The sequence below is a fragment of the Medicago sativa genome, chromosome 4 (genome assembly GCF_051527215.1).
Source record: "Medicago sativa cultivar Bolivia chromosome 4, Bolivia_mono, whole genome shotgun sequence".
In the NCBI taxonomy this organism is placed as follows: Eukaryota; Viridiplantae; Streptophyta; class Magnoliopsida; order Fabales; family Fabaceae; genus Medicago; species Medicago sativa.
In genome coordinates, this window is record NC_140752.1 from 67,437,303 (window position 1) to 67,496,718 (window position 59,416).

At 32.5% G+C, this 59,416-nt stretch overlaps 4 protein-coding genes across 30 annotated transcripts; 1 reads left to right on the top strand and 3 right to left on the bottom strand.

Moving 5' to 3' along the window:
• Positions 1-1,953: 1,953 nt before the first annotated feature.
• On the bottom strand, positions 1,954-5,318 carry LOC146931008 (uncharacterized). The gene is made up of 2 exons (XM_085702494.1): positions 5,246-5,318; positions 1,954-4,052 (listed from the first exon to the last, which is right to left on the bottom strand). The coding sequence occupies exons 1-2, from the start codon at positions 5,297-5,299 to the stop codon at positions 2,232-2,234; spliced, it is 1,875 nt and encodes a 624-aa protein (XP_085558620.1). The 5' UTR covers positions 5,300-5,318; the 3' UTR covers positions 1,954-2,231.
• Positions 5,319-25,452: 20,134 nt separating this feature from the next.
• On the top strand, positions 25,453-33,509 carry LOC146931009 (uncharacterized). 27 transcript variants are annotated; one of them, XR_015006570.1, is made up of 14 exons: positions 26,232-26,257; positions 27,168-27,316; positions 27,777-27,913; positions 28,045-28,279; positions 28,424-28,514; positions 29,588-29,883; positions 30,381-30,540; positions 30,721-30,806; positions 31,229-31,377; positions 31,505-31,557; positions 32,132-32,295; positions 32,395-32,697; positions 32,804-32,941; positions 33,133-33,509. XR_015006570.1 is itself a non-coding variant. In XM_085702500.1 (9 exons), exons 5-8 carry the CDS (start codon positions 28,468-28,470, stop codon positions 30,776-30,778), a joined length of 561 nt encoding a protein of 186 aa, XP_085558626.1. In that variant the 5' UTR covers positions 26,232-26,377; positions 27,168-27,316; positions 27,777-27,913; positions 28,045-28,279; positions 28,424-28,467; the 3' UTR covers positions 30,779-30,806; positions 31,563-31,755. The 27 variants fall into 27 exon arrangements, 5 of the variants coding, with proteins under 5 accessions (XP_085558626.1, XP_085558624.1, XP_085558625.1 ...); XR_015006575.1 differs by lacking the exons at positions 26,232-26,257; positions 27,777-27,913 and adding exons at positions 25,905-25,995; positions 29,358-29,513 and having other exon boundaries at positions 30,721-31,377; XR_015006574.1 differs by lacking the exon at positions 27,777-27,913 and adding an exon at positions 29,358-29,513 and having other exon boundaries at positions 26,232-26,377; positions 30,721-31,377.
• A 6,592-nt stretch (positions 33,510-40,101) lies between these two features.
• Positions 40,102-44,313, bottom strand: LOC146931010 (uncharacterized). Its single transcript, XM_085702502.1, has 2 exons — positions 44,228-44,313; positions 40,102-42,389 (listed from the first exon to the last, which is right to left on the bottom strand). The coding sequence occupies exons 1-2, from the start codon at positions 44,279-44,281 to the stop codon at positions 40,284-40,286; spliced, it is 2,160 nt and encodes a 719-aa protein (XP_085558628.1). The 5' UTR covers positions 44,282-44,313; the 3' UTR covers positions 40,102-40,283.
• A 9,377-nt stretch (positions 44,314-53,690) lies between these two features.
• Positions 53,691-56,004, bottom strand: LOC146931011 (BURP domain-containing protein BNM2A-like). Its single transcript, XM_085702503.1, has 2 exons — positions 55,914-56,004; positions 53,691-55,231 (listed from the first exon to the last, which is right to left on the bottom strand). The coding sequence occupies exons 1-2, from the start codon at positions 55,965-55,967 to the stop codon at positions 53,942-53,944; spliced, it is 1,344 nt and encodes a 447-aa protein (XP_085558629.1). The 5' UTR covers positions 55,968-56,004; the 3' UTR covers positions 53,691-53,941.
• Positions 56,005-59,416: the final 3,412 nt, after the last annotated feature.

The window sequence follows — 59,416 nt, forward strand, 5'->3', positions numbered from 1 at the left end:
TGAGAAAGACAAGGATTTAAAAAGGCTGGGTTTGAAGACGCTATTTGAGGAAAAGATCCTCTCTTCATATTTGCTTGAAAAAAATGGATGATGTTTACATCATCTTTTTGAGATATATTTAAGCGCTCACTTTGTTATACCCGAAGTCTTCACATTTGATGCAAAGAAATTTAGGATATTTGATATCTTAGTGTATGTCTTGAAGGTTGAGGCAAGGATGTCCTTAGGGTTAAGGCAAACAGGTCTTTGAGATTGGCAAGGAAATCTAGGATATAAAGATATTTTAGTTAAATTCCTTAAGGTTAAAACAAGGAAGTCCTTAACCTTATGAATTTTCGTTTTCCATAATTAAAAAAAAAATCATAAATAATACGTCCTTCTCTTTAAAACTCTAAAATTTTGTGGTGATGGTTCTCATGATGTCCTAAACATGCCTACAAAATTAGTGAACAAAATATGATCCATGAGTGTATGCTTACTCGGAATAAAATTACGATTTTGCACAATTTTGTTGAAAAATCAAAATAAATCGACTCGTCATTAATGAAAATTTGCAGATCTTTCTATGTAATTTGTTAAAGGTTTTTGCAAAAAAAAAAAATTCAAAATTCGATCTCTAGATCGAGATTTCTGTTCTTTGGTTTTTGGTGCTTTAAAAATTCATAATTATTTTATTTCTTGTCGGAAAATTCTAATTTTGCGTGGAGGCCTTATTTCAATATCTTAAACATGCTTGAAAAAATCATGAAAAAACTTGATCTCTGTCACTTTTCTGGATTTTATTTCTACAGTTAAATAATTGTCCATTTTTTCTTTATTTCAGCCCCTCAATTAAGATTTGAAAAAAAAATATTTAAGGCAATTTTTTTAATAATTTTTTTAGGCAAAAAAAATATGTACTTATGCAAAAAAATTGTCACGCCACTAAAAAATCCACGAGGTAACAGTCACGTGGCAAGACAACCTACCAGGTCAGCATCTCACATGTGGCTGGGATGCTAGAGGATAAAAATAAGAAGAATCTCAAATCACAAGAGTATAATCTATTTTTTTTAAGCACTAACCTGTGTTTTTTGTAGAAGCATTTTTCAGACTTCACATATATTACAGAGGCAATTGAACTAAATCTAACTTAAATACATGTATATTTATTATTGATACATGTTTCTAACACATTTAAAAAAAAATCGAATTATCATCGTTATGAAAAATACCTACTTGGACACAATCTCAAATAAAAAACATTTGAAAGCACATAAAGAAAAAAATTTGAGAAAAAGATTAAATAATATTAATTAAATGATGTGATCAAAATATTTTTCTGTTAACCAAGTGATTGAGCTCACATGGTTAATGAGCTTCAACAATGGACGAATCGTTTGAAAGAACTTGAGTTCAATTGTTTGGCTGGAACAATTATTGGTTAAGTTATAATTAACTCACGATTAAACTCTAGATTATCAGGACCACTTCCCTTAATACCTAGATGGTTAACACCCAAAAAAAATTATTACTCCTTTCATTTTTTTTATTTGTGTGTCCTCATACCCAAATAATTTCTCTTTATGACATGTCAGTGTATGTCATATTTTATATTAATTTATTTGAAATAAATTTAAATGTTAAACAAATGTTGCTTATGGGGTACTTCCGATACTCAATTAAATTTTAAATATCTAAAAATTTATCATAATTCCTCTTTAAAAAAATAAAATAAATCATAATCCAATTTGATGTTGTGCTCATGTAAGAAGGGCTTAGTAACCTCATCGAAGTTTTAAGAAGCTCTCAATTATCACTTGGATGTAATATTTATTTTGGTTGTTTTTGTTTTGGAATCATATCTCCTCATATTGTGAGTGGTGTTTCTTTGTGGTGTTTCTTGCTGATTTAGTTCAACTTCTGAAAATAGTTTATGACATTACAGCCAGTCAGCCATATGCATGCTATGAGTAATAACACAATAAGTTGAAACACTTAACATTTGAAATTATGGTTGAACAAGTTCATGTTTACCATAGTGTTGGGCAACATAAACACTTATGCAAACAGTACTACTCTTTCTACTACAAACCGCTAAAATTTATTTAATTTATAATAAAACAAAAGGAACAAAACACACAAACAGAAACATGGTACTCAATCACTCCTCAATATGCAGCATGACATAGCGCCTGCTGTTGCTGATTTGTGAGATTGACCTTTATTTATACATAGAATCATAGTACTCTTCACATGGCGATAGCATCAGAAGCCTGAGGAACCCACAAAAGATTTCTTACAGGGAAGAAGTGGCAAACTGGAGAATTCTTTCCAGCCTTAATTCCAAGCTGCTTGAATAGAATTAGATCTGGGCTCCAATCAGATGTGTCCAAATGGCAAATGCCAAGAGCTTCCATTTTATCTCCATTCTCATCACCAACAAGTGAAACCTTGAACACTTTAGTCCCTGTAGCTATGTAGTGGCAATAGTAAATCGCATATGGATATGGAAGGGGATGGCAAGATACCCATTTGGGAGCATTAATGTCATGTGATACTTCCAAAATGGTGTAATTTTGGAGAGGGATAGCTGAGGGTGATGGGTTGTTGGTAGTGAGAATATTATGTTTGGCGTCTGAACCAATTACTTTGTCAACGAATTCAAGCATGGACTCTAAGGAGTTAGCACATATTTTGGTCTCCCCTGTGATGGGTTTATCATCACATAGTTCAAGTGTGTGTCTCATGGATTTGGCTCGAGGAGAATCTTCAGGGATTGAGAAAAGTTGAAGAACACTTTGGAGTTGTGACATTGAGAAAGGAATGGAGTCAGCCTCTTTTTTTGAAAGGTAACGTGAAACCTCTTGAATGCGAAATTGGAGTGTCATCACATTTCCAACATTAAGATCATCTAAAGTGAAAAATCCATTCTTGTGAGCCTCTGTATGATTCAAGTTGGAAGATCGGGGGACTTTTGAATCTTTTGCATTGGTAGATGAGACTCCATTTGAATCGTGAGTATGAGTGGTATACCCATTGTAAGCAACATTGTATGGTCCATTGGATTCATGGGTATGGGTGATATATCCATTGTAGGCAACATTGTAAGGTCCGTCTAAATCACGAGTTTGAGTCTCATCTCCATTGTAGCCACCTGTGTGAGGTTTTTTGGATTCATGGGTATGTGTGGTATATCCATTGTATGCAGCATTGTAAGGCCCATCCACGTCATAAGTATGAGCCTTATCTCCATTGTAGGTAGTTGTGTAAGGTCCTTCAGAATCATGGGTACGGGTGGTATATCCATTGTAGGCAGCATTGTAAGGGTCGTCCAAGTTATGAGTGCGAGCCTTATTTTTATTGTAGGAAGTCGTGTAAGATCCTTTGGAATCATGGCTATGAGTGGTATACCCATTGTAGGCAGCATTGTAAGGCCCATTCAAATCATGAGTACGGGCCTTATCTGTATTGTAGGAAGTTGTGTAAGATCCTTTGGAATCATGATTATGAGTGATATACCCATTGTAGGCAGCATTGTAAGACCCGTCCAAATCATGAGTACGGGTCATATCTTTAGTGTCGGAAGCCATGTTTGATCCTTTGGAATCATGGCTATGAGTGGTATACCCGTTGTATGCAGCATTGTATGGCCCGTCCAAATCATGAGTACGAGCCTTATCTTTGGTGTTGGAAGTTGTGTAAGATCCTTTTGAATCATGGCTATGAGTGGTATAACCATTGTAGGCAGCATTGTAAGGCCCATCCAAATCATGAGGAGGCACCTTATCATTACTGTAGGAAGTTGTGTAAGATCTTTTGGAATCATGGTTATGAGCAGTATACCCATTGTAGGCAGCATTGTAAGACCCGTCCAAATCATGAGCATGAGTTTTGTCTGTGTTGTAGATAACATTGTATGGTCCTTCGGAATCATGGGTACGAGTGGTATACCCATTGTAAGCAGCATTGTATGGTCCGTCTAAATCATGGGTACGAGTCTTATACTCATTGTAGCCAGTTGTGTGTGGGCCTTGTACTTTCAAGTCTCTAGCACCAATTCCTTGGCCATTCTACAATAATGCCATAACAATAATTAGTGGCCAACTAACGAAATCAATATGTATAAACAATGATAAATCAAATTGCATCATCAATGTAACAATTGGGTTATGTTACATTGCTTAATAACATTTTATATATTGCATACAAACATACATATTGACCGTTGAATTGAAAGTTTATATTATACAATCCATTTCTGTAAAATTTTACAAAAATCTAAAATTATTTTATTGTGTCAAGGTTAATGTCTTATACTTAAGATGTAAATTGTTTCACCTCAATAACATATCTTATAATTTTAGATTTTTTTAAAGAAAACATATAAATGATCTATATATGATATAAATTTTATATTCAATCGTCAGTTTGTTCAAATTTGGTATACAATTACAAAGATACACAAAATCTACTACACAACAAAAGATACCTTTAAAACGTCGTTAAGTGTTCTTTCGATATAACTTAACTCTTATATCTCTCTCTGTGTGTATACACAGACATAAAAGAGAGAAGGAGGATCAGTTACATCAATGTTTTTGAGGACTGTAAGTAAATATTTTACAAAACAGACGGTCGGTTGTGTATTAAAAGTTTATATGATATAATTTATCTCTATAATTAAAGATACAAAGTGTCCCTGTGAGCATAGCTCGGTTGACAGGGACATGCATTGTTATATGCAGGGGTCGGGAATTCGAACCCCGGACGCCCCACTTATTCACTTTAAAAAAGGTGAATTCTAACCACTAGACTACTTGACCAAAAAAAAAAGATACAAAGTGAATGACGCTTAATAACATATTATAGGTACGAAGTTTCCATACATAAGGTGATCAGTTCTCCCTTTCAAACTGAATTTTCTTCATACCTGAATTCGAGAGTCCAAATTCTTTGCCACTTGTACCAACTCATTGTTGGTACAAAACATCATTTCTAAACATAAAATTAATATATTTGTTTGCCTAAAAAAACTAATATATTTAAGCCATCAAATAGACTTCTTAATAGCCTGATTAAATTTTTCAGAAAAATAAAAATAGTCACGGTAAAAGTCCAGAAAAAGAAAAACTAGTCAGGCTAAAAGTGGAAACATGACTATAGGAAATTTTGATTCCAGATGCATAAATGCAGAAGACATATGAAGATTGCCCTAAATGTTGCATGATATACCAGATAATACGAGCGTGTATAATTAAATTACCGTAATGCAGAAAATAACTAAAGCAAGAAGCTGAAATGCTAGTGTAGGAGCCATCTCTCTTCACTACTAAGGACGAGTTCCACGTGAAAAGAACTGGCCTTTTTATAGGCACTCAATGAGGCTTCATTTTTTGTTTGAATAAACCCAATGTTTAGGTGAGATTTGTCTCATAGTTTATTAGACCACCCACGATGCAATTGCCTCAATTTGAGTGTCTAAATGAGTTATATAGATATGCATAACTCTGTTTATAGTTTTTTAATGTTGGTACGTTTTTAATTCCATCAAGTACCGATGGAATTGAGTCTAATTGAAGGGGCTAAACTCCCACAATATAAAGAAATAAATGATCATTTAACTTCTTTTTTTTATTTTTAGAAGAAGTTGTGAGCATCACTTAAACAAAGAAATAATTACAAAAGAATATGGATGAAGATGTTCAATCTTTTTTTTTTTTTTTGAACAAGCCAAAATGGAATATATTACCACAACAATAGCCGAATCCAAGCACAAGGTGAGCCTAGGAAACCACTAAAAATATACAAAAGGGATCCATGTCAAAAAGAGAAACTCCAACAGTGGTTAGCCAATGCCCAGACAAGCCAAAGGACTTGACCACCACCTATGAGTACCAAAAACAAATATGGCTTTTTTAGCTTTCAGCCACGCTAACGATAACAATTTGATCTTATCAAGTAACCTAGAAACATCAGTTACTACATTATTAAACAATCGATTGTTACGTTCGTTCCACAAAACCCAAGTGCAAAGAAGCCAAATTAACTGAAGAAACGACCTCTTAGCTTTGCTGACACCTGTCATAAAAATGAATTGCATCAAGTGATCTGAAATGTTGTTGGAGTCCGCCCCCACAAACCCAATCCACCTGCGCACTTCCTCCCATAACGGTGCAAAAGATGTGCAAGATAAAAACAAATGGTTGGTCGTTTCAACATGACTGCATCCTGAGACACAATAAGTCGCTTCTGACTGAATTATACCACAAGCTGCCAAATTTTCTTTAGTAGGTAAACGATTGTGAATGAGCCGCCAAGCAAAGATCGAAACCTTCAAAGGAACTTGACGATGCCAAACTAAGTCCAAAGCGCGATCCACAGATGGATTGTCAATAGCTGTTAATAATTCATAAGCACCTCGAACAGAATAACCTCCTATGGGGTCAGGAAGCCATATCAAAGTATCTGAAACATTATGAAACAAAGCAACATCAAGCAGTAAAGTCCTACACTCCTCTAAAAGCTCTTCTTCCCACGCCCACAGTCTACGCCTCCAACTCCAGCCCTCCCCACCCTGCATCGAATCAATGAAGAACATATCAGCCAATGTACCTGTTTTGTTCTCCGCCAAGTCGAACAACCTCGGAAACCTCTCACTAAGAGGCGCCCCACCACACCATCTATGGAGCCAAAACAACGTATCGGTCCCATCACCCACCTTCCTCAACACACCCTCACCGAACCAACCACCACCTACACCGCCAATGCCATCACGAATCCTCCCTACCTCCCTCCACCAAGAAGAACAACTCCGGCCCCCAACCTCCAACCTCCCACCTATTTCGCCATATCTAGCGACTAAAACCTGATACCACAACCCTTCTCTATCCACCAACATCCTCCAACACCATTTACCTAACAATGAAACATTAATATTGCTTTTATTCTAACAAAAAAATTAATAATTAATTTACATATCAATACATAATTAAATATGTACATGAGATATTATATCTCAGTAATACTCCCTATGTTCTTAATTATAAACAAATTTGACTTTTTAGGTTCATTCAATTGAACAATGACAGGTAGACATCCTTAATGTGTACACCTCTTTGTACCACTCTGAAAAATTTCAGTCAACCAAATATATGGTCTCTGTGACCACATTTTTTTAGTTGCGTGACCACTCTAAAAAAATGTATAAATGAAGGAGAGAAAAAAATAGTTTTAAGTGCTCTTGTCAAGTATTAGTGGATTCTCCATTATCATAAATGCAAAGTGGAATATATTGAATTGGAAGTAATGAAAGTAGTATTAATTAGAGTTATAGTTGAAAACTTCTTCAAAAAAGAGTTATAGTTGAAAAAAAAAGTACTGTAATTAGAAAGAGAAATGGATAAGTTATTTTTTATAACATTTTTTTATATATATATATATAAAAAAAAAAAGTAACTTATCATGGGACCGAGGGAGCAGTGTGCATGAGTGCATGTTGGAGTCAAGATGTGTATGAGAAAAACATTATATATAATTAATTATAACAAAATGAATTATAATAGTTTTTTGAAATGAAAATATATGAGCTTTTTTAACATGAGAACATATAAATTATAGTAGAAGCCAATTGAAAAAAAGGTGAAAGCAATCGAGAACATATGAGAAAAACGTGATAGAAATTGAAAGAATGTTTATGTATAACTTATTGTGGTATAACTACCATACGAGAATAAATGGATGAGTTTTGCCACTTTTCATATCCTTGAAAAAAGAATTAACGTTGAAGGAGAAAATAATTTGAAAGAAGGAAAAAAAAAAAAACTTAACTACATTGAACTGTATTTAGAAGACGACTATTTAGTTTTCTTAGTTTTTCACAAGATGCAATAAATAAAATGGTTAATTAATAGGGGAGAGAGAGGGAGAAAAGAATTTTTTTATCATTTCTTTAAGGGAAATGTTAACATGACCCTTTCAAGATAATGATAATTAATGATAGTTTATGTTGAAGAAAGTGGTACATTTATTGCATCTTATCCTATGCAATGTTGCATAGGTTATAAAAACCTATAAAATTAACGACCAATATTTGAAGTAATATATAAGCAAACAAACTTACTCTCTTGAAGCCAAAATATCTCCTTGTAATTTTTTCCATCTTCATTTGAGGCAAAAATAATAAAGAGACGAATAAAAAAATAAGAATATATGCAAGTATAAAAAACAATTGTTTAAAATAATTATGCAAATATTATTTTTCTTTAATTAAGTAATATATTCCCTTCTTTAAGGGGAATAGAATAGATTGTCTGAGAATATCGATTGTCTCCCGTGAGAATATCAGCAGATTTCTCCAGTGCCAAATCTAAGTCATTAAACATCTTATCTCTCGTGATTTTAACATTTAATTCTCAAATGAATTTATTTTTCAATGGGTAGGATTTCACTGGACCATCCAGTCACTGGAGAGGTTCCAGTCCCTTTTCTAAGGGGAATAGACTGTCTCCCGTGAAAATATATGTAGTTTTCTCAAGTGTCAAATCTAAGTCATTAAACATCTTTCTTTTTATTTTAACATTTATTAACATTAAATTTTTCAAATGAATTTATTTTTCAATGGGTATAGGATTTCACTGGACCCTCCAGTCACCATAGAGAATCCCGTCCCTTTTCTAAATTCATTGAAAATATCTAGATCACATTTCCCAAAAATACATTACGTCTTTGATAAAAAATGGCATTGCGTCAAAATTAATTAACCTAATACTATATTTTGTTAAAAAAAAACCTAATAAAATACAATTATTTATAGAGTGGGGATACATTATTTTAAAAGACCGGATATGAAAGGTATTAGACCATTTATAATGGTGGGTATTTAACCTATTTAGCACCACATTAATTAAACACCTTCATTAGAATGTCCAGGTGTGATGCAAGCGTGGCGGGAGGTTAATTTATGGGATATTATTGATAGAACTCTCCGTCGAAATTATAACATAGATGCTTTGATATTTTCTCTTCTTGACCAGCTGCCTTCTGCACAAAAAGAATTGTTTGTGACGATCATGTGGAGCTTGTGGAAGCGTAGAAATTTAAAATTGTGACAACAACAAAATGAAACATGTCTTCAGGTTGTTGAACGGGCCCAACACCTCTTAGATGATTGGAGAACCGCCCAAGAAGTCAGATCGCACAAAGCTACGGACATCCCTGCTCAGCTGAATAGTGCTATTCATGGTCCAGTCATCAAGTGGACGAAGCCGGCATATGGTAGGTACAAATGTAATATTGATGCCTCCTTTTTTTACTCTCTGAATATGGTAGGTATTGGCATATGCATCCGTGACGATCAGGGTGAGTTTGTTATGGCTAAGACACACTGTTTCTCTCCTCTTTATGATGTTGATGTTGGCGAGGCTGTGGACTTCACACGGCGCTACAATGGGTGGTTGATCTTCATTATGAAAATGTTGATTTTGTTTTGGATTCTAAGTCTGTTGTTGTAAGTTTTAATTCAAACCTAGGTGATAGCGGTGAACTAGGTTGTATTATTCAGGCTTGTAGGCAGTTGTTCGATTGTAATTTTCAGAACTCTCATGTCGAGTTCAATAGGAGGCAAGCCAATGGGGTCGCTCATGAATTAGCTAGGATAACCCCATCTCATGCTAGCTCCCATGTTTATGATGATGTACCGTCATGTATCGAAGACTTGATAGCTAATGAAAAACAATGATTTTTTTCCGTCAAAAAAAAAAGACCCGGTGTTAGACCATCCATAATGATGGGTGCTTAACCTATTTAGCACCACATTAAATAGGCACCTCCATTGTGGAGTATAATATATGGGTGCCTATGGAGAAGGGTGGCTATGGAAGCACCCTCTCTTTTTTTTTGCGGGTCCTATTAAATAAATCTTAATAAACTAAATAAATTTTGTTGAAATGTAATGATATAGAATTATTTGTGGGACCTATTTAATAATTTTTTTGAGGTGCTGGGTTGGACAAAATTAGTACTCCCTCCGTTCCTTTTTAAGTGTCTTTTTAGGGTGAATTTTTCGTTCCTATTTAACTGTCTTTTTGGTATTTTAAGGGTACAATTTGTCAATTATACCCTTTATTAATCACTCTTATCTTTTTTCAATAAAACTAATTAATGCTATCTATTTGGAAAACTAAAGTTTTTTTTTTAAAACAAAGTTTGTTTCTTGTTATCTTGAAATTTAAACAAAATTTTATTACAAACAATGGTTTCAAGAAGAGTTAAAATTCTATAAATAAAATGAGTAGTAATTGCTAAAAATTTCAAGTGGAAAGTAAAAGAACAGACTTGAGAGGAAAAAAAATTAAAGACTCCATGAATATTCAAAAGGAAGAAAAGGTGGAAGACTCGCGTTGGAATTGCTGATTGGGGGGGGGGGGGGGGGGGGTGAAGAGGGAGCAATAGTTGAAGGGTCATTTGATAAGATACAAGAACAAGAACAAGAACAAGATGATAATGAAGAAGAAGAAGTTTCATCAATATAATTTTTATATTGACTTAAAATAATTAAAAAGATGTGCATAATTTTTAGAAAATTTATAATTGTTTGTTTTGAGAGAGAGAGTGTGCAAAAAAAATAGGAATTTGTTGGAGAAAAAGATAATAACTAACAATTATTTGTTACATGAGAAAGATAACATATTAAATTTATTGGAAAGATAAAATGTGTGGGAAAAAAATTTATTAGTGGATTAAAATAAGGGTATAATAGGAAGAAAATGTGTAAAAATACACATCGCTATTTTGGTGTTAATTTTCTAAAAAGACACTTAAAAAGGAACGGAGGGAGTACTTATTAAGTATTACCGTAAAATTAATGATGTAGACATGGGGGAGCAATTTAAGCACCTAATTTGGGGTGCTCTGTTGTGGATGGTCTTATAATCAACGCAATTATGGTGCAATATTTATTTTGTGTTAACTCTCTGGTTCTCAGAGGACAGTATCCTGTTTATCTAGACTAGAGTGTGGTCGTGAGGTAAGAATGGAACCATAAATAATTCTTGAGGGGGCGAGTGAAATAATCTATACTATATGTAAAGAAAATAGCATGTTCTAGCTCTTTTGAGCTGGCTTTTTCTCTTTTCAAAATTACCCTCAACTTTTAATACAAATAGCACATATAACAAATACTTAAGAATAAATCCAAATAATAAAATAAAAGTGTAACAAACACGATATGAGTTTATACCTTACTTGTTATCCTTTAAAAGGTGTAACAAACTAGATGAGTCTATCAATACTTACTTTTTCATTATCCCAATTACACAATTAAACAACTTTTTTTGTAATAAAGTTTGTTGTCGGTGTCATTAGAAAAAAAAATAAGAATTTAGATTATATTTTTTTGTTATATTGTTGGTGTCATTGAAATAGATAATCATGATTAGTTTGATTTGTTATAATTTGAAAGCAAAAAACATTTATATTTTCACTTTTAATCAAAATCAAAATTTCATAAAAAAACATCGTTTATAATTTTCAAACGTTAGTGCAAAGAATAGAGCGGAAACACGGGCGCATAAGTGTCCATATTTTCGCTAGTGAGGCATAAAAATAATTATGCAAATATCATTTTTCTTTAATTAAGTAATATTTCCCCTGCTCCCTTTTCTAAGTTCTAAAATTCATTGAAAATATCTAGATCACACTGCCCAAAAATACATTGCGTCTCTGATAAAGAAAAATTGCATTGCGTCAAAATTCATTAACCTAATACAATATTTTGTTAAAAAACCAAATAAAGTACAATTATTTATGAAGTGGGGATACATTATTTTAAAAGACTGGATATGCAAGGTGTTATGGTCAATGCAATTTTGGTGCAGCATTTATTTTGTGTTAACTCACCGGTTTTCAGAGGACAATATCCTGATAATTTAGAGTTTGGTCGAAAGACAAGAACGGAACCAGAAATAATGCTTGAGACGGCGGTGGAAATAACGAGACATAAAAATAGGATAATATTACATCGTTTCCTGTCATGTTTTTTAAAGACAAAAAAAAAAAAGAATCATTTTGGTTCCTCACAATTTGTCTGTGGTACAATTAAGTTCCTAAGAAAATAATAGGGTTAAATATGTTTTTGGTCCCTATAAATATGTCAACATTTCGTTTTAGTCCCTTTAAAAAATTTCTTCAACTTTTAGTCCCTAAAAAAAATTTCATCTTCACTTTTGGTCCCTCTTTTAAAGTAAACTCATATGTAGAATTCATATTTTCGAATAAAATTTTGAAGAAAAATTCATAATATTATAATACTCTTTCCCAAAAAAATTAGAATTTTTTAACAAAACATGAATTTAATATGAATTTTTATATTTTTGACGATTAAAAATTCATATTTAATTTATGTTTTGTTAAAAATTCTAATTTTTTTTTTGGGAATTGTTTTTACAATATTCTACACATTTCTGCACAATTTCATTAAAAAATACAAAAATTAACTTAGAAATAGGGACCAAAAGTAATGATTGAAAATTTTATAGAGACTAAAAGTTGAAGGGAAATTTTAGAGGGACTAAAACGAAAAGTTGGTATATACAAAAGATTCCCTTATATATAATAGCAAAAAGATGCGTACATTAATGCCCGTCTTTCTACTCTTTATATTACGCTAACGCATGTAGATTATCAAAAATATTTTATAGAAATTTTGCGTGTAAATTACATACGATATTATATATAAAAAAATTTATATAGATTAAAATTATTGGTATAGATATTTGTGACTTTCAAATATAACAAACTCAACAAACCATATGTATCGTTTTAATGACAACAATAATATAATAAATATAACAACAATTCTTATCTTTTTAATAATGCTAATAGTATAACATTATTATAGAAAAAAAATTATTTAAAGGTATAATTGGAATAACAAAAAAGTCATTCCGAAATTCCCCAAAAATCCTCCTATTTTCTAAATATATAGTATAGATATAGTAAGAATTTCTCCAAAAAAAAAAAGAACTTTTTAACAAACATGAATTATATATGAATTTATATATTTTTGGTGGTTAAAAATTCATATCTAATTCATGTTTTGTTCTAAAAATTTACTCTTTTTTTTTTTTGGAGATTTTAAAATATTCTACACAATTTTGTTAAAAATTACAAATGCTACACATGAATTGACTTAAAAATAGGGACTAAAAGTGGTAATTGAAAATTTTATAGGGACTAAAAGTCAAATGAAATTTTTAGAGGGACTAAAATGAAAAGTTGATATATTTATAGAGACGAAAAACATATTTAAGCCTTGTTTTTCTGAACAAGATAAGTATAGTGTGTTAAGTGCAAAGTATATACACCTATAATTTGAATCAAAATCAAAGTAATTTTAATCAAAATTTCCTAAAAACTATTATTGGTAATTCATACGCATTAACACAATTAAAAAAATGGACCAACTGACACAGAGTACCTGTCAGAACGCTAATACTAATAAAAAAAGTAAGTATTAAAATCACGTACGTGGTTTGGCTCGATTTAATTAGCTTTAAAGAAGTGATCTAAGATACCATTCGAACGGTTTTCACAAAATAACATCCAAATACATCCGATATACATATTCAATTTTGTGCTGTTTTGTTTTTTATCTGTTTGCTGTTTTAAAAAAAGTGAAAGACTTAGATCGTAACGTCAAAGGACCGGAGTTATAATTTTCACAAGACAGGTGTAAAATGACCCTTCAATCAATTAATATTTTTCCTTCTCCATTTTTTTAGATACCCTGATCACACTGCCCAAAAATACATTGCGTCTCTGGTAAAAAAACTTACATTTCGTCGAAATTCAATAACCTAACAAAATACTTTATTAAAAAAACCCTAATAAAATACAATTATTTCTAGACTGGGATACATTATTTTGAAAGACCGAATATATCGATTAGGTGCTATGGTTAACTAACGTTTTAGTGCAGTCTTCCTAGGAAGTAACAACTGTTTATTTTATTTTTTGGTGAACATAAAACAATATTTTTTCTGAATGGAAACGTAAAAAAAGAGACTATGCAATGATAAGCAATATTCATATTGTCTGTCGTAAACAATAAACGAAACTCAATGGAAGGATTAAACACAATCAATAGATTACTTATAGACCTTGTTCTAAATTTGGTTAAAAACAGCACACATAATACCCTCTATACATAATTGGTTTATATATGTATTTAATCATATTTTATTATGTATGTATGTATAGAGGACATATACTATGAGAATAGCTATTTTTAAGGCAAATATATGCGATAATTTTATAAATTAATATAACAAATAAGTTACATTATTGTGTAATTTAATTAAAGGCATCATGCATTTGTTAAAATGATTTAGGTAAATGATGAGGAGCTGCTTGATAAGGCAGAGAGTCACAAACCATAGAGCATACCCCTAGATTCAGCAACGACAATATATGAGGTTCAAATATAACATTGGAAACCTTTAACATAGCGACCAAATGAGTCCGTGGAAAGTGTTTGATGTAGAAAAAATTGCGGTGCCAAAATATAAGAATTAAGAACTCTTTTTGAAGGAAAGAATTAAGAACTCTATTAAGCTTTTCTTTTTTATAAAGTTATTTTTGGTATGTTGGATGGAGAGATTACTATTACTTTTTTCACATATGATCTTCTCGCACGCTTTTTTTTTTCTTTTCAAAATATATTTTACTCAGATTATATAATCCGAACAGAACTTCAGATTATATAATCCACAGTATAACAACTGTTGGAAGACAAAGCACTCTAGAGATGCTTATGTAGGTCTCAGTAAAATATGTGTTTTAGAATCTATAATCTAAAGTCCTTTAAAATAATTCGGCTTACATAATCCAAACAGTGTCAAACACCCCATAAGAGGCAATTTGTGGTTTAAAAAAGATATATTTTGGATTATATAATCTGAAATGTTATAAAACAATTCGGATTATATAATCTAAAAGGTATCATAACAGAAACAAACTCTGTTTTTTCTCTGATGCATACAGATTATATAATTCTTTGATATAAACATACATTCGTGAAATTATTAAAAAAAATACTTTAATGGAAACAATAATAAACAACACAAATTAAACATATATTGTATGAATTAAACACAAATTATCCGTAGGTTACTAACCAAATATTCAAACATAAAATTAAAAACATCAAATTTGTTCAAAATACTACAATAACACCAAAAAAACTACTACTAGGTAGCCCTAGGGCCCCTGCCACCCCTACCACGACTACGACGATAAACCCGCCCTCCATGAACCTCCTGCAAAATTGATGCCAAACTCCCCCATTCAGCAGTCCCCTCTCCACCACACCGCTGCCCATGATGGATAAGACATGAACTCTGATACGTCACAACCTTCCGGTCAGCTCTAAATACCCATGCTCTCCCTCCTGCTCAGCTGTAATCTCATCAGCGGCCTTCTGCTCAGCTGGCATCGAGACATGAACATCCTCGCCCAAAGCAATGATGTGTATGTGAAATGGTATAAAACCATCTTATGTAACCATGTGCTGCCTAAACACCATTAATAAGAGGATGCCCCAAGTCCCGATCTCATATTATATAATCAAGATAGTGCACATAGTGGCGACTAATCTTTTCTAAGGTCGTCTGGGGACCTTCACTCTCATGTGGATGTTTGGGGACGGTTTGGACAAAACCAAAAACTGGCGAAGCACCCACTCCGACAGATATCGCACATTACGAGTTCTGCATCTGAGCCATCCAGAGTAAACATTGACCTACTCGAACGGATATATCTGAAGTACCTCAAGTATGTCACATCCACATAGCTTACACTCTTGTCGGTGAATAGCGTGATACCCACCAAGTTGAGCAAATAGATGTGGAGAAACTGGTCCCGCTTCTGCTTCATCTCAGGTATATCACCAGCCTCCTCGGGTCAAATGCCTCCTGAAAACGCTCCTTGAAAATCTCCCTCAACCAGCTCAACGGTCATGAGCATCATCTATCTTTTCCACCTGCCCCACAGTCATGGCCACATCAGCCCCCAACAGCCGCACCATCATATCAATTGCATTAGTCCTGGAAACTGGACCATCGTGGCTCAGGATCATGCCCTCGATGGGGAGATGCAACAAACATAACACATCATTAAGTGTCATTGTCATCTCCCCCATCGGAAGATGGAACCTAGAGATCTCCTTGTGCCATCTTTCAACAAAACAGTACATGGTCAAGAATACCATAGATGGTATCATGCAGCCATTGAAGACTGATGGCTCTTATGGAATCTTTGAATCATCGTGCTTGCATCCGAGCCTTGTTTTCATTATCATGTAATGCCCCCAGATTTTTCCCGTTGTTTATGCACTTTATATTGTCATGCCACTGCAAAAATTAAAAACAAAAAATTAACATCAGCTTCACAAAAATCAGAATAATACATGCAAAAAGTTAACAGCATCTTACAATAATTAAAACAACATAAGAATTCAATTTACATTAAAGAAAAGTTGTAGAGTCTTACCACTCCATCATACATTGTCTTGGCCACATGAACATGATACATGGTTAGAACAGACAAGTCATGTGGGCCACCAAGATAGTCATCTAGCTGCTCTGGCTCCGAATTCACCTGCTCAGCATCACCCTCCACCTGCTCCTCCATCTCCATTTGGGGCTCGTACTATGGAAAATGATTGTTCACTTAAGATATTCCCTCATCATCAGCACGGCGTGCCCTACCCCTGCCCCTGTGATGACAGGTCATCTTACGATATTCTTAGCATGTTTTTCAGTTTATTTTAGTAGGAAATAAAAGCAAAAAGGAGGAGTATCAGAACGATTGTCTATGATTTCGGGACTTTTGTAATATTTTCTATATTTGAGTCTGTAATTCTAGTTTTCCCGAAACATAGCAATTTGAGGGGGTTTTTGAAGTAATTCACGAAGAAATCATGCAAATCGGAAAATCAAGAACAATCGAAGAATTATGAAGATTTAAGAGACAAGAATAAAGATTCAAAAGGCCTCAGAAGACTTACAAGTGGGAGGAATTTTGTTCCCAAAGTACCGAGACAAGTTATGTGAAGATGAAGACCTAAAAACGACAGAAAATCGGAGATTGGGCCCGAAAGATAGGCAGAATACACCTAGGGCATTTGAAATGCGTCTAAGGCATGATTTAACAAACCATACGCCTAGGGAATTTCTCATGCGCCTAGGGCATGCAAAAAAATTGCACTATGCGCCCTATGCATTTGCAATGCGCCCGGTGCATGCAAAAAGTTGGGGCGTAACTGTCTTTTACTGCTTCCGAAATGGGTAAAACCCGCACTTTTAGCACAAACCCAGGTAGAAACTCTCACTATAAATATCAAACTTCCTCATTTAGAATTTCTCATTCAGAACTGGAGCATTTCAAGAGGAAGACAACTTTGGAGCTTCGAGAGAGTTTCTATCTTCTCCTTGATTTTCTAGGGTATGTTTTTATCTTTAGTAATTTGTTTTTAGTTACCATGTGTATCTAAATCTTTTTAGGTTAGAGTTCTATGATGAACCTCTATATATTTTTGTTGGATATTTATTTAATATAATATGTCGTTATTTATTTTATTTGTTCTTTTGTTTGCAATTAAGTTTTATTAGATTATAGCTTTATTTCTGTGAGAGGTGTAACCCTATATTAGGTACTTAGGTTGTGACGGGACCTAACATTGCTATCACTAAGCGGATGCTTATATCTTGATATTTATATCCCTTTACTGATAACTATTTGTCTAGGAAGTAATGAATATTAATTAGACAAAGATACCACATGAATTATTGACCCTAGACGTAGGTACCCAGTGGATGATACCCATTGGGTCGTGTGGTGCATTACCGAAACTATGAATTAATTGGTTAGTAATTAGGGAAACAAGCACCTAGCTGTCCGACATAAAGTTATAACCTAGTAAGACCATTCTCTTGAAACCCTTAGTAAGGTAGACGTAGATTAGGGGTGCCTGTTTGTAGAACTACTAAGTAAGCGTAGAGAGAGTGTGCTATGAGTGTCCTAACATTCATAGATGGGCAGACCTAAGGGAACCTTGGCCTTCATTGCCTTGGGAAACACTGGAAAACCAATTTAAGTTCATGTTTCAATTACCTTTGAATTAGCAAGACCCCGCACGTAAGGATCACTGTGCGATCAGCAGGTGCAGTTAGCCATCTGAGGGAAAGGCCTAATTAGGTACCCACTGGATGATGCCCATTGGGTCAGGTGGTGCCCTACCTATTTAGGAAACTCCCAACGACCTCATCACTTGTATAGTCTACCTAAGATAAATAAACGCGACATTTATATTATTTAGTATCCAACAACGAATAAACATAGGGGATTCGAAGAATCCTAACCCCTGCTTACTTTTCTGCAACCAAAAACAGGTAAATTCGCTCTGTTGCAAACAGATAAAAATTGCAACTCACTTTCATACCGTCAACCTACAAAAATAAGTAACTAGAATTGTTCGGACGAAAGAACAATCCCCGTGGATACAATACTTTACTTACTACTTTATTACTTGATGTGAACGACTGGTTCACTTGACATAATCAAAGTGAGAGTCGCATTTCGCAATCTGACATCACCCTGCCACCACGCATGTCCATTATCATCTCTGCTTCATCGCTCTCCATCCTCTCTCGCCTAACAGAAGCATGCACCACTTGTCTTTGATTTTTGATATGATCCATACTTGTAACTTGCAAAATAAAAAAAATACACAAAACTAACATGAATTCAAAAAACTGTCAAAAAAATATGGTCGCTAGTACACTTCGGATTATAAAATCAGTAGAACAACAATCTTGTTCAGATTTTATAACTTCAGTGCTACGAGAAAAAAATATTGAACCAAAATAGTTGGATGCAGAGGGAATGAAACCTAACCTTGAGTTTGATGAAGCTTGAAATGTGATGATTTTGAGCAAAAAACCTCCAAGATTCGTCCAATGTGTGGTTTTCGGATTTTGGCGTGGGAGAGGGAGGTTTTAGGTTAAATGTTACAAATTGTGTGAAATGGGGAAGTTTCTGATTTTGAGTTATATATAGGCAGTGTTCGGATTATATAATCTAAAACGCTATTCGAAATATAAAATCTAGACAAAGGGTAGTTTTGGTAATAAAAAAAGGCGTGTGATAACCTCATAGGGTGGGAAAAGTAATAGTCGAGATTTTAATGTGAAGATTAGATTGGGGCCGATTCTTTCTCTATGGGCTTTTTGTTTTAGTTGGTCTGCTTTGGAAAAAAAAATTTGGCTATTACTTTTCCCACTCTATTGGTTTTTCACGAGCCCTATTTTTTTTTTTCAAATTTATCATATGTTCGGCAAATATAATCCGAACTACATTTCGACATATATAATTCGAAACTGGATTAAACCTAAAAAATGACTACGTAATTGATAGCAAAGGTCTTTGTTGGCCTTATACATTCTCCTTGTAACGCCCGTTTCGATTATTTAATTATTTTAATGAGTTTTAGAATATATTTATATGATTAGTGTGATTTATAAGATTTATGTGATTTATATGATTTTAGAGAAATTTATGAGACATTGTGACTTATTTTATTGTTTAATAAAATAAGATTCGAAAATAAAATAAATATTAAGTTGTGGGGTTATTTTGTGTAGAAATATATTTTGTTATTTAGTGTGGAAATATATTTGTTATTTTGTGTAGAAATATATATGATATTTAGTGTGGAAATATATTTGTTATTTTGTGTAGAAATATATATGTTATTTGGTGTGGAAATATATTTGTTATTTTGTGTGGAAATATATATGTTATTTGGTGTAGAAATATATTTGTTATTTTGTGTAGAAATATATATGTTATTTAGTGTAGAAATATATTTGTTATTTTGTGTGGAAATATATATGTTATCTCGTGTAGAAATATATTTATTAGTAGCCCCTATTTTATATATTTAGTGGAAGAATATTATTAAGTGGGAGAGATATATATTTAATTTAGAAATAAATAAGATTATGAGGAAAAGAGTAATTTTGAGGTGTAAGAGAAATTAGATGAGGGGTTATAAATAAGAGAAGTTAGGTTTAGAAAGACAGAGAACGTACGATCAGTTTTTGGAGAAAACAAGGTTTAGAGAGAAGAGAAGAGAAGAGAAGAGAAGACAAAGAGAAGAGAGAAGGGCTGCCAATCGATAATTCTAAGGTAAGGGTGAGACTAACTTTCAATAATATTAAGTCTGTAATTCTGATAATTAGATTTAACTTATGAGAATTTGAGAATTAGGGTTTTGAGAGAGATTTGATGATTAGATGATGAAAACTTGTTGAATTATGTAGAAATTGTGTACAGACCTTAGATAATCCATAGGATGATTATTGGAAGTAGTTTTGAGGTTAGAACCATGAGATTAGGTGAAACTTGGAGAAAATCTGCATTCTGCCCGAATTTTGATATTCAAACTGGTATTGATCCGTGCCGAATTGATCTTAGGTGTAAACATGAAAGTCGTAGGTATGGATGTTAGCTTTCTAATGCCGTTGGTCTCACGTCAAAACGATTTATAGAACTTGATTTATGGTCAAATTACTGCACGTAGGTCACAGTGAATTTTTATGGACTTTCAGCACAACTTTTTCGAATTTAAAATGAAAACTGGTATTGATCGGTACAGAATTGGTCTTAGGCGTAAACATGAAAGTTTTAGATAATTTTGTTAGCTTTCCATTGGCTTTGGTTTGACGTGAATATGATTTTTAGTTTTTGAGTTATGATGAAAATACTCCAAGGAGGTCTTGGCGAAATTGTACGGTGACAGCATTCTCTGTTTCATGTTTTTGCATTTTGTTCATATGTTTCTGTTTTGAATTGATCTTGGTTGTAAACATGAAAGTTGTTGATAATTGTGATATCTTTCCAGTAGCCTTGGTTTGACATGAAAATATGTTGTACATGATTATTTATGTTCTTACAAAGATGCATGATGAATTGTTGATACTTGAATACGATGATATATGATGAATTAATTGTGTGTTGTCATGTTGTTGTTAATATTATCAATGTGATATTGTTATATGAGTATTAATGTGAATTATATATGATGTTTTAAGATGCTAAGATGTTAAGATGTTAAGACGTTAAGATGATATGAAGTTGTTAAGTCGTCGAGTCGTTATGAAGTCGTCAAGTTGTTAAGATGTCATAGATGTTCATGAAGTTTCTAAGACGTAAGATGTTGAGTCCATGCATACTCATTTAAATATGCGGGCTCATGCCCTGGAGCTTTTGCTCAACCACGACGATGGAGCTTTTCCTCAACCACGACGATGGAGCTTTTGCTCAACCACGACGATGAGGGCTTATGCCCTAGGAGTATATTTATGCTTAACCACGACGATGAGGGCTTATGCCCTAGAATGGTACCACATGCATTTGCATTTGTCAAGATGCTTTGAGAAGTTGAATTTGCATAGTCGAGTCGAAGTTGTTAAGTGTTAAGATGTCAAGTTGTCGAGTTGTTAAGATGTTAAGATGTCAAGTTATCGAGTTGTTAACATGTTAAGATGTTAAGATGTCAAGTTGATGAGCTATTAAGGAAGTGCTTTATGAATGATTATGATGCTTAAGATGATGAATGCTTATGATGTTTATGATGATTGATTATGAAGTTGCTTATGAAGATTGATTATGAAGTTGTTTATGATAAGATGCTATGTGATTTATGATATGATGCTATGTGATTTATGATAAGATGCTACATGTTTACTAATGATGATATGTGATGATGTTTGTGATATTTGTGATGATATATATGATGTTATGATTAAGGTGATATATGATGTTATGATTAAGATGATATATGATGTTTATGATTATTTATTATGATAATATAAGATGAAGTTTATGACTAATGTAGGAAGATTAATGATACTAGTTGATGAAGTTTAAGTTGTTAAATGTGATTGATGAATTATATGCTTAATATTGTTGTTTGGTGAAATCTCACCCATTTGCTTGAAAATGTTGCTCTTCGTATGGGTAACTTGCAGGTAACCAAGATTAGTTGCGATCGTGAGTGGACTCCTCACAAGTGTGTCTTAGGTGCTCTGATACGTAACGGAGTGGGATTATGTCTTTACTTTCTGTTCCTTACATATTACTTTATGAATCTTTCAATAATTGATGTTGAACTAAGTTTTATGAGATTTTATATTGAGGCCCTTGTGCCAAAGATTATTTAAGTTGTCAAACTATTCCGCTGCGAAGTTTTAAATATTATGTTGTTGAACGTTTTGAAGGATAAATTATTATTTATTCCATTTATGATTTTTAAGAAATGTGATATTCCGTTTTATGATGAAAAACTCTGATTTTATTTATGAAAATTTTACGTTGGGAAAACGGGGGTGTTACACTCCACATAACCTGCAAAGCAATTGCAGGGATCGTATGAATGGGCAACAATGACCATGATATCATAAGCCACTCAAAACTAGAAGAAAAAAAATTAGAATGGATGACAAGTGAAGAATGAATGAAAATGTTGAAGTATGCAAGACTACATATAGCCATAAAATTCCCCAATAATGTAAATTGGGTCAAATGAAACATGTTTAAAATTTAAAATTTGTTTAACACACCACAAACCGTTCAAACCCTTGATGTAACTCCACCGTCCACAAGTTTGGGATTGCTCAGATTGTATATACCGAACACATCTTAAACATTTCGGTTTATATAATGTGAATTATCCTAGAACGTGTTTAACCTTGATTTTTGGGGGGTTTTCATGTGAATAACATGTGAAATAGAAAGTACAAAAAATAATTCAACAACGTAAAAGTACATAATAAAAGGAAAGGTTTAAGACTGGATGAAGGGGACAGAAGGTGTTTCAAGAGGTTTGTTTTGAGTTAGATCTTGCTTCCTTGCCATATTTCTATTGCCAAGGCAGCAAGATCTAGTTCATAACAACCTCTTGGTATTCAAATTTACCACTTATTCAGATTTACAGCAAATGAACCAAGCACACTAATTTATAGAATTTTATGTTCATCGTAAACAACAGAAATTGTCGGTTCAATGTGCACCACATAAAAATCTTATACTTGACAGGTTCAGATTATATAATTCGAACATGTCTTTCACCCTACAAAGCAGGACTTTTAACAAAGGGAATTTAATTTAAGCGAATACATTAAATATAACAATCTCAAATACATTAAACGACATTATCCTCCAATGTAAAACACATAATAAATTAAAACATAACAAATCACGAATCTGCTAAACTAATTTCTTCGCCTGGTTCTTCCAGCAGAGCCCTTATCTCTTCGTATTTTCTAGGCCGGATCAAACTTTTATGAATTTATTCAACAAATCTGATCAATGAAGCGTCCAACTTGATCGGTCCTTTAGTACTGTACTAACCAAATATCGAATACATCATTCTCATGTCGCCGTTGCTTCTGATCTTCATCTGGGTGAGCTGCATTCTTCCAGCTAAAGCGGTCGATGGACGTCGATACTTAACACCATCCACCATCCTTGTGTCTATGTGGTTGATTTGACAGTTGATTTGATTCAGCTGATACTTTAACCCGGAGAGCGTGACATCATTCCAAACGCTGAACATAGGAGGCGATTTTTCCTCGTTGTAGTAAATTGCAGCTAGATTAGTGTTCAGATCAATGATTTAAGTGTCCATGATTTTTTTGGTGTGGTTTACTGCTTATAAAACAGGCAAACTAATTAATTGAAGTTATGTGTGTCGTGGACCATAGAAAAAAAATCATGTACTGAGCTGATTCAGATTATATAATCTAAACTTTCCCTCACCTTATAAAGTACCAAATTTAACACATTTTTGAGCTAGTTTGAATTATATAAATCGAACATGTTTGGGATGATTTTGGATTATATAATCCGATCCAGCCCAAAGTTTGGACGTTTACTTGCTCAGCAAGAGTTACTCATTGAACACTTTTTTTTGTGGTCAGACCAGTTTACCATGTTTTTTTTACTCTATTTAATGATCTGTTACACTCTATGCATTCATGTGACCCAAAGTCCTCCTTATAAATACCCATCAATCCTTCACAAATTCTCATTCCATCATCTCACATACTCTCCTTCTCCTTTCTTATACAATGTGTTTCCACCGTTGGCCTTTCATACAAAAAGGTTACACTAGCGCTTTATGGATTTTATGAATGAGCAAGAGACATGATGCCACTTTGCAAATTGACACCATTTTTCTGGGTGTAAGGTTTACATTCAAAGTCTCTTTTTCCCTAGACAGGAAACAAACCTTACCCTAGCCTCCTTCCCCCACCATCTTCTTCTCCTTCCCCCTCCATCTTCTTGTACCACAGATTTAGCTATTGGTGTTTAATTATTTGTGTAATAAGCTTCAATGACAATGTGAATGTACTATGAAAGATATGATGTACTAATAAAATGAGAGTTTTATATCTTGTTCCGCAAAAAAGGTATACTTTGTAATTTTTTTAATCTGAACGAAAGAAAAATATAACTAAAGAAAACAATAAAAGAAATTAAAGTATGTTTGTCTCTTTACATTTTTGTCTCTTTTAATTTTAGCCATTTTCAATTATGTGTTCTTAATATTATATGCAATGTTGTTATGTAATTCTGGGGAGTAAAAGGTTCCGGATTATATAAGCTGAAATGTTCTTCGGATAATATTTGCTGAAAAAATGGTATTTTGGGAAGAAAAAAACTAGGGCATGCGAGAAGCTTATAATGTAAGAAAAGTAATAGCCAAAAATTAAAAATGATTGAGTTTATTAGAGTAGTTATTTTAGAGCATTAAATTGTGGACTGCATTATGTCATGCAGTCACAATATTAAAAAACCTTAAAGACTCTTTTTTTCATTTGAGTTATTTTAAAGTTATCAAAATTTAGGTATGAGGTTGCGAACACAAATAGTTATTTTTTTTATTTTTTTATTCAGAAAGAATAAGAAAAAAACGTAAACCATTGATTTAACGATTTGATTGATCTATTTGACATCATAATTAAAGACATAATTTTGAATTTGATTGAGAGCCGTATGAAAAAAAACTTCTTATACGTTTCTAGGGGATATATTGTTCATCTATATGTATCCCAATGATCAGTTTATCGAATCGTTGAAATTGATGTTTGATCCCAAAGAGAGGGATCAAACCTCCTGAAAGTGATTTTTTTTTGTTGTTGATCCAATAAAGAACCTATTTTTATATTCCTGTTATTTTTAATTTCTTTGAACAAGGTGCTCAACTTACAGGAACTAGTCAGGATATTTTAAAAAAGGCGGGTGGTTTTATGTAACTTTGCCCTAATCAACAAATGAAATTGAATTAATGAAAATAAAGAGGGTGTGGATAACTTCTATAAATAGATTTATAGAACTCTTTTCTCTTTTATCCCCCCGCTCTCTTGTTCTATTCATACCTAATTTCGCATTTCCCTGTTAATAACAGGGAATCGAATTTTTAGATTACAAATAGTTATAAATGGTTTTTTAAATACTTACTCGCTCGTTATTATTATTATTATCAGTTATTAATCCTAGTGATCTATTACTATTAGAAATCTTGTAGTTTGTTTTGTTGTTAGTCCATTTATTTTGTGTATTTGCATTGAACAAATTGGGACATTACTCAAAGATCTCAAAGTCAAGAACTATCTCTTCCATTCGATTGAAAGGTCTATCATGGAGATGATTCTTGTGCCTGATACATCAATTAAAGATACATGGGATTCCATCCGTGAGAACTATCAAGTATCCACAAAGATTAAATGTGCTCAATTCCAAGCTAGCTCTAAGCGGGGAATTTACGGTTCTTAGAATTAAATATGGTGAATCGGTGGATGAATACTTCGCAAGGACTCTTGCAAACGCAAATGGAATGACATCTCACGGGGAGAAATTGGAACAACTCTTGATCGTTGAAATTATTCTGAGGTAAATGACTCCAAATTTGATTATGTTGTGTGTTAAATTAAATAATCCAATGACATTGCAAACTTTTCCATCTACTAACTTATTTCAAACAAAACAAGGCCTTGATAATTCCAATTTTGCCCTTGATAAGTGCATTGAAGGGCATTGATGTAATTTCCAAATTGATGAAATTTTGTTATTGACACCTCACCACTCTTTACCCTATATATAGCGATTGATACATACAATTTGGATTCAGTTTCACAAGTTACGTTTCTCTCAGGTTTGTGTCCGGTTCCATCCTCGCCATCATCATCTCAGTTTGGTTTGATCGTTTTTTTCTGCATGCATGCTTCTTCTTTGTGTTGTTTTTGATGTTTCTTTGCCTCTCTTCTTCATGTAGGTTAGTCGATTGAGACTTTCTTTGGTTTTTATGTTGTGTTTGTTTTAATTGATTTAGGGAAGTTGGTTTAATTTTGTATAAGTTTATGAATTTATGTTTTTTTTTTTGTTTCTGTTTAAAAATTGCTGATTGGCTTTGTTTGGATTTTGCTCTCTTATGTTGTTTGGTTTTTTGGTTTTTTTCCCATGCATGCATGTTGATTTTGTTGAGTTGGTGTGGTCTTATTTGTGTTGTATGACTGTGGTATGTGTATGGTGATGAAAATTTGGAACTGGTATTAAAAATTCTGGTCTTATTTGTTTTGTTTGATTGTGTTATGTGTATGATGATGAAACTTTGGAAGTGATAATAAAAATTCTGGTAATGGTATTCATACTGTTTGTTAATGACGAAAATTTGGCATTGGTATTGTTGATGTTGATATTGTTTGGTTCAAATTTTATTGTATGGCGAGGTCATTTGATACATAGAATGTTTTTGCTCTTTTATTTGAGGTTTCAAAGAATTGTGACTCAGAAAGTTTTGGCAATGATTCAGAAAATATTTTTGTTTTCTCTTACTTGGTGTTGAAATTAATGAGAAATAATTTCACTATGGTTTATTTTAAAGAGTTAAGGTTCAGATGTTTGGGAAAGGTTGTATAATAGTTTCTGTGATATATAGTCCCTATGTTTTCATATGGTGACTGTGTTTGGTACATTTACAACAATGTTTTGTTAAAGGAATGCAATTACAAATCAATGTGTTATTACATGGTGGTTATATGATGAATTGGTCTATTTTTGTGTAGGTTTCACAATGTCTAGGGATTTTGACTGTATCAAGGATTTGAAAAAGGATTTAGATGTCTGGAAAATTCCCTTTAGGGTTCTTGACTCTTGGATCGTCACTGCTAGCAATGGGAACCGACACATGGAGCTCATCATTGGTGATGTTAAGGTTAGAGAAATTATTTTTGATTTATTGAGTGGACAGTTCTTTAACATTATATGAAATGACCTTTTCATATAGAATCTTGGGAAAAAGTCATGTATAATCTCAAGTTTTTGGTGGAAAAGGTTCTATTTGAGAATTGAGTTTGGAAGAATTAAACAATCTCAATTTTGTGAATAAAATGATATTGGACTTGATTTGAAATGACTGCAATACAAACAGCTTTGTTTCTCTGAAGCAAAATGATACTGAATTTTGTGTAGCCCATAAATCAGAAATATCAGATATTGCTTCATTTCATTTTGATATCCGAGGGTATTTTGCGCGAGAATCATGATCATTTTGTTGCAATCTCTGAACTAATCACATTAGTATTTGTTCTGAAATTTGAGAATGAAGATATTGATTTTCTAATGGAATCAATGAATCTTCATTTTGTTTATTTCATTTTGTTTTCCTTTCACAGGATATGTCATTTCTTAATGGCTGAATTATGATCAGTGACTGGTATCGTTCTTCTTTTTGTTCTACGAACGTGTTAAGGAGCAATTAATGCGCTCCAAAGAATTTTCACCGTTCACTCCTGGTGTTCAGTCCTTTGAGGTGAACCCAACAAATGATATTATACATTGATACTTGCTATTGCAATTTGAAAATTATGGAAAAAATAGGGTTTTGGGCAGGTGATATCATTCATGACCTTCATTCTTAGCTTATCTCTTTATTCCGTACAGGGTTTTCAAGGCCGAAGTACAGCTAGAGCTGATAGTCCGGTTTCCTTCAGCGATGATGAAGATGCCATGCCAACATCAAGCTCAAAACCAAGCACCAGAGGTCGGAAAGGATCTGTTGCATCTCAAACTACAACCAGAGGAAGAGGAAGGGGAAATAAACCTTAAATTAGGATTACAAATTCATCATTGACAGAAACATCTTGGCCAAATTTTTCTGGGTTACTTTGCCTATCAGGTTCATTGTTTACACATGTTTGAGTCGATTCCGCCACAATGGAAAAGTTTCTTGAAGAAGCCACCAAACTGAAACCAGAAAAACCTCCAACCCTGTTGTCAATATTTCCTTCGCTAACAATAGAAATGCTATTTTCCTCTGCAGGAAACATAGATGACTCCAACTTGCTAGATAAAATCCCTGAATCCATGTGGTCACCACCAGTGTTGGTTGTGGAGAAATTTCTTTCCCTATGGTACTTTAATTTTATTAAGCTTTTTCCTGCTCAATTAGTTTTGCTTCTTATGTGTGTTTAGCTTCTATGTCCATATTGAACTTTACAATTACTATCTAGGTACAACACGAACCTTGACTCTTATAGGGTAATTTGATGAAATATTTATGGCATGGGGCCAAAAACATATATAACATGTTTGTTAAATTTGAATGTTTAGACTAGACATAGTAGTCCTGATTGCAAAGAGATATGGGAGATGAAAAACTTTGATGTGGTCATATACAATTTGTTATTAGGTAGACATTAGAAAAAATGGAAAAGTGATGAAATTGTAAAAATATTAGGAAAATTCATTGGAAAGAAATGTGTTTTTGCCTGGATGCCTTGATCAAACTCAATATATAGAAAATCCGACAAATATGTTGGAAACAGTTTGGGGATAACTGCAGGGTATGAATAGTTTAATCTCTATCTGAGTTAATTTATTTTGACCATTTGGTAATGGATGGAAGGAGAATGGGGTTATATGTTGTGTTTAAGGGCTTATTTGGATTGGTTTATTTGAGTTTATCTACTTGTGTATGCACTTGTGATACTGTTTGTAAGAGCTTATGAAAACAATTTATGACATGTGCATAACCTGTTTCTAACTCATTTCCCTAAGCTCCTCAAGTATAGCTTATGAATATAACTCATAGCTTATTTCAATAAGCTCTCTAGGACATTGTTTAAATTCAGAATCAGCACAATACATTGAATGCTATTCGTATGAATTGTCTGTTACCATGCAAAAGAATAGTCTGTTTAAGTTATTGAATTTATTTTCTTGGTGGATCCTATTCAATGCACATTGTATGACAGATTTGATCAGAGATCATGCACATGAAAAAAAAGCTGTCTTTCTTTTCCCTCCGGAGTTTCACATTGCGAAAGAGTTAAATAATGGAACTGAGATAATAGTAATGACGAAACTTGCGAAAACCGTGAGTTAAGTCAGAGATGCTTCGTAGAGGACATGTATTGGAATTATCAGTGTTAGATTGAGCAAATATTATTTTCTTTTAATTATAGGTGCTTGTGTTTTTAATTAGGTTGGATATGTCAAATCTGAAAGGAACCTTCTTGCAGAAGTTGATAGAAGTTGATAGCAATTGCATTGTAAAAATTTACTGTTCCTTTCAAGATGACGAGTATTTATATCTCATAATGGAGTATCTACCCAGTGGAGATATGATGACGTTGCTGATGCGGAAAGAAGTACTGACTGAAGATGAAGCTAAGTTGTATATCGGGGAGACTGTGCTATCCATAGAGTCTATTCGTAAACATAATTTATTACTATCTATTCATCCCAAGATTCTTAAGTTGTGTTCATTGGGTTCTTCAGGTCTGTTCATAAATTTTTGTATTTTCATTAGTTAGTCCTCTGATACAGTTTCAAATTTATAACTAACCATTTTTTGAGTTGTCTTTCCCGTTGATCAAGGAGTGGAATATGAACATTGTTTGATAAATTTTAGTCTTTCTTTCCTTTTCAATGGTATAAGTATAGCTAAGCCATTTTTTAAAGGCAACCTGTGCTCTAAAGCGTTGTTTTTCCCATTGTGCATGAGTTGTAGTCTACAATAGACAAGACGGTCTTACCTTGTCTGTAATGTGAAAGATACTGATTTGACAACCCGAATCTGTAATCTCCTAATTACATGGCAGCAACTCCATCTGTTACATTGTTTGTGTGTTCGGACTCTTTTAAGTTTACATCAGATTGATAGTCATCTGGGTACAAGACTGCTGTTGTTTTTGCATCGACACTTTGGTTTTGTAGATTGCTTGGATTCTGTAGACGCATGTCTCCTTCTACTAACATACTCTTTCTTGCACCAGGTGTTAGATACCCGTGGACATTTGTTGGTTGCCTTGGGGTATGGTTTATGACCGTCGATGGTTCTTATCTCAGAAATTGTCCAGACATTCATCTTAGCAGATTTCTGTTACTATTATGTCAAGAGGTTAACATAGTTTGTACAACCCTGCATTTAATCAGGTCTACTTTACTATTTTCTAAACAAATGAATTGCTATATAAATTATTGTTTAAGAGTTTTTAATAATTAAATTTCTATTCCACAGTTAATGACACATTAAGATTTTTGACTCTAATTCTACATCAATACTCATAATTTCGCCATATCTTTCTAAAAGAAAAAAATAATTACATTTTTCAGGTGGAGTACATCTTGGTTATTGGACATAGTCGCTGCTGCGGAATATCAAGGCTTATGAGTCATCCAAAGGATGGTTCTGCTCCATAGTAAGACATGAATTATAGCACTCCATTGCATTGTATACTGTTAGAGTTGCCAAGCACAAACTCTGAGTTTCTTTTCACGTTTGGAGTACCTTGTCGTAGCTGTTACAGTTTCCATTCTGCTCTTTTTCTGAAAGCCATTGTTCTGGCTCTTTGTGCTGAAAAGAACCTTGCAGAGTTTCCTCCGTTTCTGTTTAACAGAAGTTGCTGTTTTCATTTGGTATATTGGTTGCACCTCTTCTATAGTGGGTTTTTAGCAAGGGGCTTTGAGTATCATGCTTGGGATTGTATTAGTTGTTCTGATTCAGGCTGCAGTGGTTTCAATTGCTCTTTTTCTGTATTAGTTGTTCTCATTGTCTCTGTTTTAAATCACAAATTGAATAGTTTTATCTCTTATCATTTACTTTATTTTTTCTAACCAACAGTCTCTTCTAGAAAAACCAGAACCACCTCACAAGTTTTTTATACCATCAGCTGAGGATAAGCTACCTGTTTGATATTTCATCTTGTGCTTTTCACTTGAACAACTATGAATTGCTGATTCCCAAACATGTTGTGTAATGCCGTATTTAAGGTAGTTTGAATTGACTTTAATTTCTTGCTAACTTACTATAAGTCGACTGTTATAGCTTTACCACAAGATGTATTCTGGTCTTTTATGATGCTTGAATTTAATTTCAACTTTAACTCTTCTATTTTAGCTGACTATGTGAAGTTTCTCATGCGTCTCTAATCACAATGCCGCCATGTTTTTGTAAGTCCAGGTTCTCTCTGTATGCAATTGCCATGTTATGACGACTGGTTTACTTACTCTTCCTCTGTTATAGGCTCAAAGGGATGAGATGATACCGGTTCTCATTTGAATTTGTCTTATTCGAATTTCTGTTATTTTTTTTATCTTCTCTGGTGTTTGTAAGATGGGTCTGATATAGTGTCTTATTTTGATGCTATCTAGAATCTGTTATAAGGTGCATGACTCATTGGTGTGACTAATAATTATTTTCATAAATTTCACTTAATTTAGCAAATTGAACCATAGTATGTAACATACAATTCCATTGATAGACTTTTACTGAAAGAGTTCTGTTCTAATTTGATATATAAAATAACCTTTTGAATCATTAATTTGAATGAGTCATTGGTTAGTTTTTTCATGACATGATTTGATTATATGGTCTGCCCAAAAGTGTTGCGCTATTAAAGAGGTGGAGTATCTTTTTTTTTTTTTTTTATTTGCAAGGTTGATAAAATATTAACAAAATGAATGAATTAGTAGAAGCATAATGAAATGATATAAAGGCATTAAACTCACATATTTATATGGTTAGGTACCCTGAGGTGCAGTTTTTTTTCACGGCTAATACCAAGCTTGGCATGACATAATTCACATCTATAATACCATACCATACTTGGTGTAGTAATTAATTGTGCTGTCATTTGTCCAATGATCAGAAGATACTCTTACAGGAATAAATGCAAATTCTGTGAAATGGTTAGCTAATTAAGTTGTAATTATATATGCCTTAATTTTCATTCAGCAACCATACTTCAAAAATTTAAATATTAATTAGTCACCACTTTATATACACAGGAATCGGTGAATAACTCATTAGTGAACCTGAAGACATATCCATATCTTGATAGAGAAATAAGGAACAAAAACTTAGCACTTACCATGATTTTGTGAATGGAGAATTCAAGCTGTGGAAGTATAAGATTCATGTCACTAAACCCGTTACCATCCCTCTAAAAGGCCTTGATGACTATCTAAATCCTCAAGGAATTAAGCTTTGAACCACTATCTCAACTCTCAAGTGAAATAGAAAGCACTTTTTATCACTTTCCATTGAAAGCACTTCATAATGTGGAGCATTTGCAAATAGAAATAAACCGGGTTTGAAATTTATTCTGAACATGATATTACTTAATTTGCATTTTTGTTCTGGGAATTTTGACCTTATTTCTCACTGTATATCTTTCCATGTTGTTTATTTGTTTAGGTGTATCGAGGTTTTGATGAGATTCCTACCTTTCATAATTTGACCAACTTGAAACTTTACTCTATCAACTCTAATTGGAATTTGTTGGTGCAAGTGCTCATGCACTGCCCTAACCTTCAAAATGTTGAGCTTAATCAGGTTTGTAAAGTTTAGGAATCATTTCAGATTTATTATTTCCTAGAATGCCTTTGTGATTTGTTTTATTTTTTTATATATATTAATAGGCCCCCGGCAATAGGATTTATTATTTCCGATTTTATTATATATATTTCCTAGAATAGCATTTTTTTATATATATTAATTGGGTGGAACCATTATTTGTCTCGCAGTGCCTTTCATTACAACTTAAAACTTGCCAAATTCTTAATTTCTTTGGCCAAGAAAGTGAGCTTCTATTGGGAAGATATATTCTAAAGAATGCAAGAGTTTTGCAAACCATGAAAATCGATTGTGGTGAAGACTTCAAAATATTAAGAGAGTTACTCTTATGCCAAAGGGTTTCTCTTGCATGTGTAGATATTACTTATTAAATGCAAACAGCCTATGGAAGTAACAGTTCTTCTATTAACTTTTATTTTGCAACTGTTAGGTTCGACAGTTTGAATTGTGAACCTTGATGTTCTTGAACTTTGTATCGGTGTGCAAGTCCAGGAAAATAATAAAGAAAAATGTCTATCTATATAATTACCACAAATTCGATGCAAAACATTTTATTGCGCGGAGACCGAAATTTGGTTGGTGCTCTTTGTATATAGTCCAAGTGAGAGAGTATGTACATTTTGGAAATTTAAATAAATTCACTAATTCTGCTTGATGCATATATTTTTTGAGAGAAAGAATTGAAAATGTAGTTGTTATTTCTTTGAAGGGAATCATAAAGTAGGGAAATTTATCTAAATTAAAACTTTTGGTTTATGTGACTTTGATTTTGACATTTATGAAGGCCAACAATTTTCCGTAATTTGCACATTTCTCCTTCAGAATTAAATTTTTGAAAAATTCGTTATTTAACCCGTGCGAAGCACGGGTTTGTAACTAGTTTATTCATAAAGTACTTCGCTTGTCCATGAGCAACGTATAAGGGCTCACTAAGAAAAATAATGAAGAAAAGGTTCTCAAGATTTCAAACTCTCAAAGGGAATATGGTTATTGTAAGGGTTGTATTGGATAAAGATATCGTGGAAGAGGTAGATAAAACATGGAGTTTATTTAATGCTTCAAGTTTCATATGTTGGATTAATTATTTAATTAATCAATTATGGATTGACAATAATCAATTATTATAAGTTGATGTCATAATATAAATTATGGTCTATTGTGTTAAGCACTAATTATATGATGAATTTGAGTGATTGGGCTTTTGTTATTAAATGGACCGTGATGGGTTGGACCATTTAGATAAGCCCAATGAGAGGTCCCTGCCCTCAGCCGTTTAGCTATTTAAACGTCATCCCATTAGACGGTTAATTATTCTGAAGATTGGTGAGAAAACCTAGAGCTAGACGGAATGAGGGTACTTACCCCTCTCATAGTTGTCGGCGTTGTCTACGGGTATCCTTCATCAACCTAATTCAAAGGTACACAATCTCTTGTTCCTTTTTTGTTCCTTTTTTTTTATTGATGATATGCTATAATTTGTATCTATTGATCTATGGCTAAACATTAAAACTTTCATCAATTGGTATCAGAGCCAATAGATACATGTTATGGCTATTTATTGAATCGGAATCAGTTTTGGCTATCGTGATCTACGTGAATTATATTATATGATCATTTGTTTTATTCTCCATATGCCAAAATTGATGTATGATGTATTGTACCTAAGTCTAACACACGATGAGGTTTTACGAACATGTTGGAATTTTTTGCCTTTTTCCATCGAGGGTTTTCTAATTTTGCATAAGCAACATCCTTTGATTTGATTTGTAGGATTCAGCAATTAATTATTATATGAATCTTCATCAATCTTATATTTAAAGTGAATCTCATAAAGAATGCGCATGAATTTTTTTTTCCAGAAACGTATTTACAAAACAACATGTGTGATATAGAATAGAAATTCACATAAACCCATGTTTTTATTCGATAAGTAAATTCGTTTGGAAGGATCAACGATTCTGAAATTATAAGTTTCTGAGATTTGCTTGACTACTCTTGAAATTAATTTGGGCATCCCTGTTGTTTTTGAATCCCAATCAAAACGCCATTAAAATCTTTTTGAAACGCTGCTCATACTGTGAAATTGAATCCTACCGCACCGCGGGTCGTTTCGACCCGAATTCAGTTTAATGGGTGCAGAAGAAGACCCGGCATGTGGTAACACGCGTGAACCAAAAATAAATTGGCATGTAACCCGTAAATGGGACCGTGTGACACTTTAAAATTCCAATATTTCTTGTATTTATATGCCAACTAATTATCAATTATTATTTTGATCCTTTTGGCATAAATTTTGGAATAGTTTGATACATGTTGATATTTTATACATTATTATTTGGTGGATAAATTGTATTTCTAAAATATCATATATTCTCCACATTTGAGTCTAAAATATGTTATGTGAAAATATTTTTATAGAAATAACACTTATGAAAAATTATTCTTTTAAAGTGTTATGATTGTGAAAATTCTTAGACTCAATTTTGTATATTCTTGCATCAAATATTCTATATATAAATTACTATATTTTGGGATTTGTCGATACCCTCAATTATTTATTAAGTCAAGAGTAATTTGACTATTATAGCATATACATTCTTGAATTCATATTGTCTAAGCATAAAGATCCAAAGTTTACTATTTGATCATTCTTTTGGTGACATATTTAAACTAAGACACTTGTCTTTGATTCTTGTCAAAAAAAAAAAAAAAAATTGTTTTGAAGGGTCCTCGTAATATTTTATTTTCAAAATGAGTATAGTGAGTTGTATATATATGTCATTTATATTAATTGAATCTAAAATTGACATATTTCTCTTTAATATACATTATGCTTTCTGCTATACTCTCTAATCTAGACCCGTAATTTATTACTCTAAATTTTGTGATAAATACTATTAGTGTGTCTTGTCGCAATTAAGTATTTGGATCACAATTATGTTAAACTATGTATTTTTGTATATAGTAAATAATGCATTATTGCATTTTTTTATGCTAAAATTATAATGATGAATTAAAATTTGTACGCCTCTTTTTTGTTTATCCGTTAACTATTATTAAAACAACTTATTAAGAATGGAGGCAATTTTTGAAATATGTATCATCCTTACATCTGAATTCTTATATAAATCATATTGATTTATAATTAGAGTCTCACATATGCTTATTTATAATTGCTTATTCTCTATTGATGAATATTTTTGAGATGACTATATTATAAGATATTCTCGTTAAGTCATCAAAATTCAGTGGCTCTAAGTATAAGGATGAATGTCACACTCTACGAGGTAAGTTGTTATTTAATTATTTTATCCTCTTGTGACTTATTGCTTATTATTGCACATATGAAGAAATTTAGTTCTTCTTCTCTTTTGTTGTGCAATTATGATATCCTATATAGAAGTGAAATCCTTTTTCAAAATATTCTAAACAGAACTCTGTTGTTATATACTATTTTCTTACTATAATGCTCCATTTTGTATTTGTGTTTTTTCTAATTTATAGTGGAAGTATTGAAAAATTTTATTCTAAGAGTTCTTTTATGGATAAATTAGAAAACTATTTGACACACTTCTATTCCAAATAACAACTTTTGTTATTATACTACTTCATATAAAAGAAATTCTAAAGTCATATTTATGATGTGCTAATTTAAAATATTGTTAAGCACATTTTTCTATCATTTGAATATGACCGAAGTTGAGTAAATTTAAGTATAATTGTTTATGCATGATATTATTGTATCATATTCTCTTAAGCATAAACATTATTTATTTGTATAATTGTAATCTCACCTATCGTGGGTACAATTATGCAAATTTTGTTAAATAGATTAGCATTATATTGGTAACAGTCATACCCTATCGGTGTGTTGTTATTAATATAATTGTTATTATTCAATGTACCTAAAATGTTTATACTTATGTCAATTATAATTAGAATACTCTATCAATGTTTAAATTTTGTAAGACATAAGAATGGTACATTGTGATGATATAGTTCTTACTTATTATCGTTAAGATCCTTGAATGAGATTAATATAAGTAAGTTACTTTGTTAAAAGACATGTAGAAAATTGTATAAATTTTGCAATCCAATATTATTACATTTTGAATTAAATTTCTACCTAAATGTGATTTTTATATATATATAAATATATCGGATTGCTACTATCCCTTTGTTATGTGAGTGACGGACATACCCTATCGGTGTGACGTTACTTAACATATCATTTTGTGATAGAGAAATAGTTGAATATTTTATTTAAAATATCTTTCAAACCTTTTTAATTCAACTATCATTGTCTATTCTCTATCAAGTGGGAGAATCATTGCTATGTATTCTGTAACGTGATGGACATACCCTATCGGTATGACATTACTTAACATAATCATCCTTTTGTGGGTAAGATAGTTTAACTATCATTCTTCAACAAGTGAGAAAAATTCTACATGTCAACTAACTATATCTCATAAACAAATATATTTATTTGTTTTCATATTTTAGATATGAAATAGAGACTTATATTGAGGATATTAATTATGTTATTGCTATTCTTTAATACTTATGGAATCTTATGACTATTTTCTCTTATATCCTCAATAATAATAAAATATAAGTCTTGTGTATTTCCGCTGCTTGTAACCTAATTGTTTCACAAATTTGTGTAAGTATAATTGTAGCGTTTGAGTTTTGAGTGAGTTATTAAAATTGTGAACAGAGTCTTATATCCTATTTTTAGAGACTCATCTCACTCATATGATGATAAATTTTTTATATAATCATCATACTCTGTCATATAACGGTTACCATGTTTATAAAATTCTGTGGAATTTTAATTGTGAAAAGGAGATCTTGTGTTATAAAATTCCTAAATGAAAATTTACGTTCTCCTTAATTGTAAATGCAGAATATGTGGTTAACTACGAAACCCAATTCTTGATAATATCTGCCATTGATAAAATATGTATTTATGGGGTTTCATATTATCTTTGAGTTACCACTTGTGTTAATAATTCTGCTATGCTCATGTGCAAAATATGTGGTTGAGTTCATGAAACTCTATTGGCTAAAATTATATAACCACTTATGTTGATGATCTTGCACTAGTAATTGAGTATCCCACTGTTGAATATTACATTATTATAATATTTTGTATTAGTGATCACTAATGAGAATTCCACTTACTCTTGTTTATATATATGTGGGATCAGTGGGAGTGTGTACACAATATTATATATTATGAGCTCAAATGAGAAATCTCACTCTTGTTTATATATATATATGTGAGATCAAGAGAAATGTGTACACAATATTATTGTCGTTATCGCCATATACTCTTGTGCACACTATAAAATATGGCATAGCTTAAGAGACTTTAAACTTTAGTCTCATTCTATTATATTGAGATATATGTTAAAATTCTATCGATCTCAATGAGCATCATAATTGGATGCTTAAGTCAATTTTGTTGGAATATGCACAATAACTTCTTGGCATGCAAATATACATTGTGTTTCTGTTTTACCAACATTCCACATTTTTGAGGTCATAAATAGTAAGTACAATGTATAATATCAATACTCCTATCGAGTACACCCTCCGGTCACAAATATAAGCAAAAATTCACTTTTAAGGTTCATTTAATAAATGATGTATGTGGACTATTAATAGTCCACATACATCATTTATTGAATGAACCTTAAAAGTGAATTTTTGCTTATATTTATGACCGGAGGGTGTATGATATTGTGTTTTTTGTGGTACTTATAATTTGAGATAATCATAAATGTTCTTTTGTTATTGACATTCTAGTAGCCACATTAATCCACATATTTTTCTTTAAACTACGTGTCTATGTTAATCCAATTTGGGGATTATTGAATTTCCTATTTTGCTTTTATGGATTTTCATAGTCACATTTTTTTTTTAAAACTTGGATTAATTGAATGTCATAGAACATTTATCGACTTTGACGAAATGTAATTACTATCTCTTTATAGGCTATCCCTATAAGTAATTACTACTCTTATACCTATGTGGATATATGACTTTTATGGAATTGAAAACTCATTGGCAGAACCACTAACCACATACTTATATATGAGTATTGTAACTCATAATGATTTGATTAAGTCTATGTTATTTTGGGTTAGTGGGAGTTTGTTATAGCATTTTTAAAATGTTTGGGCTATTCTTTAGTGACATATTCTTTTTCATTCAAACGTGTCACTATAGATTCATCATTTGTTAGAAAAGTGAGTCTTTGATCTGTATGATTTGTTTTCCCTATCGGATTCAATTTCTGCAGCATTAAAGCTTACTTCTCTTTTGAATGATTAGTGCTTTGACCATACATGTAATTTTAAATTTTTAAATTCTTTATGACAAGTGAATTTTTTCCAGTAATTGAGTATTGTCATCCAAGTGGGAGATTGTTGGATTAATTATTTAATTAATCAATTATGGATTGACAATAATCAATTATTATAAGTTGATGTCATAATATAAATTATGGTCTATTGTGTTAAGCACTAATTATATGATGAATTTGAGTGATTGGGCTTTTGTTATTAAATGGACCGTGATGGGTTGGACCATTTAGATAAGCCCAATGAGAGGTCCCTGCCCTCAGCCGTTTAGCTATTTAAACGTCATCCCATTAGACGGTTAATTATTTTGAAGATTGTTGAGAAAACCTAGAGCTAGACGGAATGAGGGTACTTACCCCTCTCATAGTTGTCGGCGTTGTCTACGGCTATCCTTCATCAACCTAATTCAAAGGTACACAATCTCTTGTTCCTTTTTTGTTCCTTTTTTGTTATTGATGATATGCTATAATTTGTATCTATTGATCTATGGCTAAACATTAAAACTTTCATCATCATAAACTAGGACTTTACCAAAGTATGTGTCCAAGTTGGGAGGAGATGCTAATTTGGCTAAATTAGAAGAAGATGGGGAAAGGCTTTTCGTTGCTCAAGAGGGATTGGTGCTAGGTAATATGTGTGGTTCCTAGATTTTAAGTGTAGCCATCACATGGTGGGAACAAATGAGTGAATATTTGAACTTGATGATAGCACACTAAGACTATTAAAAGTGACACCACAGAAAAATAAAAACACTAAAATACAATGATATTTCTACATAATTTTTAATTTATTTATGCATAAAAAAGTAGCAATAACAATACATACAGACATGTTTCCTCTAAAAAAAACAAGACATACAAACACGAAATTGGTCATCATTCATCACTCACAAACATTACTAGTGAGATTGATAAACCTTTATTATACAAGTCTAGATAGACGAACTCACTTCACATGGAGGCTTTTGAAGGTTGCATTGGAACCCACATAAGATGGTTCACAGGTAAGAAGTGACACACTGGAGAGTTCTTCCCGGCCTTAATGCCAAGCTGCCTAAATATAATATGATCTGGGTTCCAATCAGATGTGTCCAAATGGCAAATTCCAACAGCTTCCATTTTATCTCCATTCGCATCACCGACAAGTGAGACCTTGAACACTCTAGTCCCTGTAGCTATGTAATGACAAAAGTAAATGGCATATGGATATGAGAGTGGATGACAAGCTACCCATTTGGGAGCATCAATATCATGTGATACTTCCAAAATGGTGTACTTTTGTAAAGGGACAGCCGTTGGTGAGGGTTTGCTGGTGGTGAGAATACTATGTTTGGCGTCTGAACCAATGATCATGTCAACAAATTCGAGCATGGACTCTAGAGAGTTGGCACAAGTCTTTGTCTCCCCTGTAATGGTTTCCGATTCACACTCTCCAAGTGAATTTATCATGGATTTAGCTTGAGGAGAATCTTCAGGGATTGAGAAGAGTTGAAAAACACTTGGGAGTTGTGACATTGCAAGAGGAATGGAGTCAGCCTCTTTTTTAGAGAGGAAAGGAGAAACCACTTGGACGGGAAATTGAAGGGTCATTACATTTTCAGCATAAAGATCATCCAAATTGAAAAATCCTACCTTGAAAGCTTCTGTGTGGTCCAAGTTAGGAGATTGGGGGCCTTCTAGATCGTTTGAGGTGGTAGATGGGGGGCCTTTTGGGTCATTTCCAGCAGATATGTACCCGTTAAGGTAATTTGGTTGCTTGGCTTCATGGTTACCATATGCAGATACGTACAATTCATTAGATTCCTGGGTATGAGTGTTATATCCGGTATTGTAACTTTGTTGCTTTGCTTCTTGTTTACCATAGGAAGTTGTGTAAGGTCCATTGGATTCTTGTTGTTTGGCTTCATGTTTACCATATTGAGTTATGTAAGGCCCATTGGATTCTGATTGTTTGGCTTCATGTTTACCATATTGAGTTATGTAAGGTCCATTGGATTCTGATTGTTTGGCTTCATGCTTACCATAGGCAGTGTTGTAAGGTTCATTGGATGCATGGGTATGGGTCTTGTACCCGGTAGTGTAACCTGGGTTCTTGGTTTCATGTTTACGATATTGAGTTATGTAAGGCCCATTGGATTCTGATTGTTTGGCTTCATGTTTAGCATAGGCAGTGTTGTAAGGTTCAATGGATTCATGGGTATGGGTCTTGTACCCGGTAGTGTAATCTGGGTTCTTGGTTTCATGTTTACCATATTGAGTAATGTAAGGCCCATTGGAATCCAGTTGTTTGGCTTCATGTCTTCCGTAGGCAGTTATGTAAGGTCCACTGGATTCATGGGTATGGGTCTTGTACCCTGTAGTGTAATCCGGGTTCTTGGCTTCATGTTTACCATATGCAAGTTTGTACCCGCCAGTCATGTAAGGCTCGCTTAGCTTTTCATTGGATTCATGGGTATGGGTCTTGTACCCTGTAGTGTAATCCGGGTTCTTGGCTTCATGTTTACCGTATGCAAGTCTGTACCCGCCAGTCATGTAAGGCTCACTTAGCTTTTCATTAGATTCATGGGAATGGGTCTTGTACCCTGTAGTGTAATCCGGGTTCTTGGCTTCATGTTTACCGTATGCAAGTCTGTATCCGCCAGTCATGTAAGGCTCGCTTAGCTTTTCATTAGATTCATGGGTATGGGTCTTGTACCCTGTAGTGTAATCCGGGTTCTTGGCTTCATGTTTACCATATGCAAGTCTGTACCCGCCAGTCATGTAAGGCTCGCTTAGCTTTTCATTAGATTCATGGGTATGTATCTTGTACCCTGTAGTGTAATCCGGGTTCTTGGCTTCATGTTTACCATATGCAAGTCTGTACCCGCCAGTCATGTAAGGCTCGCTTAGCTTTTCGAGATGTGATATATGCTTGTTGTGTTTGATGGTGGTGTATGAAGCTGGGTAATTTGGTTTACTGCCTCCGTACTGGGTAATGTATGGTTTATCATTCGAGTCCACTTGATCCTGATCTTGCAGCTCTACCTTCAAGTCTCTGGCATTGATTTCTTGGCCAATCTACAATGACAACATCGAGGATATAAATTGAAAGACTTTTTCAAAAAACAAAAAAAACATATTAATCCCGTCAAAAAAAAAAAAAAGAATATTAATGTCCAAGTTGAGTAGCCAAGTTGATATTACTATTATATTTGCTTCACGTTTTAACTGCAATGACCTTTAACCAAAAAATAAATAATAATATTGACAACATAGAGTTTTATAGAATATTGATGTCAGCAAAATTAATACGAGATTTAAAATAACAATGAAATATTCTTCAAAAAAAAGAAATAACTATGAAATAATTAAATTTACAAAAAAAATATAGCAATAAATGATTATATAGAATGGCAGAGTTAGAAGAAATTTTACGAGGGCCAAATATAAAGAAAAAATAAAACATGTCTATAAAGTTAATATATTAAACTTAACTAATAAGGAAAAAATAGTTCTATAGAAACGTAAATTAAAGTAGTGCAAATGAAATAAAAACCGAAAATAACTATTTAGAAAAGTCGAGTTCGATGATGTTTCAAGAAATTAAATTCGTCCATAATTAATTTGTACTAAACAAACTAATTGTATATTTGGTTATGCGGTGATAAGAACTTATTTTTAAGTGAATTGATTCTTTAAAATTTATTCTGATTAAAAGTGACTTGAAGGTAAATTGAATTGTATTCAAATATATTCTTGTAAAAGCGAGCTGAGCTATAAATTCATATGTTAAAATCAATGTTAGAATCAAAAGTTACAAATCATAACATTATGTAGAATCATTTAAGTTATTTGTAGATTACTCATCATATATTTTGCTTCTAAATCTTGTGTTGACAATTTTCCTTGTTAACAAAGCTTTATGCATAATTACTATAAAACTAGAAGTGTCCAAACATGACGACTAAATTTATCAATCAAGCTGTAATTTTTTTACTTTTCTATTTATACTCATCTTTAGCTAATAAGACTTGTTCAAAGTAGCTAAATATACGTGATTACTAGATAACTAAAACAAATATACTAGCTAGATGATAAGTAAAACAAAAAATGGGATGGCTAAGGCTACGCAACACACATGTACACTGTTATATGCAGTTTTTTGCCCGCTTGCCTTCTATTCAAATGTAAATAAAACTAAAGTATCAGTATTGAATACATCTACAACAAAGATCAGATTTTATTCATTAGAAAAAGTGCAAGTGTTTTCAACAAAACATTTTTATTGTTCATTAAAAAAAAAGTAGCTAAATCTACAAGATATAGATGGCTATAAAAAAAATATACTAACTAACTGATAAATAAAAATAAAAAAATGGGGTGACCAAGGCTACACCATAATCACAATATTCAACAAAACTCTAGTGTTTTCATTGAGTCACACAATTAAATGTGGCTAAAAGATTATATTGAAAGAAAAATTATAGGATTGAAAATATAAAAATGCAATTAAAAATCGATGAATAAACAACATTTTTGTTTTATCACAAAACTAAGTTATAATTATAACTCCTTAAAAAAGTTATAATTATAACTTGAAACTATACATGTTATAGATGCTAAATGTAAATATTTATTTTCAAGGACACCTATAGAAATTGCATTGTTTGGTTCATTACAGGAAAATGAGGAGAGTGAAGGAAATGCATAAAATTACAATTTTCACGATTGAAATATATTTATTATGACAATTAGTAAAATGTCATTTATGTTTAAATGTGAAATTATTTTTGAAGAAATTTTGCTTCCCTCTTTTTTCTCCGTATCTAATAACTTAATCAATTAACTAAAATTTAAAATAATATCTCATCTCCCCTCTCCAAGACCCCAACTATCACTATGTGCAATTGAATTACCATAAAGAAGAAAAGAACTACTGTGAGGAACTGAAGTGCTAGTGCAGTAGCCATTTTTTTTTTTAAGTATTGAGGATGAGTGAGTTATTCCACTTGAAGAGAACTACCCTATTTATAGGTGAGATTGAGGTCTATTTTTTTTTCTTTTTTGTTTGGAAGAAGGTGCTGTCAAGGTTTCCTTCTTGCTTTTTCTTGTTAACACAGTTTCCTTCTTACTTGGATTGGAGATTTGAGAATATAATAATATAGTTTTTTTTTATTATTATAATACAAGCTGTAGGTGAGTACCTATGAAGTATGGATATGGATATGGGTACGAGTACGATACGATACGGGTACGCGGATAAGCAAATTTTTAAAAATTTAGGATACGATACGTAGGGATGGAAATGGGCTAGGCCGGGCCGGGCTTTGTAAGGCCTAAGCCTGGCCTGCTTCAAAAATTATAGGCCTGAGCCTGGCCTATTACCCGTCATAGGCTCATTTTTAAGGTCTGGCCTGGCCTTTTTAAAGGCATGATGAAGCCTGAAAGCCTATTTAAAAGCCTATTTTACACTAAAGTCTAGCAACATCTATAAGCCTACTACTAAATAGGCTAAAACATATGAAGGCCTAAAACACACGAATATGTCTGCTACTAAATAACGAAATCTTACGAATGTCTAATCACACAACTATATGTGGTACTAAATAACCAAATCATATGAAGGCTTGAGTTTATGAAAAAATCTTCAACAATATGAATAATGAAAGATATATTATATATAAAAAGCTTAATAGGCCGGCCTGACAGGCTTAATAGGCTTTTTTCTAAGCCTTAGCCTGACCTATTTAAGTAAATAGGCTTTATATAAAGCTTGAGCCTGGTCTTTTTATTAAACGAGCTGGGCCGAGCTAGGCTTTAAATAGGCTAGGCCGTAGGCCCCTGTCGGGCGGCCTGACCCGTTCCCACCCCTAACGATACGGCTAAGACACGTTGACAAAAAATTTATATTAAAACTTATATGTATGTAAAATACTTGAAGAAAATAAATATTGATTAAAAGAACTCAACACAAATTTTATCTAATGTTGATTAATTGAATCACCTCTCTCGTTACCTTCGTCCACAAAAAGTATAACTTTAAGTGATTCATCGAGAAACAATTCTAGTGATGCATATCTAAAATTTAATCATATATATCTCTATTGAATGTTTACAACATTGTCTCACTTTTTTACTCTACATCTTTTTCTAGGATACGTATCTGTGAAAGTATCATTGTGTATCTGCGAAGTATCATATAAGTATCCGTTAAATTTTTTTTTTTTTTGAGCAGCCGTTAAAATTTTTTTAAAAAATTTAAATAATTAATTCCGATACTTCGTGGGTGCGTATCCGCGAGTATCCGTGGAGTATCGGTATCCGATACGGGTACGTCTCCGTTTTGTAGTATCCGGGCTTCATAGATGAGTACCGATTTCTATACAATAATAATCCTATCCATAATAATCATATCCATAATGCAATTAACGAGGGTCAGTCTTATCTGTCATATGTGAAAATGAATTATCTCAAGTGTAATATACGCTAATGTTTTTCCACAATTATTACATCTACACTATTAAATATAAGAAAAAATATATAAAATTATAAAGAAAAGAGGATACTGAATGTGTGTGAAGATGTAACAAATGAAGGAATTTTTTTTTAAGATAATTCATTTCTTAATATGCTCCATCGACATGGTTTGTAAAGACAAAGTGACATAAATTTGGGTCGGATGAAGTATCCAATTAATTTAGGGTTAATTAAGTTTTTAGCTAATCTCTATAAATATTCACAGTTTTGTTTTTAGTCGCTACAAAATAAAACGTATTAAGTATTAAAGAACATCTTAATTGATGTTTACTATTTTTGTGATAAGTCTATTCATTCATAGAAACTATTTCCGTCTTTAATTATAAGTCATCTATAAAATTAATCTTTAAATGTAAACTCATATACAAATTATTAGTTGCATTTATTATTAGTTTTTAAAAAACATATCTTTTGTTAATATTGTCTCTATTTTAAAAGATGAAAAGTTAAAGTTATAAACACTATTTTTTAAAGGATATTTTAGAAAAAAAATTATATACAGTTAAAACTCTATAAATTAATAATGTCAGGACCGGAAAAATTTATTAATTTAGAGAGTTATTAATTTATCGATAAATTAATAATTATTAATTTAAAGAGTTTTTAAGTAATTATATTGTACATACCAAACAAAAAGGCAAATTAGTCTATGCATCTTAGAATTACGTTGCAACGAACCTTGGGACTCAACGTAAATTAGTAACTACTGTGTTCATATGCATTGGAAATCAATAATGACTTTTGAAGAGTAAATGTAAACAAGAGGAACAAATGTGTTCAATGTATTCTTAATATATTTTTTTTTCAGTTTCTATGAATTATTAATTTATGATTTTCTTGGGACCGAAAATTATAAAGGGATCTTCCGAAAAATTATTATCTTATTATTTTATCGAGTTTTTCAATTTTTTACATTGGCCCAAGTCGGGACCGGATAAATTTATTATTTTAGAGAGTTTATTAATTTACCGAGTATTAATTCAAAGAGTTTCTACTGTACAACGGAACATTCTAAACACATTGTCTACTTTTCGTAATATATGTGAAAAAAAGTAAGAACGCTTATAAAAACGGACAAATAGAGTAATATCTACATTTTCTCCATCCATTATTGCAAGAACCTCTAGTATAAATCACGAGTATTAAAAACTCTCAGAATAATAAAAAAAAATTAAATAGTTCACTTATTATAAAACGGAGTGAGTAATTTTTGATTTAAAATCATTAAAAAATGACCTTAAGACATTTGTTAACAAGACTCTTTAAACATTTGACATGTTTAAGAATTTATTTTCCACTTGAAAATATTGTGTATTTCATTTACCCAAAAATTAACCAAAAACAAATAATTTTAGTGTTTCCCAAAACTATTAATGCTTGTGCACATGCATAAGCAGGAAGTCAACTAGTTTCCATCAATAACGGATCATGGTCTGTCAAAATCCACACATTTTTACCTAACTAACCTAGAGAGACGGAATAATTTAGAAAATGATTTCTGGAAAGATTTTTTTGAGCAATTCTGGAAAGATTAACATGTGTCGCTTGTGTCATTTGTTAAAAAAATTACGTAAAATAGAAAGTAAATGTACTACTTCTGTTCCATCCATTTGATTAAAAATTAAATGGAGAATGCTAACTAATGTTAAGACACTGGTGACTATTTTCTAAACATCACTCTTTATAAGAAACATATTAAATTTCTAACTTTTTCTCATAAAAAATAATCATTCTTTGTTATGAGTAATAAAAATTCATAAAAATTAAGTTTTATTTCGTCGACGATTTTGATAAATAAGATTAAATTATTGTAATTGTCAATGATAGAAAATAAATCTTTTTTTTATAAAAACAATTCATTTAATTTTTTTTGAAGGAACAATTCATTTAATTATTAATTTAACGATTTGGTGTATCGATACACTCAAGTTTTTGTGTGTACCATAGAATTTTCCCCTTTTTTTTGTTTTTTTTACAAACATAAACGATATTCATTCATTCAAATTAATAGAGTACATCGATACAATACAAATCCAAATTCCCTAAAAACAAAAAGGATGAATCTGTAAACAAACTCACATCATTCATGTTAATAGCATAAAACAACAAAGTACCTATGCCTACAAATATGACAAATATGACTATATCCATGTCTCCGGAATACTCATGTCTCCGAATCTGCAACGTTGATGGCGCCAAAGTCATTGTCATTGATCGGATCTGCACTTGGTCAAAGCTAATCTTTCAACCTGAATCAAATAAACACCGTACTAAGACGGGAAATCAAAAACACACCGCACAAAGACGGGAAATCAACACAAATAGCATCGTTTAGAGACGACGAAATCACAAAAACAAACGAAAGAAATCAGAAAATATGTGAAATCACTTATTTAATTAAGATAGAAGGAAAAACAATTCGGAGGGGTGATTTTTGGGTCAAAATTGACCCAAAATCACCCCTCTAAAAAAAAGAAGAAGAAGAAAGGGGTGACGGCTAGAGTTTGAGAAGGAGAGAAGAGAGAGGAAGAAAAAACATGCCCTTTTTTTTGTAAAAGGTTAAGAAGATAGTATTAACTTGTCTTGAAATATTTTTTTTTTGACCGAAACAAAGTTAACTATTATCATTAATCATCCAATGTTCAATACAAGAAGGATAAGAATAAAAAATACGGTGACTAGCCCAAGAACAGGCCGCCCTAGCTAAACTATGAGCAACCATGTTCGCTTGTCTCCTAACAAACTTCACCTCGAAGTTGGAATGTAAAGATAACTGATAAATAATACTAGAAACAATAACATAGAATTTTGAATCATCCTGGCACGGAGACGATAGAGCTTGCACTAGAGTAGATGAGTCGGACTCGAAGACAACCCGGTTCCATCTGTTCGCATCAGCAAAGTGAAGAGCCTCGAGTAAGGCTACTGCCTCCCCCTCCAAAACTGTCATATTTGCCCGCTGCCATTTCGTTTGAGCCCGAATAAATTGCCCGCAGGAGTCTCTAACACAACACACAAAAGGTGTAATCTGGTTACCGTCATGGAACGCAGCATCCACATTGCACTTCAACCATGTCTCGCGTGGTTTCTCCCAAACTGAGTTGTTACCTTGCACTCTATTCTACCTGTGTTGCACAACCGGTTGTGGGGGATGTTTATGAACCTCCTGCCATTGCAACTTGTCTTGAAATATAAAAAGTCAAATTTAATACACATACAAACAAATGACAATTTTGTTAAGAAATGTGAAAAAAAGTAAAGAAGACTTATATATATCAACGAAAGGAGTATATAAATTTTACATCCGAAATAACTCTTTTCCAACTTCTAAAAAAAAAGAATTTCTAAAGTTTTTTTTGTTGGTGTCCGAGGTTCGAACCCCGGACCTTGCATATATTATGCATTGTCCTTACCAACTAAGCTAAGCTCACAGGGACAAAGTTTTATTTTAAAGGAAACAATTTCCAAAGTTGAAAAAGAGTTATTTGCAATGTAAAATTTGTTTTTTCTTTCTATTTTTAATTCTTTGACAAGTGTCATAGCATGATCCTATAAATAAATATATTTTTAGTTCATATAAAATTATCAAATTATATTTTTCTTACCCATAAAAAAAGGGTCATGTTAACTTGGGCACAAGTTAAGTAGCTTAAAATAGAAATTAAAAATAAATTTTATATTGAAAATATAACTTTTGAAACTTTAAAATGAGTCACACAAATTATCACACGTGAGTAAATTTTAAGTCGTGTGGGAGAACTCGCTATCTAAAGGTTGCGAACTTTAAATTTGGAGAATTTAATAATTGGTTCTTAGACTAATGAATAATATGAAATCATTCAAATGTCATTAACCTAAGAAAACATGATTGAAACCAAAGGATTTTAGAACATTGAAAAGGATGGATAAATAGCAGGTTTCCTCCAATGTATCAAAAGCCTTCATGATGTCAATTTCAAAAGCTAAGTTTCCTCCAAAATATTTTTCGTCAAGCAAGCTAGTTTCCTTAAATGTGATGCAGATGTAATCTCAGATATTACTATCTCCAATAGTGTTCAGAGATATAAATATAATTGTAGGATCAACCACAAATAATCTATCCTGCTAGAATTTTAGTAATCAATTTAAATTAGCCAAAGCCAACGGCATAAGTTGGTCAATTTTATCAGCCCTAGCTTGTTTAGGAACAAGGACCACCATATTTGAAGTGTGATGATTAGTCAAAATTCAGAGATAGAGTATAAGACATCGTTACCAACTATTGCCAATAACTCTGAAAAAAGCATCATCAAGGCCTGGAGCTAAGGAAACATCCACATCATTTTTTATTTCAATGAAGGAAGTCTCTCTAGTAAAGATGTCATTATTTGCTTGAGTCATTTGAGTTGGAATAATTCTATAGATTATATTAGTAGGGGAGGACATGATGTTTTCAGAGGCAAAAAGCTCTTGAAAATAACTCAAAACATGTTGCCATGTTGCTCAATCTTCTCATTTGTTTCTAAGAAATTACCATCCTTTTGAAACCTAGAAATTTTGTTTCTAGCATTTCTGTTTTTGACTGGTCTATGAAAGTAGTTAATAGCTCTGTCTTCTTTGATTAGTCATTTGACTATGGCCTTGTATTTCCAAAACTGCTTCTCGTAATTGACAGCAATGTCAAGAAGATCTTTATGAGCATTCCTCTCATAAGCTGCATAATCTTTTGAGTAGCCATTGGTATTAATTTTACTTTAAATTTCATCAACAGCTGCTGGAGCTTTCTCAACATTCTACTGCACTTTTCTTAAAATTTTCTTGTTCCAGATTTTTAAAACAGGTTTAAGAATTTTTTACTTTCTGCTGAATGATGTACATAGGACAACCAATAACCTCCTTAGTCCAATGATCATGAATCACCCATTTACAATCTTCATGAGCAGTCCACCTATTTTGAAATTTGAAAGATGAGGGGAAAAAATGACCTCAGTTTGCATGTTCAACATGATTGGATGATGGTCATGAATGAGATTTAGGAAGAGTGGATGTTGGAACATGTGTGGAAATCGAGTTAAAAGACTTTACACAAATTCTCAAGTTGGGAAGAACTAGCTAATGTTGTCTGAATTGAAAAAAGTGGAAGTCTCACATAGGATTGATCACACATTAGTAATGTTTATATAGTGGGGGTGTACCTTTAAGAATGGGTGTATAATTAAGTGAAAGAAGTAAGCACTGAAATGTTAAATTAAGTAATTAATATGTTAAATTAAATAATTAATTTAATCATTATTAGAAAATCTCAACACAACTCACTAATCTTGAAATCTCAAGAAGTGAGGAGTGCAAGATGATGATGAATGAAGAAAGAAAGATAGATAGAATGTGTTTCAGCTTGTTATCTCCCTCAATGTTAGATTCTTTTGGACCACTTTCTAATAATGAGTTTCCAAATTCTTAATTGAAATCTCGGTGTTTCTTTGAGATTCTTCTTGATTCTTTGAGAGAGCTTCAATTTGACTTTAGTAGTCTTTATGTATTAAGCAAGAGTTTTCTTGGGCTGTTGTGAATTGGTGGCTTGAGATGGTTGAAAATTATTGTTTCCACCTAAAGAGAAATTTTGACGATTTAACCAACCATAATTAAAATTTTTAGGGAAAGGGTACCTTTGTGTCTAGCAACAACTCCCATGTACTTCACTTGTTCCTCGAATAACCCCAAACTTGCTGAAAGACATGCTCCGATTTCATAAGCTTCCTCATAAAAGTAGCATCCTTTGCCATTGGTTGACAACCTAGCCACCTCTTGTGCTTCCTCATCGCCGATTGCTTCAATTTTATCGGGAAGAAATGTGTGACCTGCAAGTAAAGTATCTTAGGGCCTATATTCTTTCAAGGACATGTTGTCAATAAAGTCTTTAATCTTGGCAGTTGTCTTGTTCTTCATAGAACCACCTGCAGAAGCATCTAAAAGCATTCTAGTTTGGGTTTTAAGATCGTTAGTAAAGATAAGGGTTACCTCCATTTCAGAGATTTTATGCCCAGGGCACCTCTTAAGTAGCAACTTATATCTTTCCCATCAATCATAGAGGTTCTCTTCGTCTTCTTGTTGAAAATTGGAGATTTTTCGCCTTTTTACCATGTTCTTCGTGGTTGGGAAAAAGCGGTTGAGAAAGTCCCTCTCTAACTTGTCCCAAGTTGCTATGCTACCACTTGGAAGTGCAATCAACCAATCTTTGGATCGTCCTTTAAGAGAATAGCCAAACAACCTAAGTCGTTTCCGAGACTCCTTTAGGGTTAATGGTGATGCGAGCTTCTAAAAAATCGGTTGGATTAATGTTGCAATCCTCATCTTCCTTATCTGAGTACTGAGCAGTAAGAATTGAGTGTTCACCGGTTGGAACCCTTGAGCAACCTCATCAAGGGTGTCTAGTCTTTTGTAGTCTCCTAATGTGACGCGTTTCATGACTTCCTCCTCTTCGTCGGACGAGAAATCACTCAACTCTGACAATGGAACAGCTGCTGCTTCTCTCGCTTCCTAGATGTGTTTCCGAAATGCTCTTTCAATTTTGTCTATATCGACGTTAAATAGCAAGGTACATGATCCTGCACCACACATATAATAATAACTTGCAAGGGTTTTCTAACAAGAGTCTACGGTAGTTGTTATAACAACAGTAGAGCAAGATACAGTCTTCTAAAATTCAATCAAAAGAGTACTATGAAGTATTGTTGGCAAAAGTTGGCAAAAATTTCATTTTAATAATTTGTTCGTATTTATTCGGTATGTGTACTATGTAGTATTGTTGTTTCTGTTCTTGCATTTTGGGCTTGTAGTTTTGAACATTGTTATAGGTGCAGTCCTTGTTAGGGAGGCTGGTTCTCTTGTGGATTTCTTTTAGTTTTACCACAGGAAGCTAGGTTTTTTGGTGGTTTTTTTTTTTAGTTTTACCACAGAAAGCTAGGTTTTCTGGTGGTTTTTTTTTAGTTTTACCTCAGGTAGGTAGGTTTTCTGGTGGTTTTTTCTCCGCAGATTTAGTTTTAACCCATTGTAAATGTAATAAGAATTATATTAATAAAATGATATTGTATATCTATTATTTTTGTTCCTTTATTTTTATTAATTTTTGCATTTATTTTATGATTTCATATTGAATAAAGTAAATAAATTAATTTGAATAAAGTGAATAAATAAATTAGAAAAGTAAATAAATTAATTAAATAAGTAAATCAATAAAGTAAATAAAGTCAATAAATAAAGTAAATAAAAGAACTCTGCGCAACTTAAGTCACTCAGCGTAACTTAAGTTGCGGAGAGATTAACACTGACGTTAGTTAAGTAACGCAGGGGTATTTTCGGTATTTCAGTTGGGTGCGAGCAAAGTGTGTTGGGAGAAGAGCAGAAATCTTATGTTTATTTTCCTTTTGCAATCTTAGATCTAGTCTTAGTCTAGCTAACTCTATCAATGAGTGTGAGAATAGTTTTTTATTTGAGGCAAGCAAAATTATAACATTTCGTTATCAATAAATTGTTGGATATGTGTAGGAATAAAATCATAAACTTGAGGATAATCATGTATATGTAGCCAATCTTTTTTTAAGTTATGAGCCACTACATTATTTTGCCTCCTAAAACACAATACCAATGTGGACAATAACAATGTTGAAGTCATTATAATATGATATGATGCTGCAAAATTTGAACATGTCGTCGATGTAATAGTTATACTTCACCATTTTTTGTTAGAACTGTCGTCTTTGAAAATAGTTTATCAGGTTTCACTCAATTAGTTTATTTAAATAAGTTCTAGCCCAGGGAGTACAATATCGTCAGAGTGGTCGTTACTCAAATAATGACACAAAATAAGTTAAACAGTATATAATTTTCATTAATTAATATTACTATTTTTGAGTAATTATTATTACTAATTAAAGGTTGCAACAAGCAGTCCCCGGGAGCTTAATTTATACATAAAACAAGTAACAATAACAAGACATACAAATAGAAAATTGGTCATCACTCAACACTCACCAGCATCATTGGTAAGATTGATAAAACCTTTATTATACAAATCTAGATAGACAAACTCACTTCACATGGTGGCTTTGGGATGGCTACATTGGAATCCACATAAGATGGTTCACAGGGAAGAAATGACACACTGGAGAATTCTTCCCAGCCTTAATCCCAAGTTGTCTGAATATAATATGATTAGGGTTCCATTCAGATGTATCAAAATGGCAAACTCCAAGAGCTTCCATTTTATCTCCATTCTCATCACTAACAAGTGAGACCTTGAACACTTTAGTCTTTGTGGCAATGTAATGGCAATAGTAAATGGCATATGGATATGGGAGGGGATGACAAGCTACCCATTTGGGAACATCAATATCATGTGATACTTCTAAAACGGTGTAGTTTTGTAGAGGGATAGTTCTAGGTGAGGGGTTGCTGGTGGTTAGAATACTATATTTGACGTTTGAACCAATAATTGTGTCAACAAATTCGAGCATGGACTCTAGAGAATTGGCACAGGTCTTTGTCTCCCCTGTAACGGTTTCCCCTTCGCACTCTTCAAGTGCTCCTCTCATGGATTTGGCTTGAGGAGATCCTTCAGGGATTGAAAAGAGTTGAAGAATACTTGGGAGTTGTGACATCGAGAAAGGAATGGAGTCGGCCTCTTTTTTTGAGAGGTAAGGAGAAACTTCTTGGACCGGAAATTGGAGGGTCATTACATTTCCAACGTGAAGATCATCCAAACTGAAATATCCTGTCTTGAAAGCTTCTGTATGATCCAAGTTAGAAATTGGGAGATCTTCTACGGAGTTGGTAGATGGGGGGCCTTTTGGATCAATGACATCATATTTGTACCCAGTAATGTAATTTGGTTGCTTGCCTTCATGTTTATCATATGAAGTTATGTAAGCTCCGTTGGATTTATGGTTATGGGTCCTATACCCGGTAATGTAATTTGATTGCTTGGTTTTATGTTTACCATATTGAGTTATACGATATTGAGTTATGTAAGGACCATTGGATTCATGGTTATGGGTCTTATACCCGGTAATGTAATTTGATTGTTTGGCTTCATGTTTACCATATCCAGTCATGTAAGGTTCATTTGATTCTGGTTGTTTGGCTTCATGATTATAAGCAGTTATGTAGGCACCATTTGAATCCACTTGATTTTGATCTCCGTTGGATTTATGGTTATGGGTCCTATACCCGGTAATGTAATTTGGTTGTTTGGCTTCATGTTTACCATATCCAGTTATGTAAGGTTCATTCGATTCTGGTTGTTTGGCTTCATGATTATAAGCAGTTATGTAGGCACCATTTAAATCCACTTGATTTTGATCTCGCAGCTCTACTTTCAAGTCTCTCGCATTGATTCCTCTGCCAATCTACAATGATGTCAATGAGAATATAAATTTTTTTTTTTTTGAGAGAAGAATATAAATTGTTAGACTATTTCAAAAAAAAAATATAAATTATTAGTGTCCCAATTGATTAGCCAAATTGATATCACTATTACTAATTACATCACGTTTTAATTGCAAGGACTTTCAAGGGGAAAAATTCTTTAGAACCTAGAGCTTTATGGGATATTGGAACCTCAAAGAAAAATTAATTGAAAATTTAAATTCAGTACAAAATAATTAAAACAACCGTATGTCCTTGTGAATTTAGACCTGTCGGTATGAATATTTCATAATATATATATATAGGGGTTGAAGTTTGACCTCAGGCACCCTACTTATTCACCTTAAAAAAAATTAAAAGTGGATTTATAGTCATTAAACTATTAAACCAAAAAAAAAATATCATGTCCTACAAAACTCTACGGTGCCAAGTGTTGATAAAACAATAGTTCAAAAAAAATTGTAGATGATATTAAATAGTTGTCAAAAAATATTATTAAATAAAAGATGATATTCAATTCTAAATATCATTTCCCCCTCCAAATATCCATCAACTGGAGGAGAGTTAGAATTTGTTTCTGAGATAATTTGTTTCCCTCCCTTTGTGATATTTGAACCAAATAACTAAAATTTAAAATAATATCTCTCCCTATAACTGAGTTACCATAAAGAAGAAAAGGACTAAAGTGAGAAACTGAAGTGTAAGTGTAGTAGCCATCTTTCGTCTATTCGAAAAGAATCTTAATATTTAGGATGAGTTTCCACTTGAAGATAACTAGCCTTTTTTATAGGTGGTATGGAGGTTTTTTTTTCTTTTTTGTTTTGAAAGAAGGTGCTATCGTGGTTTCCTTCTTACTTAGAGATTTGAGAACATATATACTAATATTATTATTGATAATATAATAATAACTAGCTTGGTACACAAGGAAAGCCAGAACATATATAGTGCGTAGCACAGCACAGTGGGTGAGTAGAATACAAATTATGCAATAATAATCCAATCGGATATTATTACAATTAATGAACCTTGTACTGGTTTGGTTTGTAAACACGAATTTGAAGTTAGTGTAACAATTTCACAGTACAAGATCCCCTTTTTCCTCCTCGAGAAGAGTTTTTTTTTTTTTTTTTAAAGGTCCCAAGAAGAGTTTTGTTTTGTTATGTGACACAGGGTTTCAAGACGATCACATTTGTCCTTGTCTTTTCATTTTTCTTGGCAAGAAACGATAGATTAGATAAAAATGATCCTTCTAATTGAAACCCAAATACTTTTTTTTTTTTTATATAAGGTTTTTCATGTTGTTTTTATTGTTGTGGTTTATTCCTCCTATTGTTGTGGATTATTCATTATTTTAATAAAATTTAATTAATATTTTAATTGATAATTTAAATAAAAAGGACAAAAAAAATAGTTTAAATAAAAGGGTAAATTTTGAAAAGAAAAATTCAACCCAACATGGTGTATTTTTATTATTTTTTACAGAAACAATTTCATTTAAACACGAACCAAATCGGTTGCGACAACATAAGCAATACAAGGAGGAATTTCCTCAATCCAAAGAGAATCGATCAAAACTAAAGCAAACTTAACTAGAGTGCATGAGCAACAACGTTACCAACTCTTTGCACATGAGAAACTAAAAATGAAGAAAATAAACAACTAAGACTCTTACAGTCATTAATCATCAAGCCAAAGTAAGATTTGTCATCACTATTCGACTTCAAAGCCTTTACTACATTAAGAGAATCACCTTCCATGGTCCTCGTTAGCTTAGCTCAGTTGATAAGGACAATGCATAATATATACAAGGTCCGGAGTTCAAACCCTGACCACCATCAAAAAAAAAAAAAATCACCTTCCACGACAACGTTTCAAAAACACATATCATAGGCAAATTGAATTGCCAATCGAAATCCAAGAGCTTCGGCAATGTTAGCATCCGAAAGCGCCAAAGTTCCACGTAAAGTAAAAAAAAAAATTAATCCTCAACTTCTCAAGATGCATTTTTTTTCATAGAAAATTGGGAAATTATACGAAAGAAATGAATAAAAATTAAAAAAATGTGGAATTTCTTACAAAATAGTGAAAATGACAATTTTTTTATTAGTATCTATCATTTAATTTTTAAAAGGAGAAAACAGATGTTATACTGAACTACAATGTCATGCTCTTTGTTGCACGCCATAGCTGTCGTGAGGAAGAACTATTATTATACATTGGTTTAAGGAATGAAAAGGGTTTTGGTGTTCAAATTGTTGAAATTGAAATGTGAAGTCATTAAGTATTGTTAGACACTATTTCAACAAAAAAAAAAAAAGTATTGTTAGACATAACTCCTTCGGTAACTGGATATTGTTAATATTGTTATACGGTACACATTCATTTCCGAATTTAAATTTAAAATCTTATAATTGTGTGTAAGTTTTAAGGGTTATACTACAAAAATACAATGGTCAAAATACCATTTAGACCTAAATCAGACTCTCTCTACGATGTGAGATCAATACGAGAAAACAAACTCGTACAATCTCATCCCTCCATCTCATTTCATAAAAAATCAATGGCCACATTCCAAAACACCAAAATTGATGTCACGTTTTTTTAGTTCACTCATTCACGAGTTTAATCTCTCTACTATGAGTAAAGCTAAAAAAAATAAAAAAAAAAATAAAGCTCATGATTCCTTCTATATTATTATGCTTTTTTTATGCGGTCTTCATATTATGTTTGTTTTTATATTTTAAAATCACAAGATAGTATATTTGTTATAAAATCACATATTACTTCCAAAATCGATGAGATTAGAGATTTTATTCTAAAACTAGGATATAGGGTTTGATTTCGACTATCATATTTGTTCGGGACATTGAAATAGCAAAGGTGTTGCATGCTGCTCTTGTGCGTAGCGGTTATCATGATAGAACTTTAAGAGAATTCAGATATGGTTACAGTAGGATCTTCATAACACCTGACGTTCTCTGCGGGTTTGATCCGGAAATGGTGCTCAAGCTCTCTCTATTTCCCTGTCTCTGTTTTCCTTATACATGACTATACTCATTTGATTTTTGTCTTATTTAGGTGAATTCGGTTATTAACTTTAACCTTCTTATAAAGTACACTGGCTCTAAAGGTGAAGACGATGTCCCTGATTTTTCTGTCTATATGTGAAAGGTTGGACGACTCTGGAGAGCTGGGCACGACAAAGGTAAGTTTTTAAAAATGACTACTTAGTTTTGTATAGTAAACTTCTTGAATCATAGTTTAAATTCAACATGTTTGTGCAAAAGATTATGCATCTCGTATTGTAGTGTTTTAGTAATGTTTTAGGTTAAAATGGTATTTGTGCCTAACAAAAGCTTGAAAGGGTACATCCATCAATGGCTGAAATTCACCTCAGATGTCCAATATTTGGGTTTTTAACTGGTGCTAACATTAGACATTGAATACTTGTTTGGATAAACAACTTATTTGCAGCTCATAACACAAGTGCTTATCATGGTAAGCTCTTACGTATAAGTTTGCGTAAGTTGTTTCTATATTAAAACATAAATTAATATGTTAAATTATTTCTTGTATATGCTATCAGTTGTTTGGTAAGCTATCTTGAGGAGCTTGTGGAAATAAGCTGAAAAAAGCTTATAAAAAATGTCATAAATTGTCTCATAAAACTTATGCGATTATACAAACTCAAATAATTATGGTGAATAATGAAAATTTAAGATAAAAAAGTGAAGAAAAAAGTGTCTCCATAACTTTGTTATTTTTATAAATATATACACAAACAAACACTAATAGATAGGTAGATAAATCTATAGATAGATTTAATCAAATTGAACAGACTTATAAGTATAAGTATACAAAAGGTTGAATTAAACCTTAGAAAAAAAATTAGGCAAACTTTACAAAAAAAATATTGCACATATCATACTCAATTATTAAAAATATTTTTTTATGACTTAAGAGTGTGGTTAAACATCATGATGATACTTATACGTTCCAACTTTGTTGGCACTTCCAAAAAATCTCTATCATTTGTTACCCACTCATAAATATATTAAAGAAAAAAAATAGTACAAGATAGGGGTGAGGGTGCAACCAAAATGTGCACAAAAGAAAAGGAAAGAAATTAAAGAAATTAAAGAACTCAAAGGGAAGATGTTTTTTAT

What these genes read in the sequence shown, in the direction of transcription:
- LOC146931010 (XM_085702502.1), bottom strand. Translation starts at nt 44,281, where the DNA reads ATGGCTACTGCACTAGCACTTCAGTTCCTCACAGTAGTTCTTTTCTTC. An exon ending in TAGTTCTTTTCTTCTTTATG is followed by an intron (nt 42,390 to 44,227) that starts GTAATTCAATTG and finishes TTGTCATTGTAG; the next exon opens with ATTGGCCAAGAAATCAATGC.
- LOC146931008 (XM_085702494.1), bottom strand. Translation starts at nt 5,299, where the DNA reads ATGGCTCCTACACTAGCATTTCAGCTTCTTGCTTTAGTTATTTTCTGC. An exon ending in TAGTTATTTTCTGCATTACG is followed by an intron (nt 4,053 to 5,245) that starts GTAATTTAATTA and finishes GCATTATTGTAG; the next exon opens with AATGGCCAAGGAATTGGTGC.
- LOC146931009 (XM_085702495.1), top strand. Translation starts at nt 28,318, where the DNA reads ATGGAAAAGTTTCTTGAAGAAGCCACCAAACTGAAACCAGAAAAACCT. An exon ending in GAGAAATTTCTTTCCCTATG is followed by an intron (nt 28,515 to 29,587) that starts GTACTTTAATTT and finishes GTTTTTAATTAG; the next exon opens with GTTGGATATGTCAAATCTGA. An exon ending in GTGTTCATTGGGTTCTTCAG is followed by an intron (nt 29,884 to 30,380) that starts GTCTGTTCATAA and finishes TTCTTGCACCAG; the next exon opens with GTGTTAGATACCCGTGGACA.
- LOC146931011 (XM_085702503.1), bottom strand. Translation starts at nt 55,967, where the DNA reads ATGGCTACTACACTTACACTTCAGTTTCTCACTTTAGTCCTTTTCTTC. An exon ending in TAGTCCTTTTCTTCTTTATG is followed by an intron (nt 55,232 to 55,913) that starts GTAACTCAGTTA and finishes ACATCATTGTAG; the next exon opens with ATTGGCAGAGGAATCAATGC.